Here is a 71,043-nt window from a genome sequence, read left to right as displayed (position 1 = left end):
CGGAAGAAACAAAGCCAGGTCACCATCAGTCTGGGATTTTGTAGCCTCCTTTAGCTCCCTTAAACTAGCGTAGGCTGTGCCGATGTTCACTCTGGTTTAGAGATTTGCTTTGCCTCCAAATACATTACTCTCTTACTTTTACTTCCAGGCTCTGTCATGATGCCAACAGTACAAGCAAACTTCTTCTTTTTCTCCTTCTCATGCTTTTTGTTGACAAGCTGCAAACTGAAAATGCTAATCGCTAGCATTAGAGCTAACAGCAGTAAAGCAGGTAGAGGGCATCCCCTAAGACAACTACCCCCTCCACAAAATTATCAAGTGCTGTTTCTGGTCAGCAGAGGCTGCCAGAATGGTGTCAAATATAAGCTGGTCAAGTTTATAACTCAACAGTCTCTGAGATCAGCATTAAAGCTCTAGCTTAAAGTTAAAAAAAAGTTTTTTGTCTTACTTCAAAGTCAGCAAATTAATTTGAATCATTATTGAGTAATTTTCATGACTATTTCACACCAAATGCTAGCTGATGCAAGAACGTTGTTTATGCTACGCTAAACGAAATACTGCCAGATTAAAATTACTAAGCTGGCTACAGAATGTTTTTTCCTGCTTTTCTAACTCTGGGCAACAGACTAAAATTCACTAGAAAGGCCATGGCAGTTCATCTGTTTTGCAATTATCATGTTTTTTAGGGGTAAGACGGTACGCTAAAATCGAGTTTGGTTCAATTAATTTTCGGTATATTATTATTATTATATTTATTTAATATCTAAAGCGGCTCCTATAGTGAGCAGAACCAGGGGTCATCACAGGCTGCTGACCTAGCATGATGTCTTTAATTATTTCACAGGCTGTTTGCGCAGCTATGAGTGTCACACTCATGCAGACAAGTGTTGTGTTTGTTGTTGCTCTGTGTTTTTATTTCTGCAGCGAGCCTTAAAAACTCACCGCCCAGAGTTTCTTCTTTAAAACTCATATTAAATAACAAGCTTACTATACACCATATTTTTAGAGTAGGATGAGAACTTTACATCACTTGTACCAGGGGGAATATAGTTCAGCAGCCATATTTGTTTACATTTTTGCTGCTGCGTGTCTGCACAGTGTGAGAAGGGAGGGAGGGGTGAAGCGACACTTCGCTTGGCGTCTCCACAGGCTCCAGTAGCAGCAACAGCCAGCTGGTTTCATCCGCCCGGAATGGCGTTAATCCCAATTTGCACATCACATTTTTAAACGAGATTGGGCGCGTGCAGCCATCATGCGTCACTCAATACAGCGTCCATGCGGAAACTCGCCTAGGAATCTGCTGCACTTAAATCACGCCAATAAAAATTCATTATTTAACGGAAAAAATAAACTGAAACGGTTCAACACTCCCCCGTGAACCGTTACACCCCTAATGTTAAGGAGGGCTTGGGATCACACGTGATTATGCATTACATTCTGGGATGTGCGCAGATATGTTGATGGCCCTACGAGTGTAAACAAACCGTGAAAACAGAGAAGAAGCAGATTTGGGAGAAAGGAAATGTGAATCAACATGTTAAAATCCCAAAAAGGATGCGGAATATACAGGAATGCGTAAAATGAAGAGGTTGGGGACCGGTTTATGGACAAATGTAGCATCCTAAACGGTTTGGATATTTCCATATGAAAGACCCAAGAGTGGAGCACTGATGGCAGCCTTTTGCCACCACAACTCTGCACAACGGACATTTTCAGCCATCTTGTTTGTGGTGTGAGGAGATGTAAACTTATGAACAAGAGGTAAATGTTTCATTTGCTGGTTTTTCTAGTAAAACAATCAAAATTGTCATCTCACAGAAGGAGACACTGTGTTGTGTGTGTCAGTGTGCCCGGATTAGCTTAGCAGCGTGTGTGTGTGTGTGTGTGTGTGTGTGTGTGTGTGTGTGAGTGAATGTTGCAACTGAAGGAAAGAAATGATGTATACAAATGTACACCATCTGTAACTTACCAGAATGAAAATACTTGGAAGGTGATGTTTGGTTGCCTTATAGCTGCGATCCAAGCGAGCCAACGATACTTTATGTTAGATACTCGGAAAATTGTGAAAAATAAGCCAGTTTCCACCTTCATTCTCTTGGCGATCACGTGTTGCACCCCACAAAACAGCGACGATTTACCATGGTTGTGGAATATAACTGATCAAACAAATGATAGATCTACTTAAGCCGCAAGAACAAGAGTGAGTGCGCTGTTGTCTGCATTAATAAGCAACGAGTAAGGACTCGCTGGCTGCCAACGGGGCGGCTGCATCGGTGATGACGTCACGATCCCAAGTGCTATTCCCCTGTCAAATAAAAACATACAGCCTTTCTTGTTCCCAACGTTTCCTAAACCAATGTATATTCAATTTAAAAGGGTGTTTCATGTTTATTGTGCGAAAGACAGACAAAATATAATCACTTCTACCTATTTTGGTCAAAGGCAGTCATTTTGACTGCCAGAAAACATTATTTAGCAAATTAAATAAATATTTATATAATTTAATCATCAGAGGTAAACCGAGTGTTTTCAGTGCTTGCCGGCCCACGTCTAATTCCATGACCTTTGTGATGGAGGAGTTCTCCTACTGGTGGAGTTTTCCTCCCAGCTGGAAACACTGAGCTGCTCTGTAGGCTGATGAAAGCAGGCTGGTGTCCGACTGACTTGTTTGAGTTGACTTGTTTTATGAGTCAAGAAGGACACGGTTTTCTACTTTTCATTGTGTGACAACTTAAGCTGGAAGTTGTACCCTCTGCCCCCCCCCCCCTCTCTCTCTGTCTGTCAGTTGTCTAACTTCCCTTTTGTTTCTGCGGTTGGAAACTTTAAGTTTTGACACTTTTGAAAGCGATGGCCAGACCTTGCTCGTCTTCCTCTATTGCACACTCTATCATGCTCTTTCTCACTCGCTATCTTCCTCATCTGTGTCCTTTCAGCAAAGTGCGATGGCACTTCCCTTCAGCCGGTCACTCTTTGGTGCTTGGTTCCACGAAAATACCTGAAACGATTAGGAGAATGCACATCAAGCTAAATTTATCTGCTAACTGGCAAAGTCCTGCATCAGCCTCACGCAGAACTGCACAAGAATCTTTCTGCATTACACTTTGTTCTTGCATCCTCCTGCTGAAATACGAATTCAGCTGTTAACTGAATCCAGAGCAGGTCAACAATCACCAAGCTGCTAAAAGCATGCGCTGAATTCGTCAATAGAGCAGCTGCAGGTTAGCGTGCTGCAGCGGGAGGTTACAGGAGGGGAATTAGTGGATGCCACATATCAGAAGAGGGCCAGGCTATAAATACTTTGTCCTGTTCAGCCACTAAATCTGTCATCAGAATTTTTCCGACCGCAGCGCAGGAAGTTTCGAAAAAAAAAATCAAGAACTGTGCCTAAAATTAAGTCACACTCAGCCCGACTCGAGCAGCCATTCTTGAGCATGCGCACGCACACGCACACACACACACACACACACACACACACACACACACACACACACACACACACACACACACACACACACACACACACACACACACACACTTATTACAGTTATAGACATGAATAAATATAACCTGCTTATGACAGCAAAATCTGCATTTGATGTTTAACCAGTAAACAATTCTATGAGATATGTGCTCCTGTGCCATGTGCACAGGAGCCCAGCGAACCACATCACGTGTCTGACAGCTGCAGAGCTTCAAATAAACTGATTTCTGTCCTTTACTCTGCACACAAAAAATACCTGAACAGTCCTCGGCTCACACACAGCATGCAGAAGGTGAGTTTTTAGCACCAAAATTCAGATTTTGCACTTTTCTTGCAGGGTGGATCTAGTTTAGTTTGTTTGGTGCCACAAACTTTAACTGAAATGTGACTTGATATAAAGTTTTATCGTGTAGAAAATGCTGCGGTGAAAAGCATCAAGAGAAATTCACATTTTGTGTATTTCGTGTGGAGCAAACAGGAGGGGCCACAATTAAAAGCCTGCTAATGGCAGCAAGAATTTCAAAAGAAAAAGGAAGACTCAGTTTTTATGGGTTTTCAGATGATATGTGTGAAGATGATGAAACAGGGATTTCAACCTTCCCTCACATATTTATTATTTAGACCTTTGATTTAGTTTATTTGTCATTATTATTTCAAGATAAATTTTTAAGAGACGGTGTGCATTTTTACCATTAATCTTTGAAAATATCAATCGAAAAGTTGCTGAAAATAAATAAAATTATGAAAAATGTAAAATATTGGTATCTTCGTACCAAATAACCATAAAAATGTGGCCTAAAGTTCATAGGGCATGGGTCTAGCATCTTTGGGGGGTGCCATATTAGATGCCATGTTTCCTTCTGGCAGGCTCCAGGTCTCGCGCGTTTCGATGACATCACACTAGATGATTGGCTGGACGTACGATTTACAGAAGTCGCGTTACCACGTTCACAATCATTTAGGCAGTAAGAAACACAAATTTATGAACAAAACTGCTAAACTCTTTCCAAAACATACGTGAACGAACAGAATCGAAAGAGGTGCAATATATTTTGGCCCAGCTGTATTGCCGTAGTATGATGACAGCAGGCGCAGGACCCTGAGCACATCCTGAAAGTAGCGTCAGCATTGCATTTTTTCGATGGAATCAGAGTTTGAGTCACGCTGAGGTCGCATGCTTTCTGCTCCACAGGTAACATTTACCGTAATGTTTGTTTTAACGAGCAACAGTCACTGTGATACGGTGTAAATCTACCCTCAAATGTCTGTACTGCCCCCTAGCGCCAGGACACATTGCCACTTTAAAATATGCTAATAAATGTTTATTATTTACATAAACATTTTACTGATGTTTTCTTATGATAAATATTTTTACCATAAAAACTGTAAAAAGAATCTCTTAAAGGAAGTTCAACAAACTTGGCCAAATGGGAAAAAAAATCACATTTCAAACTAAATTAAAAAAAAAAAGAAGCTCAGCCTCATTTTGAGAAAGCTCCACGTCGGTTGCCTTCGGATTCTCACCGCCACGGTTTGACGCTTTTATCAGATTTTATTTTACGACGGAGCATCTCATCTGTGGCACAGAACATTTTTAACGTATCTGCTCCGTCTTCTCCAACCCCCAGTCGACTGTCGCAGACGGCTTCTCACGCTGAGCCAGATTCTGTTGGAGGTTTCTTCCTGTTTAACGTAGTTTTCCTCTCCACTGTCGCTACGTGCTTGCTCAATATGAAAGATTGCTGTAAAGTCACAACGCAAGTCAGTGACTCGAAGCAATTTGCTGGGTTTCTTTAACTAATTGGAATAAGGATTTAAACTCAATCTCATCTCTTCAGGTGGTATCATGGTCACCTGTCCGGCCCGAACGCAGAGAAACTTCTCACCGCCCGAGACGAGCCGGGAACCTTCCTGGTCAGGGAGTCGTTGTCCAAGCCCGGAGACTTTGTCCTCTCTGTACTTACGGATGAAATAAACAAAAATGGAGGAAAAAGAGTTTCCCACATCAAGATAATGTGTCAGGTGCGTTTCTTCCTCTTCTTTTTTAATTCTCTTAATTTTTTACAGTAAATCTGCAGGAGCAGAAGTCTACTCACACACAGAGAGGGTTATTCCCAGAGTTGTGCAGCACTCTCCGAAATAAACTCTCATTTCCCGTTCTTACAAAATAACAGACTTTTGCTCATATTTCAACTGTCAGGTGTTCACCAGCAGTTTTTCATGGGTGTGAAAACATTTTATGTACATTTCCTGACTAAGATGACTAAATCGAAACAGTTTCCTGACGTTTTCGTGTTTTTAGATGTTAGAATAACCAGTTAGAGAGCGTAAGAACGTCAGCTCTTGTTTGTCACCAGTCACGATCAGGGCTTTGTGTTTTATTTTTAGCTGTGGTTAGCCTTTTGGAGCTCTTTAAATGCAAGGCACTGTTCGTATTACACCATCAGGTGTAAAAGGTTTATCTGGAATTTACTCAAGAGGTCACCCAAATGTTTTATCCACACATGAAGCTGAGATCAGGACCAGTTTCCTGGTCATACTGGGTAATAATTCCTCATGTTTTAAATAACCTGTTACGTGTGTGATAATGTTAGTCAGACTTTATATCTTTAATTCAGTGTAAATAAATTTTATGCTCATTTTTGCAATTTAAGCACATTAAATCTTCTTTAAATAGCTGTTTCATAGCTCTAAAGGTGCGGAACACTGAAAAAACTTTTTTGAATTATTATTTCTGATTATAATCAGTCACTCAAGAGTTTTTCATGCAGGTTAAACATGAAAAATGTCTCCTACACCTATGTCCTGCATTAGCTTCTAATAGAAAATAGTCAGTGAAAGTTTAGGATTTAAAAAGCCTGACAGATCCACTTCACACAGTCACTTAACAGTCATGGACTCATCCATCTTGACTTGCAATGGGGAAGGCTGATTTATTTATTTATTTCAGCGTCCAGGAAACGGCAGACACCGTCTTGGCTAATAGGAGCTAACCATTAGCCTTAGCAACTCCACCGCACAGCAGAACTCCTCCAGGCTTGTGTTATTTGTGGAGATAAAACATAAATGTGTGCTGCATGGTGGTGCAGTGGTTAGCACTGTTGCCTCGCAGCACAAGGGTTGCAGGTTCGAAACTCGGCTCGGCTGCGGCCTTTCTGCGTGGGGTTGCGTGTTCTCCCCATGCATGCGTGGGTTTCCTCCGGGTACTCCGGTTTCCCCCACAGATCACAACATGCCTGATAGGTTATAAATTGTAAGTCGCTTTGGATAAAAGCGTCTGCCAAATAAATAAACATAAATGTTGCAGAACAAAGTCAGTGGTAGAGTTGTGTTGCTGTTAGCCAGTCAGAGGTGAGATGTCCAAATATCAGGAAATAAGACTCCAAATCCTGCCGTCTGAAGCTACTTTCTCCTCCAGCTGACTTGTACTTCCTGGTTTAGATGCACCTGAGATTATTATATTATTTTAATTTTGATTAATCTGTAATGTCTTCAGGTAAGCCTTCGTTTTAATAGCGTTAAATTGAAAGTGTGACATTGAAGTGTTTTGTTTTTTCCCAGAACGACCGGTATACGGTAGGAGGCTCGAAACTGTTCGACACTCTGACAGATCTAGTGGACTTCTATAAACTTGAAGGGATCGAGGAGATCTCTGGAAACTGGGTTCGTTTCAGACAGGTGAACTGGGCTCACACACACACACACACACACACACACACACACACACACACACACACACACACACACACACACACACACACACACACACACATCTTCAAGTGGTCGGATGTCAGCAACCTAAGTACTGTCACCTATCATTATGTCTTTAACGCCCTCATGATGCGCACACGCACACACACACACACACACACACACACACACACACACACACACACACACACACACACAAACAGGAACTCTTGAGTTGTAGCTCAAAAGACAAACAGCACAGTTAGGAAAGTTTGTCTTAATTCTGAGGTTGTGTAACACTCTCCTCTTTCATCGTACGCCGCTCTGCCTCTCCAGCCGTACTACTCCACCAGAGTGAACGCCGCAGACATCGACAGCAGAGTGAGGCAGCTGGACCTGACATCAGCCAGCGGACAGCAACAGGAGGGCGAAGGCGAGAAGAGCAAAGCGGGCTTCTGGGAAGAATTTGACGTAAGATAAAACCCGCCCTTGTCTCAGATTCACACCGAGTGTGTTTTTGTCTTTTCTAAAAAAAAAAAGAAAAAAAAAAGAGTTCAATCAAATCAAACCTCAGATTTTTTTTTATCAGACTTTCTCTTCTTAGCGGTGAGAGCAGGAAACGCGTGTGTCGGTGGTTTGCTACCATCTGGTGGGGGAAAAAGTTAAAGTCCCATCAGTTGTCACACACACATCAGTGTGTGTGAAATTTTTTCTCCGCATTTGACCCATCCCCTGGGGGAGCGGTGAGCTGCAGACACAGCCGCGCTCGCGAACCATTTGATGGTTTAACCCCCAATCCAACCCCTTAATGCTGAGTGTCAAGCAGGGAGGCATTGGGTCCCATTTTTCTAAGTCTTTGGTATGACCCGACCTAATATCTATCTATCTATCTATCTATCTATCTATCTATCTATCTATCTATCTATCTATCTATCTATCTATCTATCTATCTATCTATCTGTCTATCTATCTGTCTGTCTGTCTGTATCTCTCCATCTCTATATCTCTCTCCCTATCTCTCTCTCTCTCTCTCTCTCTCTCTATATGTATCTCTCTAGGGCTGCACGATATTAGGAAAACCTGCGATATTCGATAACGGTGCTTAATATTGTGATATCGATATTACTCACGATAAATGAACAAATACTAAAGTATGCGGTGTTGATGTCGTCTGGCGTGTGACGTCTGCTCTGGGTTCAAAGCAAACAAAAACTAATGCATGAATTCCATTACAGCATACCATTTTTATTGCAAAAATATGCAGCTGCACCTGCTGCTGTATTAGCAGCAAAACAACAAACTGCATGCATGCAGTTTCTCAGTGACTTTAAAACATCACCTCCACCTTAAAACTTTTTCTGATGCTCCAAATACAGAAAAACATCCCTTACCAGGGTTCTTAGAATAAATAAAAATATCAGAAATTAAGTTTAAATGTTAAATAATAGTTAACATCACTTAAATGCAACAGCAAATTCTCTCATTGCTACTGAACATTTTCTCCACTTATGTGGTTATGATATAAGGCTGTCGCTGCTATTGGGAAGTGAACTGTGCCGGGCCAAACTAGGAGGATATTAAGATTTTCTGAGGGAAAGAGAAAAACAATTGTCTACCTTTCAGAAGAGGAACTGGCAAAAAACTACATGGAAAATATGTGAAAACGTTTGTTTTTAACCCCAAATTGAACAAGTTTACCTGGATCTTAAAAAGCAGCTCAGATGATGAAACTGCAACTATGATTCTGATAACAAGCTAACAAATTGAACTAGCTCCTCTAAGATAACCGGCTAGCAGAGCTTTTGACTGACAGTTTATGTGCAGCAGCAAATCAACTATCCTGATTAACAAGGTTATAAAAGCTCACAAATGAAAAATCACTTTGATGTGTGGGGGAACTTTTCCAGGCCCTCTTTAGCAGGGTGGGACTGGGAGGAGAGTGCTGTAGCCTTTTAGCTGGAAGCTAACCGGAGCCTGGGGCTAACATCACCACCCATGGAACACTAGCGACATATAGGTGGGTTGGTTCACCAGCACGTGTCGGAGTCAGCCCGGTAAAAATGATTAACGACACCGAGCGGACTCACGTTCATGTTTGAAAGCAGCGCTGATTCCAGAAACCTCAGCACAAAGTGTGTTCGTTGCTCTGCGCCAGCATGACGAACAAGGGAACGGCGCCGCTAACTCAGTTCGGGTGTTGCTTTCCATCCTAAGGGTCTATGTAGGGGGCGGGCGTATTACGTGAACGGACCCATCTGATTGGCCGCATATCAGAAGGGCTACATTTGATTGGTCAAATAATACTTGCACGTAAAAAACAGAGCTGGTTTACAAAAAGTTGATGTATGACACGGATGAAAATGTTGAACCAAACATTTATTGCCATTTTTGACGTGCTTTGCGATGGGCCTATCGCACGTCCTGTTATCCCGATGACGATAATTTTTCGATATATTGTGCAGCCCCCCCCCCCCTCTCTATACATATATATATATATATATATATATATATATATATATATATATATATATATATATATATATATATATAATTAAGTTATCTTTGAGTATTTCAACATCAACAGTTTTTGTGAACAAAGATTCAGCAAAAAATATAAAAAAGATTAAAAAATTTGCTTGGCTAGAAATCTTAAAACTAGCGAAATAGTCTCATTTTAAGTTTATTTGCTAATTTTAAGATTTCTAGCCAAGCAAATTTAGCTTACCCCATTGGCAGATTTGTTTTTAGTAAACAAAAAGGACATTTTGATGATATTTAAGAATATTTACCTTATTTTAAGTAGTTTTATTTTTCTCGAGAAGAATTTATTTTCGTTTAGATAAAATGTTTAAAAAAATTGAATTTTTTTCTTTTTTAGAACTCATTTTTTGCAGTGTAGCTGTAAAATCTACTTAACCTTCACAATCCTCATGCATTATGTTATATAGCTATAGAGCACAGCTTTAAATTAAACATTCTCCTGTAAACTAGAACAACAGGTTCCTTGATCGTTTTTTTTTTTGCCTTTTATTTTAATTCTAGTTTTTTCTCCTGATCTTTCGTTCTTCCTTACACAGGATCAGCTTTCCATTTAGACCTCCAAACCTTGACCGATGAATCAATAATGCTAAAGAAAATGAATAAAACATCCTGAGCTCAACACATAACAAGCAGCTGAACAAAGAAACTGGTTTTGAAATACGGATCTCCAGGATGTTTGTTACCAGCAGCTGGACACAGACACCAAATCTTTTTATTTGTTAACATCAGTTCTTCTAAACCTTTATCATTTAGGACTTTTTTCCCAAAGCTCACACATCAAGTTGCCTCAGTTTTTTCTGACACACTGCACAGATATTTTGACTGAACTGGACAGAAAACGGGTGAAAAATCTGCCAAAATATAAAAAGGATTAGTGAAAAATCAAAGTGAAAATGTTTGGTCATCCTTTTATGAGACCTACAAAGGTTTAAATAGAGGACCAGAACAAAAACAAACAAGGTCATTTAGAGAATAGCTAGGAGGAATTAGGAGTTTTTCTTGTTCCTGCATATAGGAAATTGCAAAAATACATTTATTTTGATGAGTTTGTCTCAATAAAATCGTATGTAATTCCCAGTATCTGACACAAATATCTCTTCTCTTGCAGGCTCTTCAAAAATTGGAGACGAAGGTGAAAAAGAGCAGAGAGGAAGGTCAAAGACCAGAGAATAAGAGCAAAAACAGATACAAGAACATTCTTCCCTGTGAGTTTTAACCTTCTGGTTCTCGCTCTGTAAACAAAAACCCGGTTCTGTGACCAATCCTGTCTCCCTCTTCTTGTCTTCTCTCACAAGTCAACGACACCAGAGTCATCCTGAAGAACGCTTCTCCTGATGTCGTCGGCTCCGATTACATCAATGCTAACTACGTGAAAGTAAGTGGTGGAACGCTCTGGACGAGCAGCGCCGCCGTCTGAAAACCGTCTGGGCCTTTAGCGTGTTTGTGTGTTGGTTGCAGAACAAGCTGTGGGAATCTGTTGGACAGAAAAAGTACATCGCCACTCAGGGATGCCTCGCAACAACCGTCAACGATTTCTGGCAGATGGTGTGGCAGGAGAACACAACTGTGATTGTCATGACAACGAGAGAGGTGGAGAAAGGACGGGTCAGTATCCAAAATGACAGGAACAGACACTTAAAAAAATCCAAACATTCCTACTGAATAAAGATGAACTTTATTGGCTGAGATGCAATAATCTACATTTGCTGATGATATTAGAGATTATCTGAGTGTCTTTTTTTGCTTTTCTGCAGAATAAATGCGTACCATACTGGCCGGAAAGTCAGACTTCCAAGAACGTGGGAGATTACGTGGTGACCTGTGAGTCGGAGCGGGAAGCTTCTGATTACAAAGTTCGACATCTGAAGATCGCTCCCGTGGCTAAGGTCACTTTCAAACCTCTGACATCATCAACTCTGTGCACTTTAGTCGTCCCTCCTTCTTTTAGATTTTCTTCGTTGTGATCCTTAAAGCAACACTAAATACATTTCCTGCCTCTGCTGGTTGAAAGCAGAAATACAACTGTTATAAACAACCTTGTAGCAGCCTGTCGTAGCTAGCACTAACAAGCTAGTGCTAGCCAACTGATACTGAATAAACCACAAAGTAAAAAGTTCCACACTGTTGGAGAAAGGATATTATTACTTACACGTCCAGTAGCAACAAAGCCAGGTCACCATCAGGCCGTGATTTTGCAGCCTCGTTTAGCTCCCTCAAACTAGCGTAGGGCGTGCCGATGTTCACTCAGGTTTTAGCTCTTTGCTTCTGCTCCAAAGACATTACTCTCTTACTCGAATTCTCTGCCATGATGCCAACAAAAAAAGCAAAAGTCGTCTTCTTCTTGACAGTAAGTGAACCAAAAAAAGCTAACTAGCCTTTTTAGCTAACTGCTAGTAGCACAATAAACAACTAACCCCCAAATTCCACTACCTCCGCTCCGCTCCGCTCCGGTCCGCCCCCGCCTTCCGCAGCCGCTCGCTTCCGAACTCAATTTTTACTGGTATCCGCTCTACAACGGCTCCGCTCCGGTGCGGAGACCTGAGGGGGGCAAACAAGCATGCGCGGGATTTTCGAGATCTTGCGATACAGTCCGAGCAATAAACGCGGAAGTTAGATCCAAACACCCGTTGTGCGGGAGAAGCATCGAAATGAGCTGTTTAATCTGCCCATCATTGTGTTGAGAGATCAGCAGTGTTTGGATCAACAAAGTGTGACTACTTTGATAGTGGCAACTGTATTTATGGCTTATTTTTGTGCATTTAAACTTCAGCCGCCATTGATAGTTGTTAAAAGTTGTTAAACCTGTGCATATGAAACAAAAAACGCCTTTTGTTTATCGATTTATTGTGAAAAACGGAAGATGTGCTTGCTCCTTTTCCTGTTGGGCCGTTGTGATTTCTGTCCATTTACTGCGGAGGTGCTCCGGCGTCCGGCAAAAATAGGATCGATTCTATTTTTGCCGGACGCCGGAACAGAGGGCGCCGCACGGCGCCGCACTGCCGGAGCACGGCCGCAGTAGTGGAATTGCTCTGATTGACTAGAACGGGACCGATTTTGCTCCGGCGTTCGTGTCGGAGCGGAGCGCAGCGGAGCGGAGGTAGTGGAATTTGGGGGTAACAGCTATAGAACAGGGTAGAGATCTCCCACCAGTGTTCCTACCCAAACCATAGAACTGTTTGGTCCAGTTTCTGGTCAGCAGGGGGAAACGGAGTGCTGTCCAATGTGAAGTCGGTCAAATTTATGGCTCAAAAACCACTGAAACCAGTTTGAAAGCAATAGCTTAAAGTATCTTCAGCCTTTGTGGTGGTTTTTCAGATCACTTTAGTCCAGAACTATAACATTTTGGAGGAAACATTTGCATTTATGTAATAGATTAGAATAAGAACATCCTTTATAGTCCCCTGATGGGGAAATTTAGGTGTAACAGCATCAAAGTACATTCACAAGAAGATTAAAAGGCTGTAAAGTAAAAAATATATATCTGAAACCATTTTTTTCTCACTCCCAGCCCAATTTTTCCCGTCCAGTATGGCACTACCAGTACCTCAGCTGGCCCGATCACGGCGTCCCTCAGGAACCAGGCGGAGTCCTCAGCTTCCTCACCCAAGTCAACGCTAAGCAGGACGAATTTAACACTGGTCCTATGATCATCCACTGCAGGTACCGAGTGCCTCGGGTCACTGCTGAGTCACTGTATTACAGAATAAATATCACCATAGATGTGCCTTTTTAATTTCCTAATACTGTTTTTTTTTGTACATAATTCTTTGAGGGTTTAAGAAACAAAAAATTAAGATTATTAGGTGAACAACGGGTTTTTATTCCACTGATTGTAGGATTTAGTTCTTGTGATTGAAGGAATTCTGAAGCAGCTTGATCAGATGATCTTGTGTTGGTATTTTTAGTTTACTTCCTAATAGTACTAACAAGGATTTACATACTTTCTCATACTCAGCAGTTCTCTGCCCTTCTGAACTGACCTGCTCCCAGATTTATCCTCAGATTATCAGAATTAATCCTCCACAGGAGAAAAAAGATTTCAACTAATCATGAGAAGTTAAATCTGCACTGAATACGCTTTACTTCTCTTTTTAATCTAAATACTTTTAAATTATTAGCTCTGAAACAATGATATAACGTTGATACTCTGATAAATTTGTTTGCTAATTAATCCAGAAACATTAGAGATTATCTGCATTATCTAATTATTTAATGAGTGCACCATTAGAAACTAAATAACTAAAAAAAAGCAGATTTAAAGTGTTCAGATGGTGCTAATAAAGAATAGAAGTGCTTTTCCAGTGTCAGCCAGTCTAACAAATACAACCCTTCTAAGGATTTAAAAGGTTATATCTATTAAAAAATGTCATTTTAATTAAATTAAATTATCTGCAGCATTTAAAACGTACAAAGTATATTTAAAACTAGCTGAGTGAGCTTAGGCTGAGGATAATCAGCATTTGTTGACGCTAAACTGACTGAAATGACAAAATGTGGATTAAATTAAATTATCTTTAGAGATTCTGATTGTAAAATTGTTTTAGATGGATTCAAGGATGGAGGAAAAGGAACCAAACTTATGTAAACAATTGTAAAATGAGAGACTAATCCTTATCACGAGGGATATGTGGTATCAGCTTTTTCATCGATGTTCGATATACCGACGTAGTCCAACTCTTAATTTCCTCTCTAATATATCCTATACATTATTTCCCCCCCCCCCCCCCCCCACACACACACACACATTTAAAAAAGAAAAACTAAATAATTTTAGGTAAAAAAAAACTAACACATTATGTAACTCCTATTACTTAAACTTTAAAGACGTGGAACACTGAAAAAAAAAGTTTAAATCCTATTTCTGATTATAATGGGTCACTTTGAGTTTTCATACAGGCTGAACATGAAAATAGTCTCCTACACCTATCTCCTGCATCAGCTTCTGATAGAAAAGACGGTGAAACTCTAGGATTAGAAAATCCTGACAGATCTACGTCACCCTGTCACTTATCTTTCATGGACTCACCCATCTGAAAAACCTGCTGTCTGAAGCTCAGCTGTGTTGTCACTTCAGGTGTTTCTCAACAGCAAGGCGCCTGGCCTTGCGAGGCGATGTCTTGCGAGGCCAGGTGCCTTGCTTACAAGGACACTGTCCTTCCTTGATCAAAGAAAATGGTTAAATGGAACAGACTTGCATCACGTGACCGCGGCTTCCACGGCGGTCGCGTAATGTCACGTGACACGGGAGACAACGTTATATTTTATATGTATTAGTTTCAATATAAATATATAACAAGCGTTTTACTTTTTGAATTGTGTATATATTTGTTAAATTAAATATATAAGTGAGTTACTACCCGCTAGCGACCGAAGCTGCAACTACTAAGCAACCAACCAACAATAGATAACTTCTTTTGATCTAAAAAAACATTTTAAATTAGCTGACTTACTTTTAAACTTGAAAATTGTCCCGGAAGTTGCTGCCGGCTTCAGATCCGCCGTCCTTTTGAAAATACTGCGGTGTATTGTGGGTAATTTTTGACCAAGGCTAGGCTACAAGACACCTCCCGTGTATCCTTGCTCAGCTAGCTAAACGGCTAACAAACGGAGAACACACGCCTCGGTAGAACATGAACATTGGAACTCGTCTTGGCGGCTCCCGATGACGTATCTCCTAGGCAACCGGGGCGGGGCCAAGACATCAAGGCAAGGTTCCTTGGCATTGAGAAACACCCTTCTAGTTCCTGAAACAGGTAGCCTGGCAAGCCAGACTAAATAAATGTATTATTTAGTCTGGCCACGCTCCATTGACGGCTCTCGGTTGTGGGGCGGGTTCTACCGTTGTCTTTCAGATGATCTCTGCATGCTACTGGACAATGAATGTGACATACTCTTGTTTCACTCTGTTGCATCATCCCACCCACCAGGCATATAGAGTGCCCTGATTGGCCCACAAAGTGGATAAAGCTCTGTGATTTGTTCACTAAGCAGATAGAGCACTATGATTGGCCCACCATTATGGACCAATCACAGCTCTTTATGTGTTTGAAAGCCCTCTAGAGAGCTGTGATTGGCTAGCCAGAGTCCTGGTAGGAGCTGCGGAGGTTCCAATGGAGTGTGCCTAGACCAAACTTTGCAAAGCAAGAATTTGGTCTAGTTCAGTAGGCTATGAAACAGGCGCACACCGGTGATTTTCTTCCCCAGAGTACCACTCACAAGGTATTAGAGGTTCACTATGGAACAAGGACAATGGCGAACTCTGGTGTTCAGAGGTGGTATTGCAACAACAGGACTAATTTTCCAGCCGTTAGGATGATGGTTCACTGCTGATATGTTCCAGCACCATGTTCAGAGACAAATCGAACAGGATAAGGACTAAATTCTACTATTAGGTTTATTTTACAACCGTATTTACCGTTAGAACATCTTCTGGGCTCAGAATCAGGTGCCTGACTTGTCAAGTCTGCCATTTTACACAGTCCTAACCTCGCCTTGCTGAGTGGACTTTTTAGTGCAACAGTGCCCTCCAGTGGCTAGTAGATGTAAGCATAAACACATTGTCGTGCCTGACAGAATAAAACTTTTATTATTTATCTTTTTAAATGTAGCTTTAAAAGGAGAATCTGTACATTAATTCTGCACACCCCTGACCGCCCAGTGGAGGTATAATATTTTTTAATATAACTTTTTATTAAAATGTTCCATATTCTAACTTTTATTTGAACTAGAGACCCCTGCAATTGATCTGCTTAAACAAGAGTTCAAAACCTTTAAACATTATCTGTGCAAAATGTGACAACTATTTCAATTTAAGTTAGGACAGTTGGGCCAAACAGACAAAAATATCCCAAATTCCAGACCTCAGATCTTTCATAGTTTGGCATTTTGAGTGAGAGGAGAAGCAGCTGAAGAGTTTCTAAGTTGTCATTAAAAGAGGAAACACCGATACCCATCATTTCTTATGTTATCAATATCTGCCGATAACATCGGACATCCCTGCTCATCCCAGCGATGACGTTCTAGATTATCTTCTCGGATCTTAAAAACTGATGATAATAACAAACATCAGCTGATTACAATCGTTAACGATCTGATGGCGTTCAACATCTCATCTCTGTCATGTATTAACTTTCTCTGAATTTGCAGCGCTGGAATCGGTCGAACGGGAACCTTTGTGGTTGTGGACATGATCCTCGAGACTATCGACACTCTAGGTATAAAAACACAGTTAAGATTCTCAGAAAGGACAAAATCGTGGTTTTCTTCATTCTCACAACCATCCCATGTCATTTATCTCATTTCTTTTAGGTCTAGACTGTGATATCGACATCCCAAAATACATCCAGATGGTTCGGGAGCAGCGCTCCGGTATGGTGCAGACTGAGGCTCAGTATAAATTCATCTACCTGGCTGTTTCTGAGTACATACAGACCACCAAAGCTAAAGAAAATGCCTTAAAGGTGAGGAGAAGTCATTTATTCGTCATAATTCAGCCAAAGTGGCCTCAACAACCCGATTAATGTATTTTTCATGGGGTATTTCCCCTTTAAGCTGATATTTTAGACTCACTGCCAGCCAGGTGTGACACTATCTATCAGAGCGTCTGAATATTGACCGAGAGAGACAAAACAGTCAACAACAGAGACTAAACCAAACACACAGCCTCCTTCTCTGTTCGAGTGATTCTTTACCAGGCGTGTGAAATACCCCAGTGTGTTTTTCTTCTTTAGGAAACGGAAACCGAGTATGGAAATCTTCAACTCAAACACCAACCAGCGAGCAGGAAGGTGTCAAAGTGAGTGAACAAATGTGTGTGGCTTAGATGTCCTCAGAGAGGTTCACATCAGTCCTCTAAATGTCACACTGCTGCTGATGTCAGCCGTCGGTGGGAGGAGCTGAGCTGCAGATCAGGCAGGGAGCTGTGAGAGGGGGAGGAGGAGGAAGAGGAGGAGGACTGCTGCCGGACTTTGATTTTAGGCTCTTCTTTCTGGGAACTACAACACAACACACGCTTATCTCTGGTTTTAGTGGATGTGCTGTGTTTGTCGTATCTAAACAAACAATTTGCACTCCAGTTCAAACAACAAGATGGATTTGATGAACTTTTCCTGGTTTAGATGACAGAGATCCGTGTTTAGAGATTATTTTATTGCATCACTGCTTTTGTGCAACAGTGACAGAGTTACCAGAGAGAAGATATGTCGGAGAAGGACGTGCGTTTAGGCTGCTATGAATGTCAGAGAGTCAAATCATGGGATGGGATGCCCCTTTAATCAACAGGCTACTGGGCTGACCTCTAAAAGCCTTAAAGCCATACTATGCAACTTTGCCATATTTTTAAATCATCTTCTTTAGCCGGTATGTGCTAAAATGACTCTTTATGAGGTTAATGAAATGTCACTCAGACCCCCACTGGTCTCTGTGGCCAGAATACTGCATTTGCAACTTCAGAGTGCCGGTCCGGTACGTTGGAGCTGACGTATCTGGAGCTGCAGTCTGGTTCCAGCACGTTTCCTGCATGATTTAGATCGTGAACACAGCTGATTTGCGTGATTTAGTGATGAACCACTTCTGTAGACAGTAATAAAGGCTGGGGAGACATTTCGGCTATTTGATTAAGATGTTAAAAAGATAAAACGCACAGCAAGGAGACAAATTTAGCTTTTGGTTCTACTAAACACTGGGGGTGCTAAAAGCAAGCAAAATGCCAAAGGTGCCTTTAAATATGAAGCAAAACTGATTAAAAAGGGTTTTAAACTGATCTTTATATTGAGTAATGTTAATAAATCAATAATTGAATTGATTATTAGGGATGTAAGAAGATACTGATACACTGAAATATCACAAGTATTGGTGATATGATGCTGAAGTGATATTGAAAGCTTTTCATCGATTTTTATTGAGAATTTCATGCAAACATTTACTATTTTTCTTCTTTGTGGTGTAATTAAAACTCCGACTGCTAGGTGGCAGCATTTTTTAACCAGCTTCATTCTGACAGAACAACGAAATCTCTCGATAACACGGAAATTGTCTTGGAAGCGTCTGGCTTGAGTTTTCCAATTAAATCCAGTCTTAAAAGTTACAAATATCATCTGGCATTTAGCAGTGTTAAATTCATTGACTAAATATTTTTGGGGTTTTTTCCGTGACGAATTAATTTTCACGGACTTAAACAAAACGATAACATACACCCCAACAATGGCCAAATTATGACGAATAGCGACTGGCATTTTCGTTGGCGAATAAGACGACAACGAAAATCGACAGAAACGAAAATCCAAACAGAAAACGGAAAAAACGGTCAACTGGAAAAAGGAGCCAATCAGCAAATAAAAAAGGCGGGACTAGATGAGAAAAGAACCAATCAGAGTTTGGAGCCGGCCGCTGTTTGAACAAGCTACCGCTAACTTTGATCAATATGTCTAATAACAACTAATAAATACACCCGGAAACATTTCTTACCTTTAGAGTAATTTTAATGTTTTTTATGGTATGATGTCACTTCCTCCCATGTTTACAAATATTACGGCACATTATACAGGCTTTTATTGTATTAATATTGGGAGACACAATTTCAAACTATTAATGTTCATTTAGGCATTTTCCAATTATTATTGTTATAGAAACAATTATAAATATAGTTGTATTGATCCAAAGTGGGAAATGTGAATTTTTCATATTTCTTCACAGTTTCAAGTAGGTGTAGTTAACATTTCTTTAAACAAGTTTAAAATTATTGCATCAAAAGAAAAATACATATGTTTTAATTGATTAAAACAAAACGAAAACAAATTGTATGACTAAATTGTGACTAAAATTAAAAAGAAATTTATTCTAAGACTAAAACTAAATTAAAATTTCTTGTCAAAATGACAATTGGCTTTTAGTATTGCCAAATGTCAGAATCTCCCTTGTACTGTGAGGCAATATGCTGCTTTAAAATTGTTATAAAACTCCCAACGCCAAGAAATGAAGCAGAAATTGCCCCACAACAGTATCAGTCACAGGGCTTAGTTATCTCACAGAGCACTGTAAAAAACAGCTCTTCTTCTGGTCATTGAACGCCACATTTTACATCGCACAGCAGCTCTCCCTCCCGGTTCTCCAAATAGATGAAATGGCCATTATTTGACAGAATAAAATTTGTAAAATTACTCTGGACGCTTTTTGGAACTTATCAGTGACATCACTCGAGGCAGTCGCGATGTTCTGACATCTGTGCAAAGTCCAGACAGGCCGAATTTGGATGGAGATATGGCAGCTGAGAGGACCAGGCCTTTGAATCTCCTGGTCAATTTCCCCCTCCAAGAAATATTCCTGAAGTTCCGACAATGAAAACACGCCATCGTCACAAGAATGATTTTTAGGACCGTCAGTGTGGATGTTAGATTTTTCTGGCTTTACACTTAATAAAATGTTTTTTACAGTGTAGAAATAACGCAAACCTTTTTTTTTTGTTTTTGTTTTTGGCTTTCATTGTCTGAAAATGAAGTCCAGGTTTTCCCCAGACAAAATGATGAATGTTCTAATTATAAGCATGAAAAAGGGGCCAAAGCTATAAACCGTGTTGGCCGGTGGCTTTGATCGCCTGATGGTTTAGTCTGTTTTCCCCCTTTGCAGCAGCTCCTCTCGTTCGTCCTGATTAATGACACATCTGTGTCCTTATCTCGACTGGTGTGTAACATTTTATTTGTTTTAATCTGAGAGGAAATCCCTAATGAGCTTTGACTTTTTCACTTTGCAGGAGCAAGGAGGATGTTTATGAGAATCTGTCAAAAGGAAAGAAAGACGTGAAAAAATCGAAGACTGAGAAGAAACCCAGCTCAGTGAGGAAAAGATAAAAGACACAGATGTTTCATTTGGTCGTATTTATGCAGGCTGTGAGTGTCTCTTGGTTGAGATTCTTCTAAAATAACGGTTAAAAATTATGAGGAGAAAACTGGTTGTCTTTTAAATATCCACATGAATGTTTGAATTTACATGTTTGCTAAAAATAAAGACGGAAAGGAGGGATGAACAATCAATGTATAGTGACTGAAATTTGTGTTAAACATAATAAACTTTATGGCACATTGACAAGAGGCTTCCTTTATCCTTTGGTTTCAAACTAGTTGGTTTTTTTTGTCCATTTTGGTGTGTTTTTGTGACCCCCCCCAAAGTAAATTCTGGTCCCCTGCAATTTTTACCATTCAAAACAACATTGCACTTTATTAAACACTGGTTGAGCACCAGGACCAAGCAGAAAACAACTGCTTGTGTTGAAGCCTGTTTCCGAACCGTCCATAAGCTCATCTGTTGGCTCTGATGATACTTGCTAATGTGTGATTGGCCGTTCCTGCCACCTGTGCACTTAAAGAGCAAGTCACCCCCAAATCACATTTTTTTTGCTGATAAACTATATAAAGGAGTGTCTAATCATGCTACAGACACGTGTAGTCAATAATTTGGCACTTCAGTGCATCTTGGTTAAAATTAAAATATTCTGCCTAAAACTGGCAGTGCTGTGCCTTCGTCAGGGAAAAATTCTGCACTGTATTTGAATTTAAATCTGCCACCGCTATTGGCTAAGAAGTATGCTATGATGCCATCTGGTACATTATGATGTCATAATGCCATTGTGAGCCTGTGTGTGTGTATTTGTTAGCAGCTCTGCCCTCTCGGTCTGCCAAGCAACAGCATTTGTTGCATTTTTCAAACATGAAGTGGGAGTGAAGTAAGTTTCTTGTAGGGGGTGACTTGCTCTTTAACAGCTCAGCATTGCTGACTTTGCATCAAAGAACCTCTAGGCTGTATTTTTATACAGATATTCTGTATATTTACCATAAAGACACCACCCAACCCCCACTTCTAAAGTCAAAACTATGTCCATGTCAGCAGGTCTCAACTCCCTTCAATCCTTCACAATAAGAGTCTAAAATATACACACAAAACACCTGGAATAGTTTATGTCGTTCTCTAGTAAAACTCAATTTGGGAAGGAACTTATTTTAGTCCTGTGGTTGACATAAACAACAACAAAAAACCTCATAGTCTACAAATAGTCTGTATTTGAAACAAAAAGGTTAATTGAAAAAAAGTGGAATTTACATTTTTCTAAAATACGGACTTTTTCTCCAAAGATTTTACCTTAATCTGCAACGTATTTTCATAAGTGTCACTAATAATGTTAGTTTTTCTTTGAAAACAACCATTGTGCAAATAAAGTAAATGCGTAGCTTTTAGATGAATAATTGTAAGTAACAGATGAACATCTGGAGCTGAAGATTTCTGCTGATTCATTAAAAAAGAGCTACTTTCAACGTGGTGCGTTCAAGTTAACTCGTAAACCGAAGCATCTCAACATGCTTTACAAGGAACTCCAGCTATGAGGACGTGTATGCCCTAATAAGCCACAAGTTTTCTGTTGTACCAAAATATGTTTTTAGAAACACAAAATTTTGCTGTTTATTTATAAATCTGTAATATTTAGTACATTTTTTGACATAAAAGTTAAACTATTGTTACAAATTTTATAAAAATTAAGAAGTTTTTTTTACACCACTTTAATATAACTGATACAAACATTTATCTTTTAAGAACCACAAAGTTTTGTAACCTGGGTTCCTTAAGAAAGAAAATAAAGGCTTAAGCTCATCTCATTTTCTAATTTCAGCCTCGTCTCTTCCCACGTGTCCTCGAATCACACCTCCGCTTAGGTGACTTGTGACAATTAGAAAACGAGATAAGGGATAAATCCGCTTCGGACTGGGAAGTCGAAGGACCGACACGACTTCAAACTCAACCTCCGAGTCGGATATGCGTTCATACTACCGCAAATAAACGGTTTATTAGGTTTTCTGTAATGTTATATTAGTCGTGTGTTTTGGTTTTTTCCTGTTCGATCTCCAACAGGTAACATGTTGCTAATTAATTATATGCGCAAAATTCAGCGTATTGTTTTGCTAATCGTTGCATCCTAGCAAAAAAAAAAATAAAAATGCTAGTTTTGAAACGTTTTGAAACGGAACACGACCCATGATTTCCAGATCGGAGTTCTAGTTTCCAGAAAGGTCTTGAACGCAGCACGACCCCTTTAAGGGCAGCTTTAGATAAAAGAAGAAAAAAAGAAAAGTGAGAACCCTCCTCCTTTATTCGGTGCTGCACAGATAACTCCGTGCCCAACTCGGTTAGTTACACTTGACTCGACCGGATTCTTGCTCACATCAAGAGGAAAAGAGGAGCTGCAAACTTTAACTGTAGGTCCGGCTGCAGAGTCGAGTTTTCAACTTTAAGGAAGGAAGGCAGCTGCATCATTTCTATTCAGATCCGTGTGATTCTGAGGGCTTTGTTCCTGAAAAGGTTACGCAAGAGAAAGTGATCTCAAAGTTCAAAGGAGGAAAGCACCGATTCCTGTCTTTCTGTGGGGAAAAAGGAGCCGAAGAAGAAGAAGATGTCTAAACCTAATTACTCTGGGACGTTTCATATGATAGAGCAGGAAAACATGGACGAGTATCTCGCTGCTTTAGGTGGGATCTGTTTCATTCAAAATTTTGCACACTGAATGCAAATTAAACCGTGTCTTTTTAAACTTCTGTTGCTGTAAATTGTAATTATCTCAGCGTGTGTGTGTGTGTGTGTGCGTGTGTGTGTGCGTGTGTTCCCTCCGGGATCATTTATTAGATTCATTTTAAATGGGGGATTTGATAAAGTAGACAGTCTTCATTCACAGCTGCACATTAGTGGGATGAAATCACTGCCTCGTCCTCTATATGACCCCAGACACACACACACACACACACACACACACACACACACACACACACACACACACACACACACACACACACACACACAGTCTAAATGTCCCTCTTCCACCTCTTAGACATAAATTTCGCCTTGAGGAAGATTGTGTGCCTGCTGAAGCCCACCAAGGAGATCACCCACGACCCTGCCTCGGGAGCCATGAGGATTCGTACCCTCACCACCTTCAAGAACTTCAACATGGACTTCACTATAGGAAAAGAATTCACCGAAGACCTGGGGCCTGTGGACGGCCGTACCTGTCAGGTGTGTCTCTTACGAAGTCACTTAAGTTTGGCTTTGTGTCTCTAATTCACCCGTTTTGTGTTATGAAACCATGATCTTCACTCTGATTTGAAACGGAAGGAAATAAATGAGCTAATTCGTGTAAGCAGCGTTAAATGCATCCCTGAAAAACATGAATAACTTGTCTCTGTGCAGACCACGGTGGACTGGGCAGGAGACAAGCTGGTTTGTGTGCAGAGAGGAGAGAAGGAAGGACGAGGCTGGACTCACTGGCTGGAAGGAGACAAGCTCCACCTGGTGAGGATGCACGGCTAAAGAGGGAGAAGAGGTCGAAGCAGAGGAAGGGAGGCGGAACAAGGATGCGCTTCATGCAAAATGAGAAAGTTATTCCTTCCTTTTCCCTGTTGCAGTTAGCAGGAAGATGGGTTTTGTTTTAATCCATTAGGCCGTTGTCACATGCAGCTCAAATTCAGGTTAAAGCTTTTAAAACGATTGAAAGGTCAGCATTGTTCTGCTAAGACCCTTGTTGCTGCAGGAACAAAACAAGGTGTTGTGTTGATGCAAAACTCGGGAGAGAATTGGGAAAGAAATGCCAGCGAGGATCAAGATTTAAGTTGGTGTGTATGAGAGGAGAAGGGGAGCAGTGTAGGACGAAGCGTTAACATGAGGGAGGTGAGGGTGGAAAAGGAAGCAAACGTGTGGAGTTCACACGTTTAGCTGTTCTTTGATCTGCCAAATGGATTTTAACATGTTTTAATTTTCCTCATCGCCTCTTCTCTGCAGGAGATGAGAGTTCAAGACATCGTCGCCAAGCAAGTCTTCAAAAAGGCTGATTGAAGTTTCTGCAGATGCGCTGCAGCCATCTGCTAAGCAGTCAGTACCAGAACTGAATCATAGCATTTTTATTATAGTCCCTAACAAATGATACCGATACCATAAAAGAAGGTTTGTTTTTTTGGAGAGTGTTCTGATTAATTGTAATAAAATAGCAAAAATGACTAAACATTCCCAAGTTGTTTCCTTATATTCCACAAGCTTTACAAAGTTAGAAACAAACCAGACACGGGTCACGTTTTGCTTCTGCCTCTTCCGTAACCACAACTGCACATCTACATTTTTACAGAGTTGTAAAAAGTGAAATTGTGCAGGAAGGAACTTTTTTTACTTGTAAAGATTCACATTTATTATTCACAACTGGCTGAGATAAAAATATGAGTCAAACCTGACACATCGGAAGATAAATACCTGGTACTTTAATCTCTTTATAAAAGAAACAGCATAAACATAACAAATGTTGAGATATTCTGAACAAAGTAGAAATAAAAAACAGCATCTCTTCTTCATCTGATTAGGTCTCTTGAGTCCCTAAATATGAGTAAAATGTCATTTATCATGTTTGCTTTCTAGTGGGAATCACTCACAAGCCTGAGTAACTCATCAGTCATCATTTTGTTTTACTACAGAAATGTTTTCCAGTTTCTTAAAGGCAGCATATTATGACATTTTTCTTAAGTTATAATAGTCCTGTGGTCGATACTGAACACATTTATGAAGTCCTTTGCACTGATTCCCTCTCACATGAAACCATTTCAGCTATTTTATTCTTGAAATTTTCAGTACCTTCCAGAATGAGCCATTACAGTGCTCTATCAAAATAAGCTGGAGTTGGCCACGCCCACCCACTCCCCACTCAGCCTGCTATTGACCCTTTGCACATGACATGTTTACACATGTTGCATCCCTTGTGAAGCTAGTGAAAACAAGCTAGTTTGAGCCTTAAATTGCTTTTATTTAGCTGATTTCACAGTTTTCGGGTAATTGCTGCGTGGCTGGCTGCACTAAGAGACAAGGGTGTAAACTCAACTTGTCTTATCTTTAATAAATTTGATGGAGACAGAAAACTGGAATGAACCACTACAGTCAATCAGAATTATGTGTGTTAAAATTACGTTATTTATTTAGCACGATGAGCTAGCCATTATGAGACGTCTTGCCTCGCCCCTGTGTGAGAGTAGCAGCTGAGCCTGGTGACCCGGCTAGTGGCAAAAACTGGTATGGATCCAGACTTTCTTTAGTTTTTTAGTTTTTTAATCAGCACAAGTGCAAAGTGAAACTCTGTTTATCACGTAATGTTTTAAGTCTAGCAGGGTGAATTCTGGAAAAGTCACAAACCTCTCTGGTTAACAGCAGCAGAGAGGGTGAAAGCTAACATTTGTAAGCTAGCTGACACACAGCTCTCTGTGAGTCCCACCTAAGTGTGAAAATTCTATAAGTGAACAGCGCTTGAACTAATAGAAGCCAGGCTTGGCCGCCATGTTCGCCCACCATGTAATACTCCCATAATTCACCGTTGCAGTTTGATATGGTGGACCCACGTGATCAAGTGACGTAGGTGCAAAGGGTCAATAAACTGAGAAGCTCAGATTTCTGGGAGGGGCTCGGAGTAGAGCTGCTGTTCCTAAAGCTTTAGCTCTCTCTTGCACTTGAGAGGTGGTTCTATGGCAATTTCCCCGTTTGTGACATCACAAATTGGACTTTTTGAAACGGCATGTTTTAGGCACGTACTTCCTAAATACAGACAGACAGAAAATGGATAGAAATAATTTTTTTCATGTTTGGAGTGTTTATAGAGGCAGTGGAGACCCACATGGCAGTACAAAAGGTGAGATTTGCACAAAATGTCCCCTTTAAACAATTAAGGAGGTAAGCAGCAAGTTGATGCTGATATATGAAATACACTAGTGAATATAAAAAAACTATTAACTGACAACAAGTTCATCATTTGACATTTATATAAGTCAATATAAGTCATATATAATACATGCATATCATAAAAAATCTCTATTTACAGTTTTCACGTAACTTTTTTTGGTCTTACTTGGAAAAGAGGTGGAACGGTTTACAGCATAAAGCTGCTTTTATTCTAATAAATCCTAATCTTATTTAGACTCTCTACCATTTATGATTTTGAATCCCTTCTGATGCTGACGTCGTCTTACATATGAAGGATTGGTGAGGCATTTTCAGCTTATAAATAACCAGATCCTGTGACTGCCTGGAGGTAATAACGGAGGAAACCCATGACTCATAAGAGCAGTGTTTTTTATAATTTAACTAAAAAAAAGCTTTCAGTGAGGTGAATAGCCTCACCCGTGTGGTTTTCACCCAACCGCCTGCAGGTGGCAGCAAACACCCAGCCATCCTAAACTCCCCTGAGTTTAGCATCTTTGTTTTTTAGGGGGGTTGATGCAGTTGATCAGTTCTGAACAATATTTGCAGAATCTCTGCGTTAAAAAGCCCCACACCACTCGTCCTCCTGTGGCTGTGAAATCAACCTGCAGAAGTTACCGGTGCTGCATTTGATGCTGCCGTCGCCGCTGGGGGACTCAACAAAAGAAACGGATGCTTTCAGGGGCGTTATGGGACAGCTGCTGTCTTCAGTGCTGCAGACGATCGTTGGACCGTCTGAGGAGGACGGAGGGAAACAAAACCAGCTCTTCAGGATCATGCTTTCATTCTCAATTCACTTTGACCTGATTCTCTAAAGTTCACCAGTTTAAAAGGATGTTTTTATTTACCTGTGTTAAAAAGTGATAGTGTGTAGCTGTCCTTGATGCAGGTCTCTTGGCAGTGAGAAATCGGCTTTGGCGGAGTGACAGCTGGAGGAAGAGGCACCCTGACGGGATCAACGGGGCAGGCTGTCACAGAAAACACAAACATCACATCACTTAACCTCAGGAGCAGGTTCACAGCTGAACTCGCCAGCTCTTGGGTGGCACCAGAAAACCACCATTGTAGCTGTTGTTCTGGGGAAAGCGACACAAATGAGAAGTAACCAAACAGGAAGTTGGCGGCCACTGTATCTGTGCTGATGCTGAGATAGTTAACCATCAGCAGAGATGCTCAACATTACTTTTAAAGGTTTATTTCTTTAAATAACTCCGTTTTCCTTCATGCGTTTTGCTTTAACAGTTCTTAAACACCGAGCTGTTCTCCCGCCACTTCATTTTTAAGTTCACATAGATTTTTTTATACTTCTGTAGAAATGTGATCTAAATATTTACGGGAAATGCAGCCCCGGCGTTCTGATTGTCAGGTTTTCAGAGGTTTACATCCAGTAGTGAAACCCCCCTCCTGGGGTTACTGGCATTAAGTGTTTTGCCGACTGTCGACGAGGAAATCTTCACACATCCTGTGGTGGGTTCTCAATTTACTGTGCAACTTTGTCTTTAATATGCAAATTATTTTATACTTCTCGACTCGATGTGTGCTTCCCCCACTTTCCCCAAACAGACGCTGTTTTAAGAGTCGACCCGGCAGCTGGTTTTGGAGATAACCAACTGTTATGAGTTCTAGGCCCGTAAATAAGATGCTTAACTATACTTCTTTACCACAAAAACACGCAGCTTTCAGAGAAAAAGCAGTTTGTTGTCAATCAACATTAAACTGATGCAAGCTCCAAAAGCAGCAGGATTATACCGGTCTCACACACTAAGGATGGAAAAATGAACAAATAATAAAGTCACGTCAACTCGAGTAAAACATGGTTTTTATAAGCTAACAGTCTTTTATGCCGCCATCATAAAAAACACTTCAAATGGAAATAAAGGGGAAGTTTTTGTAAACTAAAACAAAGTTTTCATTCAATTGTTTTAGATGATTTGTTTGATATGCAGCGATAAATAATAAATACTTTCTATTACTTTGTGATGACTAAAAAGCAACACATTTAATATGTTGTTGCCATAGCTGTGTTGTACTATATCTGCTTAGAATAAAACAGAAAGTAATAGATTTATAGTACGATGTGAGGTAACACTTTACAAAAGTCACTTTATTAATGTTAGTGCATTATTAAGCATTAGTAAACTATTAAATAAAGTATTAATACTGGCTTAACCATATTATGTAATGCATTACTAAACAGACCCCCCCAGCCCTTTGTCCTAACCTTAAGGAGACTTACTAGTTAATGTCGGCAATGTTAATAAAAGGAACCCTTTGTTCATTAATGCTTAATAAAGCACTAAGTGATGTTAATAAAAGGAACCCTTTGTTTATTAATGCTTAAAACACTAAGTGATGTTAATAAAGGGACCCTTTGTTTATTAATGCTTAGTAAAGCACTAAGTGATGTTAATAAAAGGAACCCTTTGTTCATTAATGCTTAATAAAGCACTAAGTGATGTTAATAAAGGAACCATTTGTTTATTAATGCTTAATAAAGCACTACGTGATGTTAATAAAAGGAACCCTTTGTTTATTAACGCTTAATAAAGCACTAAGTGATGTTAATAAAAGGAACCATTTGTTTATTAATGCTTAATAAAGCACTAACTGATGTTAATAAAGGGATTATTGTTGTAAAGTGTTGCCGGGTGTGAGAGTTTTTTAGTTTCCCTAAAAGATGGGTGACGGTGGCACAGGAGTTAAGCGCTTGCTTCATAGTGAAGAGGTTGCAGGTTTGAGCCCCGCTGAGTCTGTTTCTGTTGTGTCCTTGGGCAAGACACTTAACTCACCTTGCCTACTGGTGGTGTTTGAAGGGACCGGTGGCAGCTGCGTACGGCAGACTTGCCTCTGTCAGTGGCTGTGGCTGCAATGCAGCTCATCACCACCAGGATGTGAATGGGTGAATGACTGATTGTGTTGTAAAGCACCTTGGGGGGTCCCAGGGCTCTAGAAGGTGTTATATCAAATACAAGCCATTTACCAATTTTGGTAATTGTGAGCTATGTTGGTACGCTCTAAGAAATGAAACAATGAATTTACTATTTACTTATAAAAGTTATGTCAAACGATTCCACTGAACCTAGTTGCTCACATTTAAAAAGTCGTGTACATCTACTTTTAGCATAACCACATAAAACAATGCATAACACAAAAGTTTTTAACATAAGCTACTGCTTTTAAGCATGTTTCAATGGTCATTGAGCCATAAATTTGAGCAACTTCACAGGAGACAGCACTCTGTCACCATCTGCTGACCAAAAACAAGACTTAACAGTTTTGTTGTTCAGGTAGAAACACTAGTGGAAGGTTTCTGCCTGTTTCACAGCAATAGTTGTTTACTGTGGCGATAGCGAATAGCCTATAAATGCTAGTAGTTCATTTATTCAGTTCACTGACTGTCAATAAAAAGGACAAAAAAAGAAGAATTTAGCTTTTTTTTTGTTGGCATCGTGGCGGATCCTGGAATTAAAAGTAAGAAAATAATGTTTCATTGCTTGGTTCTTTTAAAAGAACCAATCAATTCAAGTTGACAAAATACACAGAATGAATGTACAGAAGAGAATAATGTCTTTGAAGGTGAAGCAAAGAGCTAAAACCGGAGTAAAGATTGTCGTGAACTACGCTAGTTTGAAGGAGCTAAAGGAGGCTATCACAGCTGATGGTGACCTGGCTTTGTTGCAACTGGACTTGTAAATAATAATGATTTTTTGTCCAACAGTGACTTTTTACTTTGTGGTTTATTTAGTATCAGCTGGCTCTTGTTAGCGTTAGCTTGTTGCTGGTGCTAAGCAACAACAGGATGTGGCAGGGTTGATTATTAATGTTAATATTAATAATAAATTTGCAAAGTATAGCACTTTTTTAGGCACTCAAATCTCTTTCCACTAATGCACTTGCACATTCACACACTGCTGGTGATGGTAGCCACAGCCACCCTGGGATGGTCTAACAGAGGTGGGGCTGCCGTTTTGTGTCATCAGCCCTTCTGACCACCACTGACGTGGGCAAGTTGGGTGAGGTGTCTTGCCCAAGGACACCACAGCAGAGCGTCCCAGCGTGAGCTGGGATCAATCCTGCGAACACTGGGCAACCTGCTCTGCCTCCTGAGCTCCTGCTGCCCCAGCTGAAATAACTTGGTTAAGTAAGCTCAACATCTCATTTTTTATAGTGCAGTTTGATATTTGTGTGTTGGCTCAAAACAAGCCGTAATGTAAAAAATAAAACAGCTAAATTTGTCCTTCATCTACTAAAATTAATTAAACTTTATCTGTTGAAGCAGATTCATGAAAAAACCTAAAGACAATCTGCACACATATTGACTCTAAAACATCAAAATGAACATATATGTATAAAAAAATCATATTCTCATCAGCCTAAATGGGACATTCAAACAGAACCTAACAATCCCCTAAAATTGGAAGTTTTGCATTTCTGTCATTTCTCCTGAAACAACTGAATATTTTAGCGTGAGTGCTGATGCGGAGATCACAGCTGTGCTGACAGATGCAGATGAAAACACAGATAACAGAGCGACACACGACATTTTTACTGCACAACACCGAATATCAGGCTAGAGTTTTACGACATTTTCTGCGTTTCATCACACAGAACTTCAGTGGAAAATGAGCAAATGTCAAATGAGATCTGGTTGTCAGCCAAAACAATGTGTAAGAGCAACTCGTGTACGTAGGACTGGTTTTCAGTATGAGTTGGTAGTCTGTGAAGTGTGCGTCACACCATACAAAATAACCGTGTCAGGCTGAAACTGTACAGGACGCGGTTTCGCCATTCAGTATGTCATCCTCGCTGCAGACTATTTAACCTGCCTCCATGTTCAGCTACTTCTGCTTTTGTTCAACACAACAAAGGTTGCTGTTGGGTTTAGCATCAGGCTGTTTTATGTTTGTTCTGTTTATTAACACCAAAGCAACAGATAGCTGAAACTTAAACAAAGGTGTTCTTTTTCTTCCTAAATTCACCAAAATTAAACCGTGGGAGGGAACGCTGAAGAGATGATCTGCAATGACCTTCAACTGTACGACTTCAAAGCAAAAAGATCTTAGTTGTGGTCACCAGCATGAATATTTTCTTCCAGCAATTGCAGGAACTTCGCTGTAACGCTTGCTCGTGATGCTGTTTCAGTTGTTTCGACAGTTTTAGAGCAGAAAATGTGAGAAGAACATTGAAGCCCGCCCACACGCGCATCAGAGCTCTACCTGTTCTGTGTGATCTGCGTTTTGTTCTCCAGAAGATGAAAGCAGCCACAATGATAATGGTCAACACCAGTCCAGCCCACAAGCCTGCTGGAAGAACCCAGGAACAATCTGGAGAGAGAGAGAGAGTGAGAGTGAGAGTGAGAGTGAGAGTGAGAGAGAGTGAGAGTGAGAGTGAGAGTGAGTGAGAGAGAGTGAGAGTGAGAGTGAGTGAGAGAGAGTGAGAGTGAGAGTGAGTGAGAGAGAGTGAGAGAGAGTGAGAGTGAGAGAGAGAGAGAGAGAGAGACTCCTGGTTACACGAGTTTAATGACATCATTTATGGTCATTTCTGACAAACAGGAAGTGGGTGTCAGTATCATTATTAATGTCATTAATGTAACGAGATCATGAAGTAATGAATAAAGTTATTTGAATTTCCTCTTTGGTTGTTGGTAATTTGATCCCATAGCAGACGGACCCATTCCTTTGATGTTTAGCTGATGACAAGTTGATGTTGAACCAAAACACAGAAGTCATCCGCAAAAGACTTAAGACTCAGAGCCGGCCCTAAGCATACTCATGTTAGGTGACTGCTTGGGGCCCCCACACCATGAAGGCCCCCCCAAGAGAACCAAGATGGTGCGTACATTTTAATAACTTTAATAAAAACTAAATTATATTAAACATGGAGAAATAATTTATATATTATGTTCTATAGCATAATTTATATAATGCTTTTGGTTTTATGTTGTTGTGTTTGCGCATTTTATTCACATCTGTTCCAATTTTAAGAACAAAAAATAGTAAACTTTGCTTTTTTACTGAAAATTCAGTGTTTTTCTGCTGATGTTACCCTCATATAGTTTAATATAACACCCGTAGGAAAATGTGCTGAGGGCCCCTCGAACGCTTGGGCCGGCCATGGAGACTCGTCTCTTTGTATTGCACAAAGGGCTAAACTTTTATTTTCGTTAATAATTCCTGTCGACTTCTTGTATATTTGGAAAACTCTGGCGCCTTGGTTGCCACTATAAAAAAATGGCTGATTAAAACTTTGACACCTGTTACAAAAATGAATGGTTTCGAATCAAATCAAATCAATCAAATCAAAGATACTTTATTAATCCCAGAAGGAAATTAGAGTTTCAGTACACACAATTCAGAGATCAGACATACTGGGCAAGACACATGACAAGAATTGGTGACTGTGGTCATTCGCAACCCTGAGTCGCGCTACCTTAATAGAGATAAGAGCATAACATGAGGATTGATTTGGGAGGAGGGAAAAAAGGCACTTCATAGCTACTCTCTCACCAGGAGGGCAGCTTTGCTCTGCAAAAAAACACCTCAAACAGATAAGCAACAGACAACACAACATAACATGATAATATGAAAGCAGGGGGGGGGGGGGGGGGCTGGGATCCTGTTTCCCCAGCGAGAGCAGCCATGTACGGCGCTCAGCCACTGTAGCCACAGGTGGGAGGGAGATCTTGGGAGGAGGGCAGAGCACATTGACTCCTGCAGGTTGATGACCTCGCCAGGCTGAAGTCCACCAATTCGAAGGCGGGGCGGGATGGGGGTGGGGGGGTAGGTCGGGTTTTCATAGCTTCTGTCTGCATTCCTTCGTGGGGGTTTGCTGTTGGCATCTCGAAGGCTGCTATGGCGTCAGATTCGGATAACAAGACTTTGTTTGGGTCAGGCTGAGATAATTTTCCTCTCTGCCTTCAGTCTTTAAACTGATCATTCCAGTCCTCCAGTGAAGCCAATTTAGGTTTTTAAACTTGTCCATACCGTCCAGTGACCCTCTCTGAGATGACATCCATTTTGCCCACTAATACCGGTATCGCAGCCAGAACATTGTCCAGCTTGTGATTCACCTCGAGTAGCGTCCCAGTCTGTGAGGTCTCCACACGGACGGTGCTTTCCGTGGGTGCGGGTCGCCCTCCAATCGCTCCCGTCTTCCCAAATTTACAGAAAACCAAATATCCTCCCACTCCAATCAGAAGAAATCCAGTGATCATCAGGCCAAACATCCACACGTCTTCGACGTCCTCAATGGACAGCTGGGAGAGGCATATGATCTTCCACTCTTTCCAGGAATCCATCATGTACCCCGCCAGGTGTGTCCCTTGCGGGCAAGTGGGAGCCCCCTGCTCCATTCTCATTGCTGAAAAAATCTTATCAATCGCACTGAATGACAAATCTATCAAATTCATTGTTAAAAAATAGGGTTTTTCAGAAGAAATGCAGAGAAGCGCTCTGTGGGCAGACAGGACAAAGAGCCTTGGGAAAAAAGATAAGGGAGCAAAAAGAGAAGCGTCTGTTCTCTGCGAGTGCCAGAAGAAGAAGGCTACATCCCAACCACGACAACAGTTCTGCTAAGTTTTTAAACCAACGTTTCTCTGAGTTTCTGCAAAGGTGTGAGTGAGATGAATATGTAGCCTTTTTAGAGTTTCCAGCTAACTGTTAACAGGAACCATGACTCGAGCTAAACCCTAAAAACATAAAGGTGTGCATACTTGATAATTCTTCTCTTGAAGATGTGTTACTTTTCCCGTGTAAATACAAACTTTGTTGGTATTTTTAAAACACACTCTCAAATAATCTCTAAATTAAAATCCCCTGGGATAGATGTGGTAAATGCCAACAAATTCCCATTGAATTAAGCAGCACCCAATGCTATTTTTTTCCAATGTGTAAAGTTTGGTGTACCATCCATCCATCCATACTCGCTTGTCCATGAGAGGTCATGCGGGGCTGGAGCCTATCTCCAGCAGTCTTTGGACTAACAGACAGGGTGTTTGGTGTACCATTCCATAAATTCTAATTGAGAATCCTCTTGCAACCAATGGTGCCCCCAAGGGGTGGCCAGGGGTGGCCATGGCGACCCCTAGAAAATTGCTGGCCCCCCCAGGAAAAGCCGTTAATAAATCATATTAATGTTCACTCAAACAATAAATTAATCTTATTTATTCAAGACATAAATGTAAAACACAATAAAATTGTAACATTTATGAGTAAAAAAATAACCAGAATGTTTCTGCTGCTCACCATTAAAAATAAGTTTTTTCCCCCCATAGTTTTCTGTAAACACAGTAACAGATGAATTAAACAAACAAAAAAAGAAATGCATTTGGAAATAATATTTTAAATAACTGAAATGTTTTTTTCTGAAATGTTTGTGTTTGTAACATTTGAGTTAAGTGTTTTGGAAACATACAGTTTTTTAAATAACAAATAAAGGAGCAATGCAGTGCATCACCACAGGCTACGCTCTCGCAGCGTTACCACAAGGACCAATTTGGTGTGCCACCCCAAAAATTTCTGTGCCCCCATCTGGCCACCCTTATCAAAATTCTCTGGAGGCACCCCTGCCTGCAACCGCCCCATAAACCCAACAAGAAACCATCACCTTTAGTTCAAACTGTACAAGCAATTATTGCAATTTTTTGATGAATTTTCACAGATTTTTTTTTACTTTCAGTAACAAAACCTGGAAACTGATGTCAAAACAAACCACTACCCACAGCCAGTGGCTGGTTCCAGTACAAGTTTCAGGTCCCACTCTGTCTTAGTAAACAAATGGGACATTATCTTGACTAAAAAAACTAAAAAACACTATTTAAAAAATACATTTAATACTTTTAAACTGATTTTGCTGGCAGAAATTTCACACTCTACCTTCCATTTGAACGTTCAGTCATATGTGAGGCCTGTGTTGCATGTAGTCTAACCCCCCAAGGCACGTCACAGCACAACCCATGCACACACTGGTGGGGATGAGCTACAACAGGGCGCACAGACAAAAGCGAGGCTGCTGAGCACAGGCGCCACTGGTCCCTCCGACCACCGTCAGCAGGGAAAGTGGGTTGAGTGTCTTGCCCAAGGACACAGCGACAGACTGAGCAGGGCCCAAACCTGCAACCTTCCGATCATGAGGCAGACATATCACGTCTCTGCCACTGTTGCCAACTGTATTTGATACCAGGCCAGACTGTGGTCGACTGCATGCAGACCACAGTTTTGTGTCGACAATGCTTTTGTGATGAGCGGGTGTGAAATGAAGGGGCGGAGCCTGCAGTAAGATGCATTCACAAAACGGTGGTGCATTGATGATGGATTTGATTTTCTACACACTCATTGTCACTGGACTTGGTCAATTGGTGTGTTTGTGAATGACCATAGACGGCTTGATCGGTGATGAAATCACAGAAGTGTGTTGAAGCCTGTGTGTTACACATAGCTTCATCATCCTCATCATCATTTTATTTATAAAGCACTTTACAGCAGACTCAAGGACGCTCCAAAGCGTTGTATGCAGCATACGTACAATGTTCTGAAAAAGCAAAACCTTAAAATAATGATGACAGGAAAGGATAAAAGAGGAAACCCATCCAAAAAACCTTTTTGTGTTTCAGTTAATACCAAAGGGAAAAAATGTGACTTCAGGTTTGATTTATAAACCGCAAGGGAAGAGGCGAGCCGCCCTAGCACAGACCCTAACCCTAGACCCAAGATTAAACCCTGGAGCAAACAACAGACATCCGGGAGCATGACAACATGAAAGGTCCTGTAAGCTGGATTTTGTCCTGACAAGACATGAAAAATAAATACAAGAACTAAATCTATTCTAAAACAGACAAAGAGTCAGTGTAGGGGGCCAGGACTGGGGTGTCATGGTTGATTTGTTTTGTACCAGTCAAATGCCTTGCTGCTGATGCTGTGCACCACTTGTGATCCATTTCTGTACACCCATCAGTAAGTTTTGAATAAGGACTTTAAATCTATTTGTGCAGAGAGAGCTAAACTCAACAACTAACAGAAACTCAATAAAGAAAACTGTTTGTACGTAGTCATGGTTATGCTTTTTTTATTCATACTTCCTTTTCATCTTGTCACAACGTTACGATTCCTTATCTCATGTTAGCGACACACAAACTGCAGCTGCTGCATGAAACGATTTCCCGTCACTTCCTTTCTTACTTTAAGGTCAATCGGAACTGAGTGAGTCAGAGTTTAGCGCATCAACTGAGTTCATTTTAAAATGAAAAGAGTCTTCACAGAAAAAAGTTACACTGATTTAATCTGATTTCCTGGAGGACCTACTGCTTCTGAAGTTCCCGCAGACGGCATCGGTTGTTGAATTTCCTCGAGTTTTCGGCTCTTTTCCGATGTCCTCACACCTGAGATCAACACATGAGATTGAAAACAATACTAGATGTTACTGCATGGTTACCAAAGTGTGAATGAAATATAGTTACAGCAGGTCAGTGTAAGACGATTAAAGCTAGCCTAGCAAGCCATCCTATATACGTGAATATATAGTCCGGCAACAATCCATAGACAGAGCTCAATCATGGGTCAGAATCTACATTTGTGTTTCAAACGACCTAACGCGTTTGGACAATGAACAACGTGATGTACTCTATGGATGTCAGTCAACTAGAAAGTCTGCCGTACATGGTCTACGAAGTCACAAATACATCCTTTTTCTAAATAAAGAATTTACCCCTCCCGCTGTCCTAATGGGCGTGACCCCGTGAGGAAAGTTGACCATTGAGCAGGGTTGATGGTTTATCCCTTGAGGTCCATGTGGCAGGGGTGAGGAGTGAGCACCACCTCACCCCTGCCACGGGGACCTCAAGGGATAAACCACCAATCCTGCTCAATGGTCAACTTTCTTTGCGGGGTCACCCATGACGACAGTGGGAGGGTTAACACAACTTGGTTAAAGAGCAAGTCACCCCAAAATCTACTTATTTTTCTGATAAACTATGTAAATGTGTGTCTAATCGTGCTGCAGACATGTGTAGTCAATAGTTTTGCACTTTAGTGCATTTTAGTTAAAATTTAAAATTTTCTGCCTGAAACTGTCAGTGTTGTGCCGTTGTCAGGTAAAAACTGCACTGCATTTGAATTTAAATCTGCCATCGCTATTGGCTAAGAGGTACCCTAGAACATTAGCTGGTACCATATGATGTCACAATGTCATTGTGAGCCTGCGTGTGTGTATTTGTTTGCAGCTCCGCCCTCTCGGTCTGCTAGGCAACGGCATTTGCTGCATTTTTCAAACAGGAAGTGGGAGTGGAGTACGACTCTGGTAGGGGGTGACTTGCTCTTTAAGTAAATTCAACATTTAATTTCTTACAGTGTAATTCAGTCACTTTTAGCAGTGTTTTAAAAACACGAACCTTATCACTATGAGTATAAAAGGAACTAATCTTGCCTGGTGTGTGGCACACAGGGAGAACGGTAATCTGTGACGTTGCTGTAGGTCCCAACTTCACACAGAGCACAGACTGCATCACTTGTGCGACTGGCTGCAGGAATCAATCACGTAGAGCAAGTTAGGTTATTTTGTACAGCAGGGCAGCGGAGCAGGATTATTTATGTTTATGTTAGATGTGACATGTGAAGCCTACCTGGGATTTTAACTCCCTGACCCAAAGGACATGTTGTCAGTTTCTGGCAGTGGCTGCAGGCATCGTCACTGCAGTAGTACCCTGACACACACTCACAAACTGTGTCTTCTTTGGATGTACACTCCCTTAGTTGTTTCCTATTTGAAACTGTAAAAAAATGAGATTTCATTTTACTATTTTTGATAAAGAATCTTTAGTTAAGTCTCTCTCTCTCTCTCTCTCTCTCTCTCTCTCTCTCTCTCTCTCTCTCTCTCTCTCTCTCTCTCTCTCTCTCTCTCTCTCTCTCTCTCTCTCTCTCTCTCTCTCTCTCTCTCTCTCTCTCTCTCTCTCTCTCTCTCTCTCTCTCTCTCTCTCTCTCTCTCTCCATGTGTGTGTGGGTGGTTAGACTACAGCCAAAAATAGAAGTCACCTATTTTTGTAAACCATCACAAATTTGAATAATTAAGGTGGTGCTTCACTGAAAAACCAATATAATGGGTTACTCTGGGGTTTTCATGCAGGCTGAACATTAAAATAGTCTCCTACACCTATCTCCTGCGTTAGCTTCTGATAGAAAATAGATGCTGAAACTCTAGGATTAGAAAATCCTGACAGATCTATGTCACACTGTCACTTAACATTCATGGACTCACCCATCTTGACTCACGATGGGGACGACTGTTGTTGGTTTAGCATCCAGGTTAAGCAGAGAACTTCTCGGCTAGCAGATGCTAACAGTTAGCATTAGCAACTCTACACCACGGCAGAACTCCTTTAGGCTTGTGTTATTTGTGGAGATAAAACATCGACGTTGCAAAGCAAACTGATGGGCTCGACACACGGGAGGCGACATCGCCTCTCCTCCATTCATTTTCAATTAGACATGTGCGACAAAGCGATAATTGCGGGTCTCTCTCCTACTAAGCGAAACGCGAAAAACGTGCGTGTGAAAGTTTGCACTCGTGCACGTGTCGTGCACGTACAACCCAGCGACGCGATCCCAGAAAGTTGAAACATTTTCAACTTTTCATCGCTGTCGCTCGGACGAGGACCAATCAACGGAGGTTTCATTCACTGACCAATGAGCGGACAGGATGCTCCGCACATCTCCGAGCAAACATGGAGGAGAAGTTGATTATTATGTTTTATATAGTAAAATCAGAAGTAAGATTTCACATAACTCTAGCAGCACCTTGTGAAACATCATATCTACCGGTTTATTAACTCTGAACCGCTTAAATAACCTTAATTCCCTCCAACCTGACACAGCCAAACAAAACAACGGAAGTTTCGATTTCGCAATGGAACAGAACACGTAGACGGCTTTGCCGCTGCCGCGGATCGCCTCCCGTGTGACAGGTAATAAAAGCGACAGCGACAAATTTCGCTGATCGCGGTCGTTTGTCGCCTCCCATGTGTCGAGCCCATGAGTCATCGGTAGAGTTGTGTTGCTGTCAGCCAATCAAAAGCGAGATGTCCAAATATCAGGAAATAAGAATCCAAAGCCTGTCTTCTGAAGCTCAACTCTGGTCTGGTTCACCTCTGGTTACTGAAACAGGTGCACCGGAGCTTTTTTCCCCTAAGGCACAACTTACAAGGCATTCATTCCTTCTAGAGATGACTGCAACTGTATTAAAGGTGCATTGTGTAGAAACGACGTAAAAAAATACACCCTGTGGTTAAATTTGGTTACTGTAACCACTTTAAACAACTCTGGAGCTTTTTTCCAGCCCTTTGTCAAAACACAGTTGTCGGCACTGCAGTATTCGCTCACAGGAGATACCCACACTCACTGATGGTAAACAGTAGTTACATACGTCCCTCCTTCTTTTGTTTTGTAAGGAGAAAAACGGACAATCCCTGCAGCCAGCTGGACATGAAATATGTTTCACTAGAACCTTCCTTCCAAAATGACTCTTTTGGGATTTTCTCACTGTAAAATTCTCACTATATTCTTACACACCGCACCTTTAACATTCATGGACTCACTCGTCTTGACCGGCGACGAGGAATGCTGTCGTCGGTTTAGCATGCAGGAAACGGCAGAGAACGTCTCGGCTAGCTGATGCTAGCTGTTAGCGACTCCACACCACGGCAGAACTCCATTAGGCTTGTGTGGAGGTAAAACATCAACGTTGCAAAGCAAACTGAGACAGCGGTTGTGTTGCTGTCATCCAATCAGAGGCGAAATGTCAAGAAATGAGATTCTAAATCCCGTCGTCTGAAGCTCAACTCTGATCTGGCTCAGGTCTAGTTCCTGTAACAGGCACACCAGTGCTTTCCCCCCAAAGAAGGGGGAACAAGGCATTCATTTATACAGAGACCACTGCAAATGTATTAAAATACAAGTAAAGTACCACTTTAAAGGGTATTGTTACTCTAGAAATGTGATGTTTGAGTGACTTACATGTAAACGAAGTTGAGGTTTACCAAAAAGATGGTTAGGGTTGGAAAACTGAAACTATGGTGATGTAAGGAAAGTAACTAAATCCTTCAGTGATCTGTTTGATCGTGTAGTTGACTTACTGGTAATGCACTTTGTGCAGGGCCTGCATTCTTTCAGGGCGTTTTGAGTGGCTGTGAAGGACCCCTCTGTACAATCGCCACACACCGTCCTCTGTGTGCCCTTACATTCAGCTTCCATGTACTTCCCTGATCGCAGGTAAAGAAAAACAACAACAAAACCAGGAACAGAACAGACGTACGTATTAGACGCCTGCCAGGATCAATGAAATAGAGGAATGCAAATCTTTTCAAATCTAACGAGGAAGTTGAACAGAAATGTTGAAACCGTGAGGTTTACCGACCTGCAGGACAGAGCTGATCCTTTGAGCAAAGCGTATTTGTCATTTTGTAGAGCCTTCGATTACGGTCCTTCACTTGAGTGAAATAAGCTTTTAGGTTTCCTTTCACTGAGCAGAACCTCCAAATGACAGCTTGAACCCAGCCCGGAGGGCACGACCTTCCCTGACACTTGTGTCACGCTCTCCTCTGCGATCGCTCTCAGTTTGATCTGTTTATGACAGACTTCTTCCCTCTTCTCACTCTTTCTCACTCGATTCTGATGTCTTTTCTGATCCTACACAGTGGAAAGCCCCGTTGACCCTCATCTGCTGATTTCCCCTCCGTCTCTCTACGTCTCTCCTTGTTTCCTTCCTGTCCTATAGCCCCCCCCCCCCCCCCCCCTTGCTCTCTCTGTGAGGTGTGCATGTGTTTCCGTACAAAACCAACAGGCTGATGCTGCCAGTTTAACTAACTCAGAGAAAAGTGATACAAATCAAGATTTCCTTCCTATGATTTTTTTCCCTCCATTGTTTAAAGCGAACCTCGGTCCAAACTTTCACAGGAGTGCCTCACAGTGTTTAGCTCAGTGTGTCTTCCTCACGCCCTCATTACCAAAACTCACTGACATTTACTGCAAACATGAAAGCAGTAGTCTACAAATAGAGACATAAATGCAAACAGCTGCAAAATCTGACAAACAGAGGAAGAAGGCTGCAGGAGGAGGGTGAGAAAAGAAAGGAAATCAACCAGAAAAGGGAAGAATAAATGATAGGAGTTCATTTGAGGAAAGACTTGATCTGATAACAATGTTGAGGCTAAGGTGGGGTGAGACGTTTACGTTATTATAACACCGTATTTTAAGACTTAATCTGAAGTTTTTCTGTTTTATCCTTACAGGTTTTCAGTCAGATTATAGATTATCTGAATTATTTAGTTAAAACACTTTTTTCGCGGTAAAAATGGCTTCAGTGCATTCAGGATGAATAGTGGGTTCATAAAGCTTAGCGTGGAAATCTGCACTAATTGGTCAGCAGCTGCTCACCCAGAAATGACAAATTTTCTTTAGAAACAACGCGGGCAGCACTCGAGTCAGGCGAGGATGACGGGGCACTTCTCTGGGAATTTGCCGAAGAAGAAATAGTTTCGAACAAGCAAAAACCAACAGATGATTCATCGCAGAAGAGAACTTTATTCTACTGGAATTTTTCTTCTGAATGTGCGTCGGATCAGATTAATAACGGAGCTGACGTGATGATGCGTTATCTCGGCAGCTCTGCTTCAGACTGTTTGTGTGTTACATAAACATGTATGCTCGTGTTCTGTTGCAGCATATGTCTCCTTTTTCCTGTCACTAATCTCTTATTTCCCTTTACTTTTTCTTCACTTCCTGTTAGTTTCCTACTTCTCTTGATTTCCTGCTCTGCATATTCGGTGCTTTTGGGATGGGTGGAGTCTCCGGGGTATCCCATGGGATATTCGCCTCATGACAGTGTGAACTGGACTCGATGTGCCCCCAAAGGTCACAGCCTGTTCATCAGGCTCATCCACCTGGACCTGGAGGACAGCCAAGACTGTGCAAATGATGCAGTGAAGGTCAGATTCAATAAGGAACAGGAATGTATCACAATGTGGATTTAAGATTAGCAATATTTACATTTTCTCTAAATATTTTGCACAGGTTTTCTCAAACGGAACCTTAATATCGATCCTGTGTGGTAAAAAGGAATTTGAGGAGCTGGAGGAGGTGGTGAATCCGTTGCATTTCTCCTCCCCTGGTGGCTGTCTCACACTTTTGTTTCACTCGGACTACGCAAACGCTGAGAAACATGCTGGTTTTAGAGGCTTTTACAGCATTCAAGGTGAGACGTCAAGTGTCCAGCTAAGCGCTGATGTCTTTTTCCAACAGGAAATCTCCTTTTGTTGAATGTACAAACACCATTTTAGTATTTAAGGCCAGTCATATTTTTAGACAGCATTCACAAAGTGTGCTGTGGTCAACATCTGCTAAAGCTGATGTGGAAAGCGTCTCATTATTCCCGCATCAAAGCTTCCGGGACCAGGATTTCCTTGTATAGTTGATGTGATGTCCAACGTTTGCTGTGCAACCTGAGCAAGCATGACTATTTGTTTTAGGCCGAATGAATACCTGTTGCGGATGCTTCAAAGTGTTCAAATGTTCATAGTTGAGTGGGAATAAAATGATGTTGCGGATGCAATAATCTGATTTCCTGCGTTAGACTTTAATGAGTGTGAGGACAACCTGAACTACAGATGCAGCCAGTTCTGTCACAACTTCATTGGAGGCTATAACTGCGCCTGTCGCCATGGCTACTACCTAACGGAGGACAAACACACTTGCACGGGTAAAGATGCCTTTTCTATTTTTTAGCTATTATAATATCTGCACAACAAACCAGGAGAAGCAGATAATCCAAGCTACAACGAAACATGAAGTGAAATTAAGGAATAGAAGAAGCAGAAGTGGTCGATCATGGATGGATGATTTTATGCGATTGTGTAATTATCTCATGCCAAATTCAGTGAGCTGCAATGAGGATCTGTCTGGGCTGAACAACGGTGACATATCCAGTCCCTTTTGGCCTGAGACGTATGCAGAGAACGCCAACTGTCAGCACAACCTGTCCGTGGTGGAGAACCTTCAGCTGGAGCTGCACTTCTCTGAGGTTTTTGACGTGGAACAAGGTCCTGATGGTGAATGCATTGATGCACTAACGGTAAGAGCTGCATCAGAGAGTATTCAAATACATCTTAAAAGAAGTTTAGCATGCAGGCTAAATGTGAAAATAGTCTTCTATACCCCTATTTCCTGCATTAGCCGCTGATAGAAATAGACGGGGAAATGCTTGGATTAGAAAAGCCGCGCGTCACAATGACAATGTCGCGATGGGGAAGTCTGTTCTTGGTTTAGAGTGCAGGAAATGGCAGAGCTCGTCTCAGCTAGAAGAAGCTAACCGTTAGCATTAGCACCTCCACAACATGGCAGAACTTCTTCAGGCTTGTGTTATTTGTGGAAAGCAAATGGAGTCAGTGGTAGAGTCAAGTTACTATTACCCAATTAGAGTCGGGATATCAGAATACCAAAATCTGCTAGTGTCTGAAAGAAAAGCACAAGTTTAAATAGTCCAAAGTTGATGCCAAAGCCGTTCCAAATGAGCGCTGTTCCTGAGCTGACACCATCTTTGTTGATTTCCTCTGCCGCAGCTCTAGCATTAAGGCCACCCAACAAACAAAGAAGAAGAAGTTCATTTATATAGCACTTATTTGAGATCAAATTCATAAAGCGCTTCACAGACAAAAACAAACAATAAAACTGATATAATAAACAACAAAATTCCAGGAAAACATGGAAAGCTAAACCTAGAAAACCAAAAAAAAAAAGGGAAAACAGTTAAACAATAAGAAAATAAATGATTGTGTCATGTGAGAGCGCTCATGCGAGAGAGTGTGTGTCAATGTAAGGGAGATCACAAACGCTCAGTTTAGATCCAATGTTCGTCATTTCAAAGTAACAATCTGACGTTACGTGAGCTGATCCAAGGAGTCCATCATCCCATGTGAGGAACTGGGGAGGGAGGGGTAGAGCATCTGTCTGCATAAACAACAGAGGAGTTTTGTACGAGCGACCTTGCAAGGCTGATGTGAGGGCGCCAAATTCAGATAAAAATTGTTTCACGTCTTCCGTTCAGTATCTCAGTGATCTTTGGTACAATTCCAAGCAGATGAAACGGGATCAGTTTCCATCGAGCCGAGCCGAAAGCTTTTCCAAGTTCTAATCCATTTCACTGATGAGTTAAGAAACCGAAGCCAGTTTTCTGGTCAAAGCATCCTTTCAGTTATGCTCGTTCAACGAGAGTGTGAATGCTGACAGTTCGACACATCCCTTCGTAAAAGCCAGGAAGTTTGCCAATTGCTCCCGACTGCTTTTGAATCTTATGACACACCAGGAACCCGCTCGCTCCAAAGAGCAGCAACCCGGTTATCATGAACACGGTTATATAAGCATCTTCTTCATCCTCAACGAACAGCAGCGACAAACACATGATCTTCCACTCGTTCCAGGAATCCATCATTTATCCTACCGGGTGTGTTTCGTCAGGGAGGGAAGGAGCCCCCTTCTTCATTCTTAACGTGGAAAAAAAAGTATCATTGGCATTCAGAGACCAGCTGACCAGATCCAATGGTTAATGAAAATTAGAAGAAAATGCAGAGAGGCACCCCAGATAGACTACAGGACAAAGAGCAGGCAAAGGTAGGAGGGTAGGAGGAGAAATGAGAAAAGCATCCACAATTGCCAGGGGCAGGAAGTTGGGAAGAGCACTGTGATTGGCCAAACACAAAACTGAGGCTACAACGGAGAGTGGCTAGACTGACCCGCAGAAGAAATTTTTTTTTGCTACTTCTACAGTTGGTCTAGATTTCTACACCAAGAGACTGCAAACGTGTTGAAAAAAGAGTAAAAGTGGTTTAAATTAAGAAAGCTGCTGCAACACGTAGTCCAACTTACGCTGTCTCAGATTTGGGTCAAAAGACCATAAAGTTCTGATCATTTCACGTGGCAACTTAACTACTTCTTCTGGTTCGACATCAAAAACAACTGTCCCAACAGAGAGTGGACGGAGATGGCGTGTCACAACAGGATATCGTGGTTATTGCGTTACCCTAAGTTTGAAAAAATATCACCACTGGCAATAACACTCAAACCACCACAGCTCCATGCTTTTCAACGGGAATCAAACATACGGTCCGTTCATCTTCCCTGTGCCTCATTAAGATGCAATTGCTTTTATTTGGACACATCAGAAAAAAGTCAATGAGTTATTTGTGGAGTTTTAACTTTTGACTTGTATGTAAGCTGCATGTTTCATCAGGAAGTTAAGAAACTTAACCTTGAATTTCATAATGCTTAAAGTGACAATCTGTATTTTTCCTGGTGATAGGGGGCAGTACATACCTAAATCATTGCAAGCAAGCAGTATTTTTGTGTTCAAGTAAATCTTTATCAACGGATGGCCATTAGGGTCAAAATTCTCTGGGAGCTCAACCTCCCACAAAATGACAACACATCCGAATCTCTTTCCTCACTGGCAATGAATGAAGAGGTAAATATGTATAACAACGTTCATGAATGGAAAATGTTTTGTAACCGTTTGTTACAAATCAGTAAACGCATTTAGTCCTCACGGGCTCCCGTAGAAGGAAACATGGCGTCTAATATGGCGCCACCCGGAGACGTAGACCCACTCCCAAGTATTTTAGACCCAATTTTTACGGTTTTATGTCATGAAGCCGCCAACATTTTTCAACTACTGGGCATCATTTAATTCATTTTGATGGCTTTTTCCAGAGATTAGCGCGGTTAAAACTACACATTGTCTCTAACAGATTGAAACTCACTCTGGGACTTTGGCAACATTCTGTGGTGACAAACCTCCCCCATCTCCCTTGCTCACTCACTCACACCAAGTCCAAATCCGCTTCACCTCTGATGGTTTCGGAGCAAACAAAGGCTTCAGCCTCCACTTCAAGACCAGAGGTAATACCATCTGCTTAAATACAATAAGAAACTAAAGTATTTGTCATGCAATCGCTGTTGAAAATAATTGTGATTTTTGTTCTCAAATGCAGATAAAGTCTGTTTACCAGAGGTGACCTCAAAGTCCACTGTGACCCCTCTGAAACCAGAATACAAGTGGGGCCAAACAGTGATCGTAACATGTGACGTTGGCTATGTTGCAATCTCAGTGAGTCCCCAAAGGAACAAAACTATACCATTACATTTACAAAAATACTAACACTCCAATGTGTTTATCAAACCCTGTTATTGGTAAACAGACACAAGCCAGCGATATTATCATGGAGTACGAGGCAAGCTGCCAGAGTACAGGAACGTGGGCTCCCAGCTACCCCTGTGAAAGTTAGTCCAGCAGTGTTTTACACCAGCTTTAGGATTTACTGGAGATGTTTTTAACTCACATGTTGTTATGTACAGTTGTGGATTGTGGTTTCCCGGTCCTCGGTGATGACAGCATCCTTCAGGTGGTGGATTCGGCTAAACAGAGTACCGTGTACGAAAAACAGATCCAATTTTACTGCAGTTCAAAATACTACAAGCTGGATGGAAATGGTAATTTCAGGAGTCACCTTCACCTTTTTCGCTGGTTTTTCCATATTATGATTTTTTAATCAATGTGCTTCTATCACTCTTTCAGACACCTACACTTGCAATGCCAGGGGTGAATGGATATCAATGGATGGCAAGGCAGAGATGCCAAAATGTGTAGAAGGTACAGTTCGTCTGACGTTTTATGAAATCGGCTGTTTTCTGAGCTTGTTTTTTAATCCCCTTTTCTCAATTTTAGTGTGTGGAATGCCTGAAAAATACACCCTAAGTTCAGGAAGGATTTTGGGAGGAAACGTTGCTGCTCTTGGAGATGTACCATGGCAACTTTTAATAAAATATCCAAAGAGAGGAGGTGCATCACTGATAAACGATATGTGGGCTGTCACAGCAGCACACGTAGTGAACGAACATCGAGGAATGCCCTTAAACTTCCACGGTGGAATAGTTAACGCAAATTCATCAGACAGCATTGTCCTCCAGAGTGAGAAGATCATTATTCATCCTGGTTATGAGAATAACGATGGCACAAATTATGATAATGATATTGCTCTTATAAGATTCAAGTCCCGAGTGAACCTTCAGCCAAATCTCACTCCTATTTGTTTGCCTAATGTAAGCAGAGGTGTAACAGAAAATGAACAAGGCACAGTGTCAGGCTGGGGATCATCACTAAAAAAACGCAATAATAAAATTGTAAAAGTTCAAAAAACACAGTACTTAAACTATGTTGACATTGGGGTTTATTCCTCATCTAAATGTGAGAACGTGCCCACCCTGCCCTCTAACAACAAAGAAATGTCTTTTACAAACAACATGTTCTGTGCTGGAGCTCCTGGGAAGGACAGCTGCACTGGAGACAGTGGAGGGCCATTTTTTTCACCCACGATGGGTTCAAGCGAAGGGCCTTATCACCTGATTGGCGTTGTGTCCTGGGGACCCAGCTGTCTGGATCCTGACCTCAAGGATGGGAAGGGGTACTACACCAAGGTAGAGAATTATGTAGACTGGATCAAAAACACAATCCAGACAGAAGAAAGGAATTTTGAGTTAAAGTAGAAAAGAAAAGTAAAGATGAAGGCAAAACGTGCTCACGGCTATAGAAATAAGAACTTATCTGATTCAACTAACAGCTCGTATGAAAGCGATGAATCATTTGTTCCAATCACAATAACACACTATGACTGCCTAATTCATTCTGGTATTAAAGAGAATTTATAATCCCTAATCGACACACCTGATTATTTTTCTGTACTGAGATTGTATCCAGATACTCTGTAGTTTGTATTAAACACAAAATGTGCTTGTATGATTCTGAATTATGCAACACTGTCTGGGATAATGATTCAATGTGATGATTAAAAATAGCATTTATTTTGTAACCAACGTTAAATATGGTAAATTTGGTGTCTTTAAATGATAAATACTCCAGAGATTATAATATGGTGCCAAAGTTCATTTATTTTAGTAATTCAGTTTGAGGTGAAACTAATATTTGAGGCAGACTCATTCCATTCAAAACCAGATATTTCAAGCCTGTATTTGTTATAATTATGATGATTATGGCTAATGAAAACACCACATTCAAAATATCACACAATTAGAATATTCAAAGAGTCACACTCTAATCAGTGAATTGATCTAAATCACATGCAAAGGGCTCCTGAGCCTTTAGATGGTCTCTCAGTCTGATGGACTTTTATATCATATTCAAAATGTTTGATTTTCCTCTGTATAAACAGGAAACCTTTGTCAAATAAATAAAAGACAACGAAGAAAGTTGTGTGTATTAAGCCATTATCTTGGTATTAATTTTAAACACTTCTTTAACAGGTTTTATATTATATGGAGATGGTAGACAGAGCAGCACATGGATCATGTATGGTTTAGGGATCATAAGGGTCAGAACATGTTACCATAAAACAATTCTCTGAACCAGCTAGGTGTAATTTCATAACCTGACAAGCCATCCTAATGCAAAGAAAACTTTATTTGCTTCAGCAAATGACCTGTCTAGATTCTAGGCTATTTGTGAGATCATGTAGAAAAAGCTATTTTTGGCATTTTGGCAGCCAGTGCCCATGCTGCATATAAAACAGATAATTTGGCTTTTAATTAGGAACAGACGAGGTGTTTTCTACCTCTTTTAACTATTTTCTCATGTTATTTTAAATTGTATAAGATGACAAATTTTTATCAGTGATTGCCCTAAACATTTAATCTTCCCTGTTTTTACTTTGTATTTATTTTTCGATCTAGTCACTTTGTATAATTTCATTTTTATTTTTGTATTGTTAGCTGTTCCTCACGCTGTGAAGCACTTAGGTCAGCAACAGCTATTTTAAATGTGCAACACCAATTAAAGTGACCTTGACCTTGAATGTCTTGACCTTTCAATCATGTCTCTACAACACTTCGCCTCCTGCTTCTCAGTGTCTGAGACTTGGAGTCAGGAAGCCTAGAACATCTACTGCCAGTTACTCATGGGATCCCAAGGGGCTTTTGCCCAGCCTGTTTTGACCCTGGGAACTCCTCCCACGCTTGAAAAAAATCTCCTTGGAGGAGTCCAGGAGGCCTAGAGACCACCAGCCAGAACCACCTCAGCTACATATATGATCAACATCCTGCCTTTAATCAAGAGCATAGTTTCTCAATTTAAGAGCATTTAAATGTCATTTTAAATCTCAGATCTTGTACTGTGGTCCTTCAAAACAAAATGTGCACACAAAAAAAAATCCCATTTTGCATTCAAATATGCTTTATTTGCTTTCAGAAATGAAATTGTGATCAATTTTTTTATGTGGTGAAGCTAAATAATTTAGACAAATAATTAATTATTTGCTTTTTATTACAAACTGTAAAGTCCAATCAAACCTAGGAGATTTGGTAGTAGTGGTAAAACTTTTAAGAGCACGGAAAAGAAAACAGGAAGTTAAAGGCCTTTTGTTTGTAACAGTTTTTTAAATTATAATAAATTAACAAAAGTTACCTGAACATACATGGGAACAGCGGGGGGTGGGGGGAGATCCAAAAACTTTAAACTTTTAAATGCATCAAAACGTTTTTCTGCGCTTTAGATCAACCAGTTACACACTTCCTGTCTAGTTACCGGAAGTACTAGAATTGTAGGAATTGTAGTTCAAAGCGGGCTGAGTTAGGAAGTAGCGAGTTCCCAGATCTTAGCCTGAAGGATTTAAAGTAATATTGACAAGAAAACCGACACTTGCTCATTATTTTGCCTCGTTAAAATGTTTACAAGTTGTTTCGTTTCCTGGAACGTTTCTAAACAGGCTCTGCTGAAGAGCAACAAGGAAGCTAGGCTATATGTAAAAGCCGTGTGCTGCCCCCTGCTGGTAAAAGTAACCAAGAAGACTGGAAAAACGAGAAAAATAAAGAAACAAAAGCAAAGTACACGTAATATTATTTTTAACTATGTAAAAAAATAAATCACGATTGTTTTATCTCACATTCACCTTTTAATCCCAATAAGTTTTTTTGTCTGTTTTATTGACATATCTGCTGTTCAAGGTCAAACATGATTTTGCCAAGACAAATAAAACATTCCTGGCATTAACGCAATCAGTTGCTAAACCCCAGAAACAACTATATGATATCAATGTGTTACAGCTCTGTCAGACTTTTGCTACGGATTAGTTCAGTCGTGAAAATGTTTGATCCTAGGTCGAGGTGGATTTCTTTCATCGTCTGGTAAGTTTAGTTTAAATATTTTTTATTCACTTGTGTTGGAATCAGATTTTAAAACTTACTTTTTCAACATAAATGCCCCATTAACTGGAGAATTTCTTCTTTTTTGCTGCAATTATAGTTATTTACAAAACAACAATTAATTCCAGTTTCCTACATGTTTTAATACATGGCTTCTACTCGTCTTGATTGTGCCACTGCATTTTTCAGTTTGAATCGACTTTGAACCAGCAGCAACAGCCTGATAAATAGATCAAACTCTTTTCCTGCATCTCTTCAGGTTTCTGTACGTGTTGGTGTGTGAGAGCCTCCCGCTGCCTGACTCAGGCCCTCTGATTCATGGGGAGGTCAAGTCCCCCCAGTATCCCCAGCCGTACCCCCCAAACCTGCTGAAGCAGTGGGACCTCAACGTGCCAGAGGGTTTCCAGATCCGACTGACCTTCACACACCTGGATATAGAACCATCTGCAGGCTGTTATTACGACTCAGTCACAGTCAGAGCCACATTTTACATATGTAGCATTACAGCATTACCCAAAATAACAGATCAATAGTAAAACACTTCATTTGAAGGTTGCTTTAAAATAACACAAACCAAGACAAATTGTAAAAAGGTTCATTGCGATAAAATCAACTAGAATTCACTTTGCTGCTGAGGCAGAATTTGGGAGTAAATGTAGAGATTTAATGTGACTTTTACATGCAGTTAAATGGGAATTGTTAGGCTATCAACTCATCCGTTATGCATCAGAAATTACAACCAGGTCAAAGGATCCATCAGCTATTAAAAGTGTGGAACATTGAAAAAACATTTTTAAAAACTTTTTTATGATTATAATCTGTCACTCAGGTTTTTTCATTCAGGCTGAATTTGAAAATAGTCTCTTACACCTGAATTTAGACTGTAAAATGCTAGGATTTGAAAAGCCTGACAGATCTATGTCACACTGTCACTTAACATTCATGACTCCATCTTGACTTGCAACGAGGAAGACTGTTGTTGGTTTAGCGTCCAGCAAACAGCAGAGAACATATCACCTAGTAAAAGTTAACCATTAGCATTAGCAACTCCACCACATAGCAGAATTCCTCTAGGCTCGTGTTATTTGTGGAGATAAAACATCCACAAGTCAGTGGTAGAGTCGCGTTGCCGTTATCCAATCCGAGGTGAGATGTCCAAATATCAGGAAATAAGACCCCAAAACCTGCCGTCTGAAGCTCAGCTGTGAGGTGGCTCACTTCTATTTCCTGGAAATGATGCACCGGTGTTTATTGCGTCCCCCCCCCCCCCCCCCCCCCCCCCCCGAGTACAACTTACAAGGCATTCAGACACAATTGCAAATGTATTGATTAAACAAGTGTTCCACACCTTTAAACCCCATAATCTTTCTCCTTTATGTTTGTTAAATATAACTCGACAAGATGGCAATTACATAGAACTAGACTGTACTAAAGACTGCAGATCTGATGATTCAACAGCTAAAGTTCTATTTCAGTGATGCTCTTCTTTAGCCTATGTATCTGTAGATAAGGATCTCATCCTTGCTAAGACAACCAAAAGGCAATACGACATTGTTTTAATGGACTTTAATGCACTTTTTCTACGTTCTTTTAAAGATTTAATTCTTTTGTTTAATCTGTCAGGTTCTGTACGATAAAAAACTGCTTGGGAAGTTCTGTGGCACTGAGAACTCTGCCAATGACCATCACCCAGGCTATGAGCCCATTTTGTCTCCAGGCAACAGGCTTACCCTCGTTTTCCAGACGGATGACTACAACCCAGAAAGGCGTCAGAATGTGGGATTTTCTGCTCAGTACCAGGCGACAGGTGCCTCTTCCTCTGTCAGGTTTTTGGTGACATTCCTCCACCACAACTGTCATGTATCTCACTAACTGAAGAGACTTTCTCATCTTCAGACATAGATGAATGTTCTGCACCAGAACCTGAAGATGGATCCGGTCCATTGTGCTCTCAGATCTGCCTCAACACACTTGGTTCCTATCTTTGCGCTTGCCACCATGGTTACGAGCTACACTCTGACCAGCGCACCTGCATGTGTAAGTTGGTAGCACGTACAGCACAAGCTTTAAAGCAACACAGTTTCCTGCTCCTCCGCCCTATTGGTTGAAAGTGGAACTACCACAGTCGTAAACAACCACTGCTGCAGCCTGCTGTAGCTAGCGCTAACAACAAGCTAACACTAACGTGTGCCAACTAATACTAAAATAATCCACGAAGTAAAAAGATCCACACTGTTGGACAAACTAGCGTAGGCTGCGCCGATGTTCACTCTGGTTTTAGCTCTTTGCTAAATCTCCAAAGACACGACTCTCTTACTTTTACTTCCAGGCTCCGCCATGATGCCAACAAAAAAAATCAAACGGCTTTTTCTTGTGCTTTTCATTGATGATCGGCAAACTGAAAATTCTAACCGCTAACATAACAGCTAACAGCCGTGAAAGAGGAAAAGAGCACCCCCATAGGACACCTACCCACTCCACAAAACTATCAAATGTGATTTTTGGTCAGCAAAGGGCAGTAGAGTGGTGTCATATTTGAAACTGGTCAAGTTTCTAACCCAACAATTACCGAGATCACTGTTAAAGCTCTAGCTTAAAGTTAAAAAACCATCTAGTGTTACTTTAATGCCAGATTTCTAACAGTCTTATGCTTGTTAATGTCCAGGAACTTCAACTCACAAAAACATGACAGAAAAGTTGTTCAGGTTTGTTTGACAGAAAGCTGAATAGCTAAATAACGACTCTTTGCTAGAACATCGTCTTGTTCTCTTTCCTTGTGTCCAGTATCCTGTGGTGGCGGTATATTTGATGAACCAACGGGACATCTGTTCAGTCCTGGCTACCCAAACCCTGCGCCTCATGCTTTGTCCTGTCAGTACGTCATTTCTGTTGAAGCTGGTTTCACCGTGTATCTTAACTTCTCCGATAAATTTCACATCGAAAGTGTAAACACAGAGGAAGGCCCAAACTGTTACTATCACTGGTTGGAGGTAATATCATGTGACCATATCTCTAGTGTATAAATCTTTGTACAATAATAAAACTGTTAACTACTCATTTCCTAAAGCTCACCGTTCCACATGAAAAACCTGTGAAACTGTGCGGTGGAACAAGCCCAGGGCTGATAAACACAAACTCAAACAATGTCACGCTGGACTACCACACTGATGATCAGGGACTGAGCAATGGATGGAGCCTGGACTACAGCACCAACAGTGAGAGAGCGAAAGCACCAAAAAACAGACCGAACAGCAAACATGAGGCTGATCACACATCTTCTTCATGTCTTCAGGGGTGAAGTGTCCAGTTCCAGGTGTTGTGGTTAAAGGCAGGGTCACTCCTTCCTTAACAGAATACTTCTACAGAGACTACATCTATGTACGTTGTGATCAAGGATACAAGCTGATGGCGGTAAGTTTAAACTTTCTTTTGTTTGTGTTTCTAAAGTTGGTCGTGAAAATATGTAACATGCTTTTCTTTAATTCTCAGGATGGCCGGGAGATTGAGAGTTTCTCTACTATGTGTCAAAGCAACGCACAGTGGCACCTCCCTCTGCCTGAATGCCACAGTATGTTAGTTATAAGATGCATGGCCGTAATTTGGGGGGGGGGGGGCATGCCCCCTCACCCTTTCCAAAGTCAAGTTTTGACCCCTGTACTTTTTACCATCCACAAACAATATTACGCTATATTAACTCATTCACTGCCAATGACGACTAAAGTCGTCATTTGCAATTTTTTACTGTTTGAGCATTGGAACGAGCCCCCGCGCTGAGAGAACAAACATCTCAGCCCTGAAGCCGATCTTCATCTGCATACGTCACAGATCACATGATCAGGAAGCAACACATCCATGTATTAGGAGATCGTTTTGGGCCGTTCCTGTAAAAAAAGTGAGGTGCGATCCAGAAAAGCGTCTGCCGATCACAATTCGACAACGGATTATGAAAGAACGGATAACGCTTGAAACACGCGGACTCTTCCTGATGTAAGAGGTGAGTCTCCTCTTTGTTTTGGTTGTTTTGGCATCGACATCATGCTAGCGCGCAACGTTCTGTGACTCTTAAAAAACAGTAAAAACGGAGAGAAACGCTGGCAGCGAAGGCCGTTAGTGATCAGGAAACGGCTGGCAGTGAATGAGTTAAATAGACACTGGTTGAGCTCTAGGACCAAGCGGAAAACAACCATTTGTGTTGAAGCCTGTGTCCCATTAGAACATACTGTGAAGATACGGTCTGCTCTCCTGCAGTAATTGACTGTGGTGAACCGGATCCTTTGCTGAACGGAGGAGTTCGCTTCCTGTCTGGTGCTGAGAATCAGTACCTTTCTACTGTTGAGTATCACTGCAACGAACCGTTTTACTCTCTACTTGGCAGCACAAATGGTGAGATCTCACTGCACTACATGCTCTCACAGATGTGAAGAGTGCATCCTTACACCAAATGCTGATCTATAAAACCCTTTTTTTCTGCTTCTAAGTTACTTTCACCTGTGAGGCAGACAGAAAGTGGAGATTGACCCGTGATGAAAGTTTCAGTCCAGTATGTCTACCAGGTATGACTTTAGTCTTACTGAAAATAACAAAAACTCTATAATGTAATTTTGTATATTTGTGTATTTTATTCATTTATTTATTCCAATTAGTCTGTGGCCGGCCAACACAATACATCGAAGGCTACCAGAGGATCATTGGAGGAAGTGAAGCTCCAGAACATACCATTCCCTGGCAAGTGCTATTAAATATAAACAGCAACAGGGGAGGAGGTATGGTCATAGCAGATCGTTGGATTTTGACAGCAGCTCATGTGGTGGTACACCAAGGACAACAGTCGCCGGCTCAGTCTATAAGGGTGAGTGGTATATGGACTGTTTACCCAGAGATTTTGTGTTTTTCAAGCTACACAAATGTCTGCTGTTGGTTTGCAGATTTTCATGGGAGACACAGATATTCACAGAATGGAGACCTCCTTTGTACATCCTGCCTCAGTCCATGTTCACCCTGAATACAACGACCAGGATGGATTAAATTTCAACAATGACATTGCACTGATCAAACTGCAAGAACCGATCACATTCAATGCAGCCGTAATGCCACTGTGTTTACCAGCAAAGAATGCCACGTATACCACAGGACTAGTGGGGTAAAACATACAATTAAATATCATTTATGGTAATCTCATAAGTAAATAGTTTTTACTTTGTTGTTAAATCTTTCCATTTGCTTTTACCTCTGCTCGTATATTTAACCCTACCACTGTCCTCATGGTTGACCCCGCCAGGAAAGTTGAACATTTAGCAGGATTGATGGTTTATCTCTTGAAGTCCAAATGGCAGGGATGAGGAGTGAGCACCACCTCACCCCTGTCACGTGGACCTCAAGGGATAAACCATCAATCCCGCTAAATGTTCAACTTTCCTCACGGGGTCAACCATGAGGACAGTGGGAGGGTTAACTCAACGTGGTATTTTTTTAATTAATAGTTAAGCATTAATGTTTTATCTCTTTATTTCTTAGACTTGTTTCAGGCTTTGGAACTACCAATGACGGTGGACGGCAGATGATAACAAATAAGCTAAAGTATGTTATGCTTCCTGTGGTGGATCAGGAGAAATGCAGGGAGTCAATCACTTTGTGGAAAAAAATAAGGCCAAACACACCAGACTTGACAGATAACATGTTCTGTGCTGGAACTCCTGAAGGTACGCAGGACTCCTGTCAAGGTGACAGCGGGGGTCCCTTCTCTGTGGATATTAATGGCCGATCCTGGGCTGCTGGGATAGTCAGCTGGGGGATTAAATGTGGACAGAGGGGAAAATATGGAGTCTATACGAAAGTCATCAACTATCTGGACTGGATCAAGCAAGTCATGCAGGAGAACTGAAAGTTAAAATGATTAAACTCAACAAGTGGTGAAGCTGCTGTTGAGACAGAAGTCAAACTAAAGCATTTGAAGTGCAACACCAACCTAAATATACATTAAGCTGCTGAACAAATCAAACATATGAAAGAAACAAGTTACAGGCGTAATAAGTAGTGAATATGTTTTTGAAACAAATATAAAAATAAAGACTTCTGCAATAAATGTCAGACCACATGTATTTAAACACTAAATGTGGTGTTTTGGTAGATGATTCAATGCTCCTGTTGAATCTCTATAGAGATTTGTTCATTCATTTGTGAATAAAGGAGTCTGATACAAATCCTTGCGTCCAGATATATGAGCTTGGTACTGGTGTCAATGCATCTGCTGTCTCTTAGGTTGTTGATTATCTCTTAAATTAACCTCAGCACTGAGGAGCACATGATCTGATGTTGTGATCAGTAACATCCAACAGGAGGATGGCAGACGTTCTCCTGTGACTGCAGCATTGTGGTTTACAGGACTTGGACAGGAGATAAAGTACAGCTGTTGGTTTTCCTGCACTGATGCTGTAGAAATCCTCTGTTCATCCATCTTCAGCTTATCGGGTCGAGTCGGGTCGCGGGGGCAGCAGCCTAGGCAGGGAGGCCCAGACTTCCCTCTCCCCAGCCACTTGGATCAGCTTCTCTGAGGGAATCCCAAGGTGTTCCCTAGCCAGATGAGGAACGTTGTCCCTCTAGCATGTCCTGGGTCTTCCTTTAGGTTTTCTCCCACATGGACATGCCTGGAAACTCTCACCAGTTCAGGAAGCATCCGAACCTGATGCACGAGCCCCTCAACTGGCTCCTCTCGATGTGGTGGAGCAGTGGATCTACTCCAAGCCCCTCCCGGATGACCAAGCTTCTCCCCCTATATTTAAAGGAGAGCCCAGCTACCCTGCAGAGAAAACTAATTTCAGTCACTTGTATCCGCAATCTCGTTCTTTCGGTCACTAACCCAAAGCTTGTGACCATAGGTGAGGGTAGGAACGTAGATCGACCGGTAAATTGAGAACTTTGCCTTCCAGCTCAGTTCTCTCTTCACCATGACAGATCAGTTTAATGCCCACATCACTGCAGATGCAGCACCAATCTGCTATTAATCTCCCAATCCAGCTTTCCCTCACTCGTGAACAAGACCCCGAGATATTTAAACTCTTCACTTGAGGCAGGACCTCATCCCTGACCTGGAGAAGGCATTCTACCCTTTTCCGACTCAAGACCATGGTCTCGGATTTAGAGGAGCTGATTCTCATCCCGGCTGCTTCACACTCGGCTGAGAATCGCTGCAGCGAAACCTGGCGATCACGTTCTGATGAAGCCAACAGGACCACATCATCTGCAAAAACCAGACTGCTCCTCAGGGCACCAAAACGGATCCTCGCGGCACCTTGGCTGCACCTAGAAATCTTGTCCATAAAAGTCATGAACAGTTCTATATTTGTTTCCCTCCATTCAACAGCCCACTGTAATGCTGGCATGTCGCTCGAATTTTGCTTTTATTTAAATTTTGTGCCAAAACAAACAGACTAAATGTGCTGGTTAAACTCCACTGTGAGGGCTCCAGAGCTAAAGGAAGTGGCTCTATGAGTGTCTGACGTCTCTTCAATCAAGTTGGATCACAGCTTTTTCAGACATGGACTTAAGCTTTATCTTCTGGTGAGTTTGATTTGAGAATTTTCACCAGCAAACAGACTGTTTTTAAGATGTTATTGTTTATTTAATTTTAGATATTTTTATATATTTGGCATTTTGATTACAATTGTATGCATGTTGCTTCTTCAAAAGATAACGTAATTATGTTATATGTAAGGCTCAGAAGTCTAAAAATGAAACAAATGTTTTTACGTGGATGAAACGGCTAAAACGAAGAGATGATAGAAATGACTTAGTTTGCTCAGTTTTTGCTTGCATCAACTTTGGACTCCAGTTCTGTTGACACTCTCTTCCAGGTTTCTGTGTTTTTCAGTGTGTCTGTGCTGGGGCTGTTTCTGAGCCACCAATCCATGGCACAGTCCAGTCCAGACAGTGCATTAAGGTAATAATGGGACAGTCGCTTCTATAATCCAAGGGTAAGTAAAGTTGGCAATTGTCAGCATACATATGAAATCGAATTCCATACTTCCTCATGATGTCCCCCAGTGGCAAAATGTAAATCAAAAACAATAGTGGTCCTAATATTGAACCCTGTGGGACCCCCCACCGCAGGTTTGTGAATCCAGAACTAAACCCACCCATCCTTACACTTACAGTCCTATCCTTCAAATAAGATCTGAACCAGTCAAAGGCCAGACCAGAGATTCCTACATTATACTACAAACGATGGAGCAACACTTCTATCGGATTAGATTTGTGCCAATAGGATCAAGAAAAACACTTTGAAGATCAAACAAATATTAAGACATTGAGAGAAAAAAAATTGTTTCAAAAGTAAAACTTACGATCTGAATCAGATTCTTAAAATGATCACGAAAAACACTTTGATGGTCAAACAAAAATTAAGAAATTGACAGAACAAAAATATTGACTAAAGAAAAAAAACATGTTTCAAAAGTAAAACTTACGATCTGAATCAACTTCTTAAAATGAGTAATAAAGTATGTTTCCTTTTTCTGTTTGCCTCTATGTGTTTTTGTTATCAGTTTCCTTAGTTTCATTCTCGCTGCTCACAGCTTTGCTGTCACTACCAGATTTGCACCTACACTTTCTGGCTTTCTCCTTTGCAATCCCTGAGTTTTTGGTTGCAATTCTGACACAACCCTTTCTGGTGGGTAGGACTTCTGAGAAGTCCTCTCCCATAGGACAGTGGTTTCTCTTGAGTGACAAGACAGTTCAGTGGCCCGGAACTGATGTAGCCTCCAAGCCTTTTTTTTTCCACCTCGGTCAACAACATGAATTTTGAGCCCCAAACATGTTATTTCTGCTGTCTGTGTTGTCTACTAAGGATCTAAAGTAAGTACTGATAATATATTTTATCTTTTCTTAGTTAATCTGTAAGTTAAGCCACTTTTTAAGTTGGTTTTAACCAGACGTTAGCTCACTAGCTAGCTGCCAAGCAAGTCATTGTGCTAGCCTCAGGAAGTTAGCTTCCGATTCCAGCTTCCGATTCGGGAAACGGCTAAAGGGCCAATACACCCAATTTTTCTCTGCTCTGACCATCTTTAATGTGCACTAGCTCAAAAACTATAACAGCCACACTGTTCAAACCCATTCTAGATTATTTTTATAATAATAGCAGATTGCACACAATCTTGTTTGGGATTTGTGAAACCTTTCCCTGATTTGTGAAACTTCAGCAAAGCATGATTTATGCGTTTTTTCAGCATCTGGCCAACGATGGAACAGCTGTAGCTCAAAAACTACAACAGCCACACTGTTCAAACCTGTTCTAGATTATTCTACAATAATAGAAGATCAAATAAAACACAGTGTGGGATTTGTGAAACCTTTCCCTGATTTGTGAAACTTCAACAAAGCCAGATTTATGCGTTTTCTCAGCATCTGGCCAACGATGGAACAGCTGTTGTTCAAAAACTACAACAGTCATATTGTTCAAACCTTTTCTAGATTATTCTACAATAATAGCAGATGGCATACAACCTTGTTTGGGATTTGTGAAACCTTTGCCTGATTTGTGAAACTTCAGCGAAGCCAGATTTATGCTTTTTTTCAGCATCTGGCCAACGATGGAGCAGCTGCAGCTCAAAAACTACAACAGCCACACTGTTCAAACCTTTTCTAGGTTATTCTACAATAATGGCAGATCAAATAAAACACAGTGTGGGATTTGCGAAACCTTTCCCTGAGTTGTAAGTAAATCTGGTAGTGAGAGCAAAGCTGTGAGCAGCGAGAATGAAACTAAGGAAACTGATAACAAAAACACATAGAGGCAAACAGAAAAAGGAAACATACTTTGTTACTCATTTAAAGTTGATTCAGATAGTAAGTTTTACTTTTGAAACTTTTTTCCTTTAGTCAATATTTTTGTTCTGTCAATTTCTTAATTTTTGTTTGACCATCAAAGCGTTTTTCTTGATCATTTTAAGAATCTGATTCAGGTTGTAAGTTTTTCTTTTGAAACAATTTTTTTCTCTCAATGTCTTAATATTTGTTTGATCTTCAAAGTGTTTTTCTTGATCCTATTGGCACAAATCTAATCCCATACACTTCGTGGTCCACAGTGTCGAACGCAGCTGTAAGGTCCAACAAAACAAGTAACATAGGATTTCCCCTATCAGTTTCCAACATAATGCCATTTAATACCTTTATCAGTGCTGTTTCCGTACTATGAAAAGCTTTAAAGCCAGACTGAAAAGTTTCCTTGATGTTAGACTCTTCTAGGAAATCCATTAACTGAGTATAGACACATTTTTCCAGAATTTTACTCAGAAAAGGGAGCTTTGCAATCGGCCGGTAATTGCAAGGGTGCATAACATCTAACCCCGTTCTCTTTAACAGTGGGTTAATAACTGTCCTTTTAAAATCAATTGGGACATAGCCAGAGGCCAAACTGCTATTAATAACTTTCAATATTAATGGTGCTATTCCATGAAAGACTTCCTTAAACAGCCGTGGTGGTATGATGTCTTCAGGAGATCCACTCGGTTTAATTACATCCACCAACTTAACTAAGTCATCAAGGGAGACTGGCTGAAAAGACTCTAAATGTCTATCCAAAGGAAATGAGGGAGTTCGCATATTTGCCCTTGTCCTCCCTCATCAGCCTCCACAACAGTCCAGTGCGATGCCCTGTAGTCTTGCACTAAAGGCAATAGACATTTCAATCAATCAAAGCTTTAATTATAAAGCGCATTCCGCCACCCTGTCGGGAAGCCCAAGGCGCTGAACATTTACAGTTACCCTCTGAAAATCAAGTTTGCATACAATCAGACATAGAATGTACCTTACAAGATCACACAAGAAAATAATTCAAGTTGCTACAGAATATTTTGACATGTCATTTTTTTTATTTTGTGCACATGCCTAAAAACGTGATAATGTTATTTTTTTGTTAATTACGTTTGTATTAATGTTTGTGTTTTTCTTATTGGTACCACACAAATTAAAAGCATAAAATATGCTATAAACATTTGTGCATTCAATGGAGTAATAACACTTAGAATAAAATAAAAAGATGAAACTTATTCCCAGTTGTTTTTTTTAATCCTAGCTACAGTTTAGCCTTTCTGTTTTTAAGTACAAATAAAGGTACATGATTGTCTTTCCTGGTTTTATAAAGATGGACTGCCAGCTTAGATTCTAACTAACAACAAAACGATCTCAAAAAGAAAATGTTTTACTCTAAGCAACAGTTCGACTCAGGTGGCTAATGCTAACGCTAAGCTAGGTTATGTTACCTGCGTTTTCCCATAGCAACAAATGACTCACCTTGCTGATCTCTGATTGGAGGATCCACTCACTTTCATTTTTACCCTACAGTCTGCGCATGCTCTTGGGACCATCAGCGACTAGGGGCTACAGAAACTTCACTTTTGCTTTTTATAATTAACAGCAGCGTTAAATTAGTTTGAGTTCACTGATGGATCGAATAAAAGTCAAGAAATCCTTTTCCTGCATTTAAAAAGGAGATTCGACTCTGTTGGTAACGTTTGAAATCAAAAGTGAAAGTGCTGTGGTGCATCCAAATAGGATTTATGTTGTTTTATTACATAGTTTTACACATTTTTTCCACATAAACACGGATTTTGTGCATCCATGATGATTGAAGTAATATTCTTTGGATGTTTGATGGCGTTCAATGGTAAGAGGTTTTATTCTTTGTATAATGAAAACTTGTATGCTGAAAGCAGCATTCCGTTTTGCTAGAATTTTATACTAAAAAAATGATTCATTCATTTCATTAATTCATTCATTCAGGTAATTGAGATAAATAGATTCCTTTTAGTGCTCAGAATTATAACCTAATTAGAAAACACTATATATTATAATATTTGTATTATATATATATATATATATATATATATATATACATTGTTCTAAGTAATCTCCATGAGTTCTCATAGTCATGTTGGGGTGTAGTTTTTTTGACCCACGACATGTAGAATCACCACGGAGGCAAAAGTAAAAAAGTATTTATTTTTGTTTGGTTGAAGTGCAGGTGAAGGTCTGGGGTCGGGAGGGTCCAACAGAAGCAGAGGATGAGTAGTTGCAGTAAAATGAGAATAAAGCGAGGTGAGAGGGGGCTTACGGTTTCCTGAGCGTTTGGGGAGCTTGAGAGGAGGGCGAGTCAGGTCTGGCTGAGCGAGATGGTTGTGAGGGGCAGAGATGATGGCTGGGAACTGAGCGCAGGAGTCCAAAGTATCCGAGCGGGGCAGGTGAGCGTTGGAGAGCAGGCGGTCAGGGTGAGCGGTGTGGCTGGCAGGCAGGGTGATCCAGAAGCTTCTTTCTTGAAGAGGGGTGCAGTCACATGAACGAGAGGTAACAACAAGCTGGAGACAAGCAGAGGGCAGGTGAGATACTACCCAATACTGAGTAATCATCCGGCACTAGTGAGTTGTCACGCCGTTCCTTAAATCCCCTGATCCCTGATGAGAAGATCCACAGCAGCTGCTCTCCGGGACACACCCACCTGCAAACAGAAAGACTCAGACCAGACAGAGGTTAGCTCAGCACAGCCCATGACACTCATGATAGTCCACCAGTGGAAACCTGGTACTAAAAATGTGTCACCTTCTCAATAATACCTCAATTTCTAAATTATCCTTTTTTTTAAGCTGACGGGGTTGCAGATGTTGTACTGTCCTGTGCTCTGGTGGAGGAAGGAGTTGGACTGGGAGGTGTTGCTCTTTTTACCAGGACTCCATCCACTCTGGTCCTACGAGACGTTCCAGTGGGTCTAGACGAATCACTAGATACACTCACTCCATTTGTCCCCCCCTTGGTCCCGGATCCAGACCTCCTCCTGTTTGAGACCAAAGGTTTCTCCTGCTGCTTTCAGTTTGTGTTCATTTGAGTCTGCTGAGCGCTCAAAACAGCGTTTGATTAATCTTCTTTCATTGTTATAGTGTCATCATCACCTGACATCCCCAATGCAGAGGTGCTGCTGCACGCAGACTGCAATGAGCAGGAGGTGACGTGTGAGATAAGTCGCTACACTCCACGGGGACTCCAAGAAAGTTCAGATCCGGCTTATTTTATGGTGTTTCTCAGCGTGGAAGGACTTGACTTCAGCATGTCGCTGATTCTGCAGACTTTGTCTGTGGAAAAGCATCAGCCAGCCTTGATCCAGAAAAAACTCAGTTTACCTCTAAGTTCGTCAGGAACCCTGCAGACTAAAGGTGACCCCTCCCATCATGAAAATATGAAAATTAAATGTATTCATTTGCTTTTGAAGACAAAACATTTTTCATATTAGATGTTTTCTCAGTAATCTTTCTCTATCTTAGGGATTTTCTTGGTGTTTTCCAACAAAAAGTCTGTACTGGCTCCGTTGAGAGGTGACATTCTCCTCAACTGTGGCTTCAAGCAAGAGGAGGTGCCATTAGGAGCAGATGTGGGCGTTGAATGGAGACTACAGCACAGAGGGAAAGGTCATAAAGTGCTGGAAATGAAGAAAAATCTAGATGATACAAAAGGGACTGTACGTGAGTATAATCCAGAGTATACAGTTTACAAAAGGATTCAGAGAAGTCTTTGAAAGAGTTTGAAAGTGATTTTGTTTTATTAAAAGTGCTCCTTTGTAAATTATAGGCTCTTTTTTTTTACCAGTTAGACTTTCTCAAATACATTTTTTACAGTAAAAATAATAAACTTCTTTATTTTAAGATACAAAAATAAATGAATATTGAAAAAGAAATGTATCAGTTTGAAAAAAATGTGTTTCAGGCTTCTCATTGCACATGAGGCCATTTTAAAAGATAGTTTACTTTAAAAAAATGTAAAAGTATTTTTTGAGTCAGTACTTGTGTGAAATCTGCAATAGAGGGCGTAGAAAGTTCTTACAGTGCCCTCTAGTGGCAAAGGTGCACACTGCATTAACTTCAGCTGTAAAGGCAGTATTTGGTTGGTTTATTCCATGCATGCAGGGAATGTCTAATTTTCCCTTATTTCCTGTCAGTGCATGGTGAGAGGAAGGGCTCCAGCATGGATGCTGCTCAGCTTGCCAGTCAGGGGAACGTCTCCATGAGTCTGACCCAGCTGAAGGTCGCCGATGAAGGGACCTACATCTGTACTGTCAGCGTGGGTCGTTTCCATGCCCAGCAGGTCATTCAGCTCCACATTTATCGTAAGTTCCACTTTAATATGATTTGTTGTTTCTTCAAGCAGCAATCTGGATGATTTTTTGGAAGTCCATAAAAATGATAGTCTGACCATATGTCAGTTTGTTTTTGCTACGCTCGTCCCACAGAGCCCTATGCAAATGGAATTTACGTCTGTTTAGCATTAGCCTTTAGTGTCAGACAAATGCTCACATGCAGAAGCCAGTCACAGAGCAGGTGCAAGCATCATAAGTAATAACTATGTGTTTTAGCTCTGTTGCCTGGCCTAGAGGTGCGTGTTTCGTGGAATTAAGGAGAGGAGTTTGAGGTGCAATACAGTTTTCTGCCTCTAGATGGTGCCCTCTGACGAAAGAACACCAGCTTTTTGATTTAAACGCTCATCACATGACTTCATTTGCACATTCCATCATCTCTCCTCCATTGATTCTTTTCCTTTTTTCAGAACCACCTCAAGTTTCACTGTCAGATGAAAAATTAAAAACTTCCCAGACATTGAGCTGTCATAGCCGTAAATATTATCCATTAGATGCACAGGTCAGTATGTGTGGTTTTAGATGGAATTCACTTGAAATTGTTATATTTTGAAATGACTATAAAAAGACTTGAATAAATTTAGATCCTATGATTAAATAGATGTTTACTTATAGTACACAGCATTAGCCAAAGCACAGTCCTTTCTGTTTGTTTAGAGTTTAAAATAACAACAATCTTCTCTTCTCCTCTGGCTTTCAGATGCAGTGGTTTTATCTTTCTCCGTCAGACTCGAAGGAACAGCTGTTTCCAGATCAGGGCTCTCTGAGCAGCCATCGACAGCATGGAGACGGGACGTATTCCCTGTCTTCTTACCTCACCGTGTCCCCCAGTGTCTCCCCAGGAACTAAGGTCATCTAGGGTGAACCACCCAGTGCTGGACTCTCCAGTTGATGTCATCATTGTGGTGGAAAGTCCTCAACTGGGTAAGCAACAAAAATCAGAAAGTTTCTCAATCTAGTTTTTTTTTACTAAAGACCAGGTTCACTGGAAACAGTTTTTTTTTTTTTTACTTATTTTTTAAATATGATCAGTCACCAACAGGGAAATGCTCGGATTAGAAAAGCCACACAGACCTACGTCACACTGTAAAGTAACATTTATGGACTCACCCATTTTGGTTCATGATCGGGAAGACTGTTGTTGGTTTAGCATCCGGGTGCTAGCAGAAGCTAACTGTTAGCAACTCCACCACACAGCTGAACTCCTCCAGCTTGTTTTATTTGTGGAAATAAAACATCAACGTTGCAGAGCAAACCAAGTCAGTGGTAGAATCACATTGCTGTTAGCCAATCAGAGGAGAGATGTCTGATAATCATGAATAATAATGAGTAAGACTCCAAGTCCTGCGCCCAGTCCTCTGGCTAACTTCTACTTCCTGAAACAGGGGCGCCAGAGCTTTTTTTCCACAGAAAACAACTCACAAATAATTAATTTATACTAGAAACCACCGCAAATGTGTTGAAAATAGAGTTTTAAATAATAAATGATACAAGTAGCTAAAGCTCGTACATTCAGATGTTCAGGGTTAAATAACTCAGTGGGGGAAAACATTACAACGCTAAAGTTAGACTCGTTCTAGAATAAATTAGGAGTAAATATCTAAAATAAAACAAGTCATAAAATGTACTTAGTTATCAGTCATGTTTCTAACTGGCGCATTTTGTTTTTCTCTGCAGATTCCTATTGGTTTGTTCTGGGTTTCCTCATCATCACTGTACTTTTCTTCTATCAGGTCATAAAATAAGTTAATCCTAGATCATCCCGACTTTAATCTGAGCCCAGAATGTTGTTATTGAGTCACTTTAAATGTTTTAAAAGGTTCTTTACCTGCTGACCTGGAATAAACACTCGTTCATGAGAACCGGCTGTGTGTTAAAACAGTCTGGCTTTATTATTTATTAGCTTTGGTGTTTGTTGTTTTGAATCATTTTGCACTAAACATGTTTCCAACTAGTTTTGTTATATTTTTAGTTTTTTTTGGATTTGTTGAGTCCAGCTTTGTTAAACCAGTAAAACTCATAAAGTTTTCACAGACATCCACTCTCAGTCTGATTTGGGGAAAATCCTCATTTATTAGGCTTTTTAGGCTGATGCAGTAAAAACAGACGTTTATCCAGACTGTGGAAAATGGACATTTTTCTCTTTTTTAAAATTTATTAATCAGGAAGAAATTGGGGAATATTTCTTGGTACTTTTTAAAAATATAGCACCTTTTATTGTTTTTTATTGAATTTTTTGTGTTACACAGTTTTCTTACTCCCGCGTTTAACGTTGTAATTCACCTTTGACATGATCTATGTGACTCAAAAACTTTTGTTAAGGTTTCTGTAATGGTCAACGATGAATACATTTCTTGTTTCAGTGCGGATGAAATGGATATATATTTTTTGAATTTCTTGACACAAATCCTAAAGAATAAAGAAAAATGAAAAATGGTATTTATTCTTTTTCTTTTGGCATTTACCTTCAGGAGTCGCCACAACGAATCACCTGGCTCCGTCTAACCCCATCAGCCATGTTCAAAGGCTGGTTCCTGTAACAGCCTGGCCATTCGGGCCACCGTAGTGAGAAGACAAACTCACGCGAGATTGGTATGCAGAGGGAGAATAAAGATGGCTGAATAAAGAACAGACAAAGGCTCCGTCATGATGAATGATCATTCTTACTCATCTATATGAGAAGATACAACATGGTGTCAGAGTAGAGGCGTTTCTGAGCGGAGATGGAGATGTTTGGCGTCCCGGCACCCAGGATGGGTTGGGATTCGGCGAACCTACCGGAGGCATGGCGCCGTTTTCAACAACATGCCGAACTAATGTTCTCAGGACCCCTACGTGAGAAAGACGAGCAGGATAAGTGCAGCTACCTTTTATTATGGGTCGGGGAAAAGTGCAAAGATGTGTTTCTGTGTCTGGAGACGACGCAAAGAAGCTAAAGACCTACTACAACATGTATAAGGAGTACCTAACCCCAAAGTTTAACCCCATTTATGCCAGGTATCGCTTCCACGAAAAGAAACAAGGGAACAATGAAACATTCGATCATTTCATAACTGAGCTAAAGCTCGTAAAAGACTGCGGCTACCCAAATAGCGAGGAAATGGTGAGAGACCAAATCGTCATAGCGACCAGCTCCCCATGCGTGCGCGAGAAGCTGCTCAGTTATGGTGCAGATCTCACTCTAGAAAAAGCCACAGACATAGCCCGCTCCCACGAAGCAGCCCAAGCCCAGATGAATGAGATGTCGGCGCATAAAGAACGCACCAGAGAGGCAGTGCATTCTGTCAGCAGAAAACCAGACACCAGGCGACCAGCTCGCAGAACGAAACTAAGGGAACACACGTCTACAAACTCAGGCTGTGGCAGATGTGGAAGTCAACACAGCACAAAAGATGCGTGCCCAGCAAAGGGCAAACAATGCCTAAATTGTGGAAAGCCAAACCATTATGCAAAAGTTTGCAGATCAAAAACTGCTGCTCAGCCCCATGGCAAAGCCATGCACACCGTGATGGAGGCAAGCGAAGAAGATGAACAAGAGCTTTTCATAGACGGGCTCACATCTGAGAACCCTGGAAAGGACATCGAACAAGCCTATGCGGAGATCAAGGTCAATGCACAGAACATTAAATTCAAAATAGACACAGGTGCACAGACAAATGCCATCCCAGAATAGCCCTAAAACAAGCTACACAGAGACTCACGTCATACGGAGGCGAACAGCTGAAAGTACGAGGCACCTGCAAAATTAGGTGTATGCACAAAGATCGCTCCGCGATGCTGGAATTCCACATAGTCGACACAAAAGCACCACCCGTGCTAGGCATAAGAGCCAGCCTAGACCTGAACCTGATCAAATTCATATTCGCAGTTACAAAAGAAGAAGACGCACAGGCACTTTTAAAGGAGTATGCGGACGTTTTCAAAGGCATTGGCGAATTCCCAGGCGAATGCCACCTTCACATCAACCCGGATGTTACACCAGTAGCATACCCACCACGCCGCGTCCCCATTGCACTACGTGGCAGGCTCAAACAAGAGCTAGACAGTATGGAAAGATCCAACATCATTCGCAAAGTGACAGAGCCCACCGACTGGGTGAACGCACTGGTGGTAGTGGAAAAACCACACAGCAACAAGCTAAGTACATGCCTCGACCTGAGGGACCTCAACAAGGCCATACAAAGACCCCACTACCCACTGCCCACACTAGAAAATGTCACAACAAAACTAGCAGGAACAAAGTTTTTCAGTGTCTTAGATGCCAGATCTGGATACTGGGCCATTAAACTGAGCCCAGAGTCATCCATACTGACAACCTTCAACACGCCCTTTGACAGATGCCGATTCCTACGTCTGCCCTTCAGAATTAACTCAGTTCAAGATGAATTTCAAAGGTGAGTGGACGAGACGTACGAAGGCTTACCGGGAGTGACAGCCGTAGTCGACGACATCTTGGTCTTTGGAAGGACAAGAGAGGAGCACAACAAAAACCTCAGAGCCATGCTGCAGCGCACCAGAGAAAAGGGAGTACGGCTGAATCCTGAAAAATGCCAGATCTGTGTACCGGAAGTCAGTTACTTCGACCACACAATGTCACACGAGGGTATCAAACCAGACCCTGCAAAGGTGAAAGCCATCCAGGAGATGCTGCCACCCAAGAACAAAGCAGAGCTGGAGACCATACTGGGCATGGTCAATTACTTGGCAAGATTTGCACCTCACCTGTCTCAGATAATTGCGCCACGGCGACAGCTTCTAAAACGAGAAAATGAGTTCACATGGGATCGGCAGCATGAGGATGCATTCACACAGATGAAACATCTAATAACGCATCACCCCGTGCTTGCATTCTTCGACCCCCAGAAAGAACTGAGACTCCAGGTCGACGCCTCAAAATCCGGCCTGGGAGCTGTCATGCTCCAAGATGAGAAACCGGTGGCATACGCGTCCAAATCACTTAACAGCACAGAGGAGAACTATGCACAAATAGAAAAAGAACTGCTATTTGGATGCAAACGGTTTCATGAATACATGTACGGCCGCAGAGTGATTGTCGAGTCCAACCACAAGCCATTGGAAGCAATACTGCACAAACCTTTGGCTGCAGTGCCCCCACGACTCCAGAGGATGATACTGCAACTCCAGAGATATGACATACATATCATCCACCGCCCTGGGAGGGACTTACCAGTCGCAGACACCCTGTCACGTAAGTCGAAACAGCATCACGATAACAACATAACAGAAGGTTTGGAAGCGCAGGTACACACAGTCACTAGGAATCTCCCAGTGAGCTCAGCCAAATTGCAGGAGATCAGAGAAGCAACAACCCAAGACACACAGCTAACCACACTCAGAAACATCACTAAATCAGGTTGGCCACATGAGAGGAGACAATGCCCGCTCAGCATTCAAGAATACTGGAACCACAGACACGAAATTGCCGAAGCAGGTGGCATAATGCTCAAGGGCGAGAAAATAATCATTCCCCACAGCCTCAGAGCTGAGATGATTGACCGCATTCACACCGGGCACATGGGCACAGAGAAGAGTAAGAACCGAGCCCGTGACATCCTTTTCTGGCCTGGCATGGGAAAGCAAATAGAAGCATCTGTGACAAACTGCCAAATATGCCAAGAGCGATGCAACTCCAATGCCAGAGAGCCACTCATCTCACACGCCATCCCCGGGAGACCATGGCAGGTTGTGGGAACAGACCTGTTTACGTGGAACTCGCATGATTTCATCATCCTTGTAGACTACCACAGCAGATACTTCGAGATGGAACAATTTACCAACTGCACATCAGCTGCTGTCATCTCAAAATGCAAGGCTTCATTTGCACGCCACGGTATCCCAGACACTGTAATCAGTGACAACGGACCATGCTACAGCTCCATAGAGTTTTGCACCTTCTCAGAGGAATGGGATTTTGAGCATGTCACTTCAAGTCCACATTATCCCCAGAGTAATGGCCTCGCCGAAAGAACAGTGCAGACAGCCAAACGCATCCTTGACAAGGCCAAAGCCGAAAGAAAGGACCACTATCTGTTCCTGCTGGAGCACAGAAACGCCCCAGTGGACAACCTGGGATCCCCTGCGCAACTCCTGATGAGCCGCAGACTGCGCTCAATACTCGCCACAACCACGAAGCAGCTTAA

General features: G+C 41.2%; 5 protein-coding genes across 7 annotated transcripts in view; 4 read left to right on the top strand and 1 right to left on the bottom strand.

Moving 5' to 3' along the window:
- The window catches only part of ptpn6 (protein tyrosine phosphatase non-receptor type 6), a 27,778-nt gene extending 6,986 nt beyond the window's left edge, over positions 1–20,792 (top strand). For all 3 annotated transcript variants that reach the window (XM_015950221.3, XM_015950222.3, XM_070551097.1), the window contains 12 exons: positions 5,320–5,503; positions 7,043–7,159; positions 7,508–7,642; positions 10,821–10,917; positions 11,008–11,087; positions 11,171–11,317; positions 11,467–11,598; positions 13,221–13,372; positions 16,859–16,926; positions 17,021–17,172; positions 17,443–17,507; positions 20,460–20,792. In XM_015950221.3, the coding sequence (XP_015805707.1) occupies positions 5,320–5,503; positions 7,043–7,159; positions 7,508–7,642; positions 10,821–10,917; positions 11,008–11,087; positions 11,171–11,317; positions 11,467–11,598; positions 13,221–13,372; positions 16,859–16,926; positions 17,021–17,172; positions 17,443–17,507; positions 20,460–20,556 (1,426 nt within the window). In that variant the 3' untranslated portion in view covers positions 20,557–20,792. The remainder of the gene's footprint in view (positions 1–5,319; positions 5,504–7,042; positions 7,160–7,507; positions 7,643–10,820; positions 10,918–11,007; positions 11,088–11,170; positions 11,318–11,466; positions 11,599–13,220; positions 13,373–16,858; positions 16,927–17,020; positions 17,173–17,442; positions 17,508–20,459) is intronic.
- Positions 20,793–22,827: 2,035 nt separating this feature from the next.
- Positions 22,828–24,743, top strand: rbp5 (retinol binding protein 1a, cellular). The gene is made up of 4 exons (XM_015950218.3): positions 22,828–23,220; positions 23,577–23,761; positions 23,936–24,037; positions 24,524–24,743. The coding sequence occupies exons 1-4, from the start codon at positions 23,145–23,147 to the stop codon at positions 24,575–24,577; spliced, it is 417 nt and encodes a 138-aa protein (XP_015805704.1). The 5' UTR covers positions 22,828–23,144; the 3' UTR covers positions 24,578–24,743.
- Positions 24,744–26,842: 2,099 nt separating this feature from the next.
- Positions 26,843–41,105, bottom strand: LOC107379457 (tumor necrosis factor receptor superfamily member 5). The gene is made up of 8 exons (XM_054741049.2): positions 40,871–41,105; positions 40,590–40,715; positions 38,085–38,231; positions 37,889–37,982; positions 36,769–36,845; positions 31,687–31,794; positions 27,319–27,438; positions 26,843–27,205 (listed from the first exon to the last, which is right to left on the bottom strand). Exons 1-8 carry the CDS (start codon positions 40,911–40,913, stop codon positions 27,030–27,032), a joined length of 891 nt encoding a protein of 296 aa, XP_054597024.2. The 5' UTR covers positions 40,914–41,105; the 3' UTR covers positions 26,843–27,029.
- A 437-nt stretch (positions 41,106–41,542) lies between these two features.
- c1s.2 (complement component 1, s subcomponent .2) lies at positions 41,543–56,912 on the top strand. Its single transcript, XM_070551942.1, has 25 exons — positions 41,543–41,667; positions 42,242–42,440; positions 42,526–42,706; positions 43,085–43,210; positions 43,389–43,582; positions 46,251–46,401; positions 46,494–46,609; positions 46,701–46,782; positions 46,858–46,992; positions 47,078–47,152; positions 47,228–48,042; positions 50,277–50,339; positions 50,570–50,694; positions 50,972–51,185; positions 52,336–52,519; positions 52,609–52,749; positions 53,497–53,702; positions 53,780–53,927; positions 54,005–54,123; positions 54,202–54,280; positions 54,961–55,095; positions 55,191–55,265; positions 55,356–55,561; positions 55,638–55,852; positions 56,227–56,912. The coding sequence occupies exons 1-25, from the start codon at positions 41,654–41,656 to the stop codon at positions 56,591–56,593; spliced, it is 4,365 nt and encodes a 1,454-aa protein (XP_070408043.1). The 5' UTR covers positions 41,543–41,653; the 3' UTR covers positions 56,594–56,912.
- Positions 56,913–62,040: 5,128 nt separating this feature from the next.
- On the top strand, positions 62,041–67,317 carry tapbpl (TAP binding protein like). The gene is given in 9 exon segments (XM_015950216.3): positions 62,041–62,371; positions 63,345–63,548; positions 63,636–63,908; positions 64,017–64,214; positions 64,688–64,855; positions 65,293–65,384; positions 65,583–65,737; positions 65,739–65,806; positions 66,560–67,317. Coding segments are annotated over 9 exon segments (1,272 nt in total). The 5' UTR covers positions 62,041–62,325; the 3' UTR covers positions 66,628–67,317.
- Positions 67,318–71,043: the final 3,726 nt, after the last annotated feature.

Source organism: Nothobranchius furzeri, chromosome 5, assembly GCF_043380555.1.
Source record: "Nothobranchius furzeri strain GRZ-AD chromosome 5, NfurGRZ-RIMD1, whole genome shotgun sequence".
NCBI classification, from domain to species: Eukaryota; Metazoa; Chordata; class Actinopteri; order Cyprinodontiformes; family Nothobranchiidae; genus Nothobranchius; species Nothobranchius furzeri.
The sequence above is the reverse complement of the archived record's forward strand: the minus strand, read 5'-3'. Positions and strand labels throughout refer to the sequence as shown.

Excerpts from the sequence above, each read along its gene's own strand:
- rbp5 (XM_015950218.3), top strand. The coding sequence starts at position 23,145 with ATGTCTAAACCTAATTACTCTGGGACGTTTCATATGATAGAGCAGGAA. Across the intron at positions 23,221-23,576 it reads CGAGTATCTCGCTGCTTTAG|ACATAAATTTCGCCTTGAGG; the intron begins GTGGGATCTGTT and ends TCCACCTCTTAG. Across the intron at positions 24,038-24,523 it reads AAGGAGACAAGCTCCACCTG|GAGATGAGAGTTCAAGACAT; the intron begins GTGAGGATGCAC and ends TCTTCTCTGCAG.
- LOC107379457 (XM_054741049.2), bottom strand. The coding sequence starts at position 40,913 with ATGACAAATACGCTTTGCTCAAAGGATCAGCTCTGTCCTGCAG. Across the intron at positions 38,232-40,589 it reads CTGCACAAAGTGCATTACCA|TTTCAAATAGGAAACAACTA; the intron begins GTAAGTCAACTA and ends ATTTTTTTACAG. Across the intron at positions 27,439-31,686 it reads ACGCAGATCACACAGAACAG|CCTGCCCCGTTGATCCCGTC; the intron begins GTAGAGCTCTGA and ends TTTCTGTGACAG.
- c1s.2 (XM_070551942.1), top strand. Across the intron at positions 50,340-50,569 it reads CCGTGTGCTGCCCCCTGCTG|TTGCTAAACCCCAGAAACAA; the intron begins GTAAAAGTAACC and ends TAACGCAATCAG. Across the intron at positions 54,124-54,201 it reads AAGGATACAAGCTGATGGCG|GATGGCCGGGAGATTGAGAG; the intron begins GTAAGTTTAAAC and ends TTTAATTCTCAG.